Source organism: Drosophila ananassae, assembly GCF_017639315.1.
Source record: "Drosophila ananassae strain 14024-0371.13 chromosome 4 unlocalized genomic scaffold, ASM1763931v2 tig00000066, whole genome shotgun sequence".
NCBI classification, from domain to species: Eukaryota; Metazoa; Arthropoda; class Insecta; order Diptera; family Drosophilidae; genus Drosophila; species Drosophila ananassae.
In genome coordinates, this window is record NW_025319039.1 from 437,663 (window position 1) to 509,751 (window position 72,089).

Here is a 72,089-nt window from a genome sequence, read left to right on the forward strand (position 1 = left end):
CCATACAAACTTTTTTTATTCTGCATAGCTGAGTTACTAGATTCTGTAAACGAAATCTTTAGAGAAGCCAAATGGGCAAAGTTTCATGAAGGTCTTTGGCATCTCTTAGCATAGATCCCTTACTTAACCATCATACCGCGATTCATTCGCAGTATCTCAAAGCATAGATCCCGCTAACACGTAGCGGGATGACGATTGTCAGGCTAGCTGTCATCCCAGTGTCAAGCACTGGGATGACAAGGTATAAACCTTATCGTCATGCCGCCACAAACCGTCATACCGCGATTCATTCGCGGTATCTCTAGATCCCGCTAACAAGTAGCGGGATGACGATTGTCGTTTAGCTATAAATATTAAGAAATTTACCAAATAAAAAAAAAGGCAAAAGAAGCCCTGGGGTTATTATCCGCTTTAAAATATTGGCGTTTTTTATGTTTTAAACGCTTGACAAGCAAGATTAAGCTGCTTTTAATTGCAACTAACTTACGCTGCAAATGTTTAAGAAGTTTACTAAGCAGAAAAAAAGACAAAGAATCCCCGTGTTAGCTAGTCTTTTACTATCTCTGTCGAGTATTGGCATTTTTTGATGTCTTGTAACGCTTTATAAGCGCGTTTCGGCTTATATAGGTAAAAACCCAGAAATTTTTAAAGACATGCGATGCACGTAGTGCGAAAAATTAAACATGAGACGCCAAATACCCTAAGTTTGACTCGCGACATAATGTTGAACATTTTTTTTTGCATTTCCAGAGCAAGTTCTTGAAACCTAAACATTATATGTACATCATCATGATCAATTCTAATGCATCTAACTAATGCTATGATGACCTTACCCAGAAAAAGTGGAGAGAAAGTTTGGAATGTTTTTTACAAAAAGAATGATGCATCAAATTGTTCTGGAATGCAATAGTTAATAGTGACGTTGTTTGTTATAAAAAATTTCTATATATTCAAATATAGCAGTTTTGGTATGCTGTTTAGAGTGCCGAGAGGTGTCTATTGGTAACTCCCTTTTTAGAGAACTGAAGAAGCTTTCCACAACAGAATTGTCGTAACAACAACCTTTATTACTCATCTATATTCTTTACAGCTAAGAGATATTGATACCCTTGCGCAGTATATTGTGAACCTTGGTCACTGTGCAGCAGTAGATTTTTAACAGGTTTACGCTTGTTAACGGCCATTAATAAAGAGTCCATAACCAATTGTTTATTTATTGAACTGCTCATTAACTACCATGCGTGAATATAGATCGATTATTGTTGCCAAATATAGCCATCCTTCTTTGGTTTTTATATAAGTAATCCCATACTTTATTTGGTTGATCGACAATAAAGTTTTGGTCTAATATATTGGGAGCTACTGTCCGTTTGTTGTTTCTTAATTTTAAATTTTCTTCTCAATATAGCCTGAATACCATTTTTCTGCATAATACTTTGCACTGTTTTTAAGTTGCAACTTTTACCCAAAGCCTTTAATTCAGCATGAATTTTAGGAGCTCCATATCTACATTTAGAAGCTTATATATTTTTTGAATATCTGCTAATAACTCTTTATTTGCTGATTCTCTACTGCTTATTTTCCTTGTAGTCCACTTATAGTAGCCACTAGCAGAAAACCCTACATAATTCCTGCACTTTATAGTGTTTACTATGCTCTTTTATGAAAAAATATTTTACTCTTTTTGACTGGCCAGGGCTTTTTTTAAAATGTCTCTTTCCCTTGTTACTCTTGCTTTGTAAATCAAATCTCTCTTTGTCATAAGGTGCTACATCTGGAAATGCATTTGCCGCTGACTTTTTTTCGTTATATTTCTTCATCCATTTTCCTAATACACTATCCCTTATTCCTAGATCTCTTGCTACTTTTGCAACTGGTTGACCTACCTTTCTTTGTTCATTTGTCAGCTTAACAGCTTCCAATTTGAATTCTGCCGTATATTCTCTTGCCATTTCTAATCCTCCAAAATTTTATTTTACCCGAAAAAACTCCTTTCTTTCTCTCCACTTTTTCTGGGTAAGGTCAAGAAGCCTATTGTCTAATTATGTACCTAAATTTTATTACGGCACTTTCACTACTACTTTAACGAGTGAGCTACCTTTCTATAAAAGACCTATCGACTGTTGCAATTATAGGCGTAAACAAGAATGATAAAAGAGTACGGGATTGAGTAACTATGTACACTTCTGCTGGCATACCAGGGTATAGGTATACATTTTTAAATTGAGCAAGCTCTGACTTTGGTATCACTACGCGCACTGAATAATAACGCCCTAGTCTTGGATCATCAAGAGCGTCAGGAGAAATATGGCTTACTATACCACTAATTAAACTTAAACGACGTGCACTGTAAGCACTTAACCGGACTTTAACCTTTAGCCCTTCTAGCCCATCAATAGAGACTATGTTGCTATCTTTCTTTTGTGCTGACAGTACCTCTTCTATGTTTCTGGTCTGAATTTTAGCATCTATTATTAGGTCATCATCCGATGGCACTACGCTCATGATCGGAACTCCAGATTGTATAACACCACCTTCAGTATGGTATCTTATATCTGTAACTATCCCATCTTGAGGCGATTTAATTATTGTACGTGCCAATGAATCTTCAGCAACCATCAGCCTCTCTTTCAAGTCTGCAATAGACGTACTAACTTCCTTAAGTTCAGCGTTTGCTCTTTCTTGAGAATCATTTTTTACGTTTATAATTTCTAATTCGTTCTCTCCAATTTTTTGCTGCACTTGAGATATTGCAGAACGGTAATGTCCAACTCTGCCTTCAATTTCAGCAAACTGTTTTTCTAAAGCTAAAATGTGTGGTTTGCTTATATGGCCACTATCAAGTAATTGTCTTTTTGTTTCCAACTCCTCAGTTATCAAGTCATATTGCTTATGAGCTGCATTTAGTTGAAAGTTTAGCCCCGCTAATTCATCATTTAACTGCTTTATACGTTGTTGCAGTATGTCTGTTTTTCCCAATATGCTCTTTCTCTGAGAGTTGAACAACTTTACTTGATTCTTTATCACTTTATTTACAAGTTCATCGTTAGATAATTTTTTAACCTCATCAGAAAATTCTAGTGTGTCCAAATCTACTCTGATTGCAAGAAGCCTTGCTTCTGTTGCTAAAAATGATAAGAGCTTCTCTTTGATGATACTTAAATTCGCCTTCTCGTTAACATCACTTAATAAAACTAAAGGCTCATCTTTTTTAACCGCTTGGCTCTCTTTTACTAAAATTTTGCTTATTATTCCTCCACCCAAGTGTTGAACTATTTTCCTATTTGAAGATACAATAACTTCTCCACTTGCATGCACCGCACCGTCAATTGGAGCTATAGCCGACCAAATACCACCTATCCCAAAAAAGATGAGTATTACTACCAGACCAAAAAATAGTGGTCCCCATGTTACTTTCAGGACTTCATTTACGTTATTACTTTCGCGTTTTAAAATAAAATTTATCACTGCATCAATCAATGCAAACGTCTTATCCAAAAATTTTGGGTACTTCTTCTTTTTATTTTTTGCTCCTTGCATATTTATATTATCACCATGGCCAATCAAGCCTGTCAAAGAAAATCCAGCGCTAAGCTTTTTTAACTTACTTATCATAATACTACTGTGAATTTGTGTTAACTCAAGATAACACACAAAAACAAAGAATCTATAATTTAAGCATTCCATTTAGACTGTAGAGCACCAGAATAAACTATTTAGTAACAATTCCTGCATCAATTATGTTTTTAAAATTTTTTGACGTTTAACTTTATTATAACTTTTCCTTTATTTTGTGAATATCTGAGTTACTTATATTATGTAAGAAATCTATTGCCAACCAGTCGATATTCTGTTAGGAATTAAGATAATATAAAGTTATTATGTTTGGATTGGAAAGCAGAAAGTTCCTGATCACTGGCGCATCAGGCGGAATAGGGCAAGCAATTGTAAAAATTATGCACAAAGCTGGAGCAACTTTATGTATTTCTGGCACAAAAAAAGAAGTGCTCGAAGAAGTTGCTAAACAATATGAAAAAAACATACACATACTCCCTTGTGACTTATCAAATGCTGAGGAAGTAAATCAACTAATAAATAGAGCAAGTGAGTTGATGGAAGGCTTTGACGGGCTTGTATGCAATGCGGGCATTACGCGAGACAGTTTATTACTGAGAATGACAGATGAAATATGGCAAAAAGTAATTGATATTAACTTGAGTTCTACATTTAAGCTGAGTAGAGAAGCATGTAAGAGACTAATTAAGAATAATTGGGGAAGAATTATAAATATTTCCTCAATAATAGGGCTGACAGGAAACGCCGGGCAAGCAAATTATGCGGCGTCTAAAGCTGGAATAATAGCTATGAGCAAATCTATAGCAAAAGAAGTTGCAAGTCGTAATATAACAGTAAATTGTATTGCTCCTGGGTTTATAGATACTAAAATGACTGAAGTTTTAAATGAAGTGCAAAAGGGAAAAATATTAGATAATATTCCAATGAAAAGAATGGGAACAGGGGAAGAAATAGCAGCAGGGGTCTTATTTTTAGCAAGTGATGAAGCAAAATATATAACAGGGCATGTGCTTAACATTAATGGTGGGTTATTTATGTAGCAACACTTATGTATGGACAAATTATAATTTTTACTTTAAAATAAAAATATGTGTAGGTTTAGGTTTGCGTTAATTTATTATTTAGAGGCAAAAAAATGAGCTCTATAATAGGATTTTTTGGTGTTTTGTGTGTAGTATTGCTTTTCTCTTTCTCAGGTTATGCAGATAACCCTGGTGTTGATATGGATGACACAACTAAAGTAATATGCAATATTATTGGTTATGTTTGGGGGATAGGCGGTCCACTTATGACGGTAGTAATAATTGGTGCAGCTTTGCTTGCAATATTTGGCAGGATGCCGTGGCCAGCCCTCTTTGCTCTTGGCATGTTCTGTGGTGTATTTTTTGGCGCTAAAACTATCATAACGAAAATTATGCCCAACGTAAGCGATGAAGCAAAAACTATGTTGGAAAAGTGTGGACAAAAATAATCCAAAAAGTGCAGAAATGCTTTTTTGTTATCCATTAAACCGCTTCATATCTTCAACTTGCAACAAATAAGGGCTATCTTTTGGTAGAGTTTTAACAGCTAACTCAGCGTATTTCATAAATTGCTTTAAATCACCTTCAATACAAGCCTTTTTTGTCAAGGCAAAATAATGCATTGCCGTATCAGCTTCACATTTATATGCAATGCTTAAATATTTCCAGACAAAAGCGTTATTTGGTTCTACATTCAAAATCTGCTCCAGGTAAAAAATCGCCTTTTTTGCATCACCGTGTAATAATAAAGTATGAGATAATGCAAGTTTCACTAAATAACTGTTTTTCTCAGATAAATACCTAAGCGATTCCTCATACATTTTTATTGCTTCACTTAAATTTCCAGCCTTGTATAGCATTTCTGCTTTTAATTCATATAGGTATGGATCACTGTGTGATTCTTGAATCAATGAGTTAACTTTAGCAATAGCCTCTTCTATCTTTCCTTGCCTATAGCAAACTATAGCATTTACATACTCAGAATTATCTTCATATTTATTAGATAACACATGAATAGGAGCAAAGAAAGAGTCTAGCTTTGCAACCACACGCTCAAACTTTAGTAACTTATCCGCAAAAATTGGTTTTACGTTGTTTTTAACCTTATAATTTTGTACAGCAAATATGCGTTTCTCACTAAGTGGGTGAGTGCGGAAATATTCCTCGGTGTTCTCATGCTCAATACTTTTAAAATAATCAAAAATCTCTTTCATACCTGAATTATCATAGCCAGATTCATCAAGATACCTTAAAGCATAGCTATCTGCTACACTTTCTTGCTCTTGAGAATAGTTAAAAAATAGCCTTGAACTAAACGCTACACCACTAAGCAAAATTGCACCAGCAACCTGAGGGTTAATGATAATACTAGAAACTAATCCTACCATATAACTAATCATTGCTATCGATTGAAAATAACCCATAGCACTACTCATTTGCAATATATGACCAGCAGATATGTGAGCAATCTCATGTGCTAATATACCAAGCAGGACATAAGGTTTAGCCGAATATTGTAAAAGTCCTAAATGAATGAAAATACTGTTATTGTTAATTACAAAAGCATTAATCGAATTGTCATTAATTATAAAAACTTTTATTTGCTCATGATCAATATCCGCAGCAGAAAATAAAGGTTGCGCTAGCTCTTTCACTATTGCTTCCACTTCACTATCTCTAATAATGTTAATAGAGTAAGCATTATTACAATATGCAAAAAAGAACAATAAGGTCAAAAACTTAGCAACTCTAAACATGAAAATTCTGTGCTTGTATAATTTATAGAAATTCTATATTTTAACACTTAAATTATACAAATTTATAAACGCTAGTTTAAATTTTTAACGTAACTGATAAGTTTGTCGATGGTAGTTAACTTAATTTTATGTTGTTCAGCAAATTTAAGTAACTGAGGTAAGCGCATCATAGAGCCATCATCATTCACTAATTCACAAATAACTGCTGAATGATCAAACCCTACTAACTTCGCCATTTCAACACTCGCTTCAGTATGACCAGCACGTTGTGCCACCCCACCTTTATGTGCAATTACAGGAAAAACATGACCTGGAGTTATGATGTCATCCTGAGTACCATCCTTGTTGATAGCAGCATGTATAGTTTTCGTTCTATCCTCTGCTGAAACACCGGTTGTAATGCCATAACGTGCATCAATTGATGTAGTAAATGCGGTATGATTTTCACCAATATTTTTCTTTTCCATGAAATTAAGGCCCAACCTTTTCATGTGAAATTTAGTCATTGCTAAGCAAACAACCCCTGTACCGTACCTAACCATAAAAGCCATATGTTCCGGCTTTATTTTCTCAGCTAAGACAATCAAATCGCCTTCATTTTCTCTATTTTCATCATCAACTAAAATGAATAATTTACCGGAACGAGCATCCTCTAATACATCTTCCACAGAAGAAATACCTGGTAGACTCATTGAAGCATAAGTGGCCTGTACCATAATAATTTACTTAAATTCAATCTTAACTATTTTATACAATTTCTCTCCATTTGGCACTGTCACTTCCACATATTCACCGACTTTTTTGCCGATTAAGGCACTCCCAAGTGGTGAACTAGTAGATATTAACTGCTTTGAAACATCAGCTTCATATTCGCCTACAACCTTATAAACATATTCCACTTCACCGTTATTATCACTTAACATGCTTAATGTCACAGTTGCACCAAACATTACTGAATCACCAGACAAATTTTTTACTTCTATTACTTCCGCATGTGAGAGCTTACTTTCTATCTCCATTATACGGCCTTCAATAAAACCTAACCTTTCCCGTGCTGCATGATACTCTGCGTTTTCAGACAAATCACCTTGATCACGAGCATCAGAAATAGCCTGTATCACAGAAGGTTTTTCTTCCTTTAATTTTTCAAGTTCGGCTTGCATATTCTCAAAACCTTCCCTCGTCATAGGAAATTTATTAATAATGGATGAAGCCATAATCACCACCTAAACGCAATTAAATTGAGTAACGAAATTACTCACAATGTTAAAAATATCACCTTTTATATCATCACTCATGTCATTTGACAACTTTTTTAAAACCCCAGGGTGTACAGTATGAAAATAATTAATAAGATCATGTTCAAATTTATTAATGTAACTTATTTGTATTTTACTTAACTGATTATATAGGTTAGAAAAAATATACATCAGCACTACTTGCTCTTCTATTGACATAGGTAAATGTTGTTTCTGCTTTAATAACTCGACAAGATATTTACCCTTATTCAAGGATAATTGAACACTAGCATCAAGATCAGAACCAAATTTTGCAAAATCTTCTAATTCTCTATACTGAGCTAAGCTTAGCTTTATAGAACCAGCAACTTTCTTCACAGACTTTAGTTGTGCAGCAGAACCAACCCGTGAAACTGACAAACCTATATTTACTGCAGGTCGAAATCCTTTATAAAATAATTCAGACTCAAGAAAGATCTGCCCATCGGTAATTGAAATAACATTTGTTGGCACATATGCAGATACATCACCAGCTTGAGTTTCGACAATTGGCAAAGCAGTTAAAGAACCCTGCCCTTTTTTATCAGACATTTTAGCAGCTCTTTCAAGCAAGCGAGAATGTACATAGAATATATCTCCAGGGTAAGCTTCACGACCAGGAGGACGTCTGAGCAATAAAGACATCTGCCTATATGCCACAGCATGCTTAGATAAATCATCATATATAATCAAACAATGCATTCCATTGTCACGGAAAAATTCCCCAATAGTACAACCAGCATAAGGTGCTAAAAATTGCATAGGCGCGCAGTCAGATGCACTAGCCACAACTACAGTTGTATACTCTAATGCTCCACTTTCTTTCAGCTTATTTACCACTTTTGCTACTGTTGAAATTTTTTGCCCAATAGCAACATAAACACAGTAAACTTTTTGATTTTCGTTTACCTCATCGTTAATCTTCTTCTGATTGATAATAGTATCAAGCGCAATAGTAGTTTTACCAATTTGTCTATCACCAATAATTAATTCACGCTGCCCTCTACCTATTGGAATTAGCAAATCTATAATTTTAATTCCTGTTTGCAGTGGCTCATGCACAGACTTACGATCAATAATGCCTGGCGCTTTAGATTCTATATCCATTCTGTTTTTGGCTCTAATTTCCCCACCGTCGTCCATAGGATGGCCCAACGCATTTACAACTCTCCCTAACAATTCATGTCCTACAGGCACCTGCACAACATCACCACTACATTTTACAACGTCCCCTTCTTTCACATCACGGTCATTACCAAGCACAACTATTCCAGCCGTATCATGATCTAAATCGAGAACTATTCCTTCTACACCACTTGCAAAAAATACCTTTTCACCGAATTTTGCTTTTTCCAGCCCATAAACCAATGCGATACCATCTGTTACTGAAATTACTTCACCTATATTTTCCCGCTTTATAGGATTATCAAACGTCTCAACCTTTTCTCTTATTATACTTGCTATCTCAGAAACATTCATACTGTTCTTCATACAAAATTCCTTACTTTTAATATTTCCATTTTACTTAAGTCAACTAACCTATCCAAGTAACTTTTTAGCGAAGCATCGATCAAATTAAAACCATACCTAACTACGAAGCCACCTAGTATAGAAGGGTCAACCACATTGCTTACTTTTATTATTTTACCAAGAAAGCTCAAAGATTCAGTAATTATTTTTATATCAGATTCCTTTAAAGTTTCTGCTGACTTTATAGTAATTTCGAATTCATTTTCATTTTCTCTTGCAAGACTTAAGAATTTTTCTAATATAAGGATCAATAAACTAGAGCGTTTATTTGCAAATATAACCATAATAAATTTTACTAAATTCTCACTCAAGTGCTCATTTATAGAAAGCATCACTTCTTTTTTGTGTGCAAAAGAAATCATAGGATGAGATAGGTACACAAAAACATCACGTTGATCCTTAAAAAAAGCCAACAAAAATTCTACTTCTTCCCTTATAATACCTAACCTGCTTCCTGAGACATGAAATAGCACTCTAGCGTAAGATGAAACTAAATTATTGTATTGGGTCTTTTTCATATTAAATCCAGTAAATCTAAATTAATTCAGCTACAAATCTTTCATTCTTCAATCCAAGCATTTTTTATATAAACAGGTCTTCTCTTTAAGGAAAGAAAATATAAATCATATCTGACTGAATAATCTAAAAAACTAAGGTTTTTACTTAAGAAATACTTAGAAGAATTTATAATAGACTGACATTGAAGATGAGATATCGGTATTTCTTTTCCAAGTAAACTTGTTTTAACTTCTATAAAAATCAGCTCCTTTTTTTTAGATACAATTAAGTCAATTTCACCGAACTTACAACGGTAACGGCGTTTTATAACATTATACCATTTCAGTTTTAAATATACTAAAACTAATAACTCGCCAAAGTAACCTACAAAGTAGCGTAACCTACTTACCACAAGAAGAACAATTATGATAACAATTAACTTTGTGTAACTACTTTGCCTCCTTCTTTATTTTTACTATAAACCTTACCTCTTGCTGCAATATCCCTATCAACCAGTTCTATCACTGCCATTGAAGCGCAATCACCCTTTCGAGTGCTAAATTTTATTATTCTAGAATACCCACCTTTACGATCTTGATAACGGCTGGCTAAGACGTTTAATAACTTATCAACTGCTAACTTACTATTATGAAGGCGTGAAAGCAAAAGTCTTCTACCATGTAAAGTATTCTTATTCTTAGCAATTGTAATAAACTTTTCGACATATGGACGAAGTTCCTTAGCTTTTGGTAAAGTAGTTACAATCTGCTCATGGTTAATTAATGAGATAGATAGATTCTTTAACGTCGATAATCTATGTTCAGTACAACGAGATAGTTTACGTTTTTTTATTCCATGTTTCATATATCACCTAATCTTCATCAGTATGTTGTTTAGCCAACTCATCTATATCCTTAGGTGGCCAGTTTAGCACATTCATACCCAAAGACAAGCCAAAATTAGTCAAAACTGCCTTAATCTCATTCAAAGACTTTCTGCCAAAATTAGCAGTTCTTAACATTTCACCTTCTGTCTTTTGCACAAGATCACCTATATAAGTGATGTTTTCGTTTTTCAGACAGTTATGAGACCTGACAGATAATTCCATTTCATCTACCTTACGCAATAAGACAGGGTCATAACCCAAATCTTTAGCACCACTAGACGAAGAAACCTGCGATTTTTTATAACTTACATCAGAACTAATAAAGGGCTGAAGTTGCTCCTGTAATATTCTTGCAGCAGAGTCAACAGCTTGACTCGGAGAAATTGTACCATCAGTTTCAATTGACAATATCAGCTTATCCTTATCAGTCACTTGGCCAACACGACTGTTCTCTACCCTGTACGAAACCCTGTTGACAGGGCTATACAAAGCATTAACTGGAATAAAACCAATTAAATCCTGTTCACTCATAAGCTTCAAAAGTTCATTTTCTTTATATTTAGTTACAGGAAGATAACCTTTTCCGCTAGCCACGTATATGGTCATGTTAAGCTCCACATTTTGCCCCAGCGTACATATTAACAAATCTTTATTAACAATAGAGCATTGATCATCAGTTTCTATCATCCCAGCTAATACCTGGCAAGGCCCTTTAGCGTTTAAATTTAAGCATTTATTAGAAGCACCATTTAATTTACACCTCAACATACCCATATTTAATACTATATCAGTTACGTCTTCTCTCACCCCTTGAATTGAAGTGAACTCATGAGTTACACCTTCAATTTTTATTCCATAAACAGCACTACCTTTAAGAGAAGATAACATTACACGTCTTAATGCATTACCTAATGTTAAAGCAAAACCACTTTCCAACGGTTCTAGCACTATATCACTTTTTTCACTTGAATCATCTGATATTACCTTAACTGAACTAGGTTTAATCAATTTATCTAAATTGCTACAGAGAGAAACATCATTATTATAATACATAAAACAACCTTTTCAAATATCCTATACTCTTCTTTTTTTTCTTAACCTGCACCCATTATGAGGAATTGCGGTTTTATCTGCAATTGAAGTCACAGTCAACCCACAGCTCTGAAGTGCTTTAACCGCAGCTTCGGTACCAAAGCCAGGACCACGAATTATTACAGAGACAACCTTCATACCAAATCTCTCTATTGCATTCTTCGCAGCAGCCTCCGCAGCCTTACCTGCAGCATAAGGTGTGGATTTTCTCGAACCTGAAAAACCACATGCACCCACAGAAGTTTGACATAGCGTATTACCATGAACATCAGTTACATTTACAAAAGTATTATTAAAAGTTGCACGAATATGGACAACACCAGTAATAAACTCCTTCTTACTCTTACCAACCGTTTTGACTTTTTTCATTAAAACTCACAATAATAATAAATTTTATTTTTTCCCAGCAATAGGCAACCGAGATCTACCTTTACGAGTCTTAGCATTAGTATGAGTCCTTTGCCCTCTCACAGGTAAACCTTTTCTATGTCTCACCCCTCTATAGCATCCCATTTCCACTAAAGATTTTATGTTCATAGCCACTTCTTTTCTGAGCTCACCTTCTATAACATAATTTTGTCTAATGAAACTGCTGATCTTTTCTATATCTTCATCTCGTAATTCTGAAACACGTTTGCGCTTATCAACTTCGCAAGCGTGACAAATTACATTCGCAGTAGCAATACCTATACCATATATATAAGTTAATGCAAAAGGAACACATTTCCTCACTGGAATATTTATGCCTGCAATACGTGCCACTGGTACCTCGATACTTTATTAATAACAACTCTTAATTTATACCATAAAACAACTCAGAGTCAAACCAAATTACAAGAAATTTTACTTTCAATCTCTTGCGTTACCTCATCAACACTCAAATTAGCGTCAATTGTTAATAATTTGCCTGTTTAGGAATGGACTATCGATACATAGTTTATAAGTCACCTATATTGTCATCTTTATATTTTCTATACCTACTAGCTTTAGAATCCACAATTTGTATGCACACACACACACCTATCGTTAAGTTCCACAAATGTAAATTTTCTTAGTACCAATTAGACAGCGAAACTGACAAGAACATATAACTCTACAGTCCACTACTCATTCGTCTTGCCGGTTGGGGATCATTGTTTGGTCCTTCGAGCCGGATTTGTTTTGTAGTTTTCTGTGCATTGGTTCTCATTTGTAATTGTTTCTCGGCATGGAGCAATTAAAAGCATTGACAAAAGGGCGCGCCAGACTCAAGGCCAATATCACACGGAGCTTGGCTTGGGCTGAGGACGCGCAACATTCGAACGCCACACGGGCAGAGGTGTCTTCGCGGCTGGAGCATCTCAACACAACATGGAAAGACTTCAATAGATTTGGTGATGAAATAGCTATGCTCGACGAAGTAGATGGCTATGTGGATCCGGAGCATGACAACATATTCTACGAGGAAAAATATCTAAGGGCGCATGCATTACTTTCGGCGATGGTAGGTACAAGACCTAGTCCATCAATTGGGAACAGTGAAAACGGCAGCGGCGTGCTGCAAAACAACGACGCAATAATAAGTTTGCTACAACAACAACAACAACTCTTCGAGCAGTTGGCGGCAAATCGAGCCACTGCAAACATGTCGAGACCTGAAGGAGGAGACGCCTACGCGGCGAATTCAGGTAGTGCTCAAATGGTAGGGGCATCAGCTCAAAGCGAATTGCCTAAAATTCAAATTAAACGGTTCGCTGGCAATTATTCAGAGTGGCCAGCTTTCAAAGACATATATGAGAGCACAATTCACAACAAGGCGAATTTGACAAATACGCACAAATTTCATCATTTGAAATCTCTTCTGATCGACGAAGCTGCAAATCTGGTACGACATTTGGCTATTACGGATTCAGCTTACAACACTGCGTGGGAGCGACTTAATGAAAGATATAATCGTCCACGGCATATCGTGAATTCACTATTGGAGCAGTTTATGAAGCTGCCAACAACAACAAGGTCGGATACAGCAACATTACGGAAGGTGTCAGACGGCGCCAATGAAATAGTGCGTGGTTTGGATGCCATAGAGGAAACAGGACGAGACTGTTGGATCATCTACTTGACGCTGGAGAAGCTGGATGCAGATACTCGACGCAGGTGGATCGAGCGCAGTGTGGAGACAGACTCACCCACACTGGAGGAATTCTTCAAATTTTTGGATGCACGTTGCGAGGAACTAGAGCTCAGCAAGCGTGAAACAATCGGAGGCAAGACTACAGCCTCAATCGGTGACAAGGGAAGGAAGGTCACACATTCGCTGGTTGTACTTGAAGGAAACAAGTGCAGCAAATGTCATTCTACAGAGCATCGTCTGTATGGATGCCAACAATTCTTGGATATGTCAGCAGGACAGAGGTTTTCGTTTGCCAAGGAAAACGCTCTATGTTACAATTGTCTGAATCCTGGTCATGGGGTCAGAAAATGCAAATCTACGTTCAAGTGCAGACAATGTAAAGGTCAGCATCACTCACTGTTGCACCTGCAACGCACGCAACAGGCTATTGGAACAATCTCTCAAACTGGTGAGGATCAGGAGGATCCTAGCGCACACATCTCAACGGTGACTACGAGTCACATCGCACAAGCAGAAGGTTCTGCAGCAATGGTATGTGCACAAGGCACTGCAAATTCACAACAATCAACTGGATGGAACAGGAGCACCTTGCCGACGGCCATGGTCAACGTTCGCAACGCAAAGGGAGATTTGGTTGCATGCCGACTCCTATTGGACACGGGTTCAGAACTGTCGTACATATCTGAACGCTGTATACAAACACTTGGTTTGGCTCGTACGCCATCACGCATACTGGTTACGGGAATTTCATCAACCAAAGCAGACACTACAAGGGGATGCAGCACTATAAGCATCCAATCCCGTATTTCGCAAGATCAGCTGGTAGTCCAGGCTCACGTGCTTGGAAAGATTACGTCATCATTGGAAAGGCAGACCATCGACGCGTCTGTACTTCGAGTTTTCAACGATCTGCAATTGGCAGATTCGCAATTTAGCACGAATGCCCCAATTGACATTCTTTTGGGCAGCGAACACGTTTGGAGTGTTATAACTGGAAGAAAAATCTACGACGACAAAGGAAAGCTCATTGCTATATCATCAATTTTCGGATGGGTAATTACATCACTGCTTTCATCACGCGCATGCAGCGCTACGGCACTCACAACGACAATAGACATCGATGCTTATCTCAGAAGGTTCTGGGAGCTGGAGAGCATACAACGCAAGGCAGAAGTTCAACCTGAAGACGAGGAGGTGGAGAAACACTTTCTTGCAACACACACTCGAGACGAACAAGGCAAGTACATAGTGGAACTTCCGTTTAAAGTATCCGAAACACAATTCGCAGATACACTTCAAGGAGCGCTGCAGAGGTTCAAATCAGTTGAACGACGTTTAGCACAGAATCAACAATTACGTAACGACTACGTAAAGTTCATGAGGGAATACCAGGAGCTAGGACATATGCGAGAAATCTCACCGAGCGAAATTCCCAAGGGTAGGAATTTCTACCTGCCACATCATCCCGTATTGGGTCGGAAACTTCGAGTGGTTTTCGACGGATCATATCAAGACGCCAAAGGCTTGGCTTTAAACGACACGCTCTCGATCGGACCGAGTATTCAGCGAGACCTATTTGCTGTGTGCTTGCGATTCCGTATGTACAAATACGTCTTTTCAGCGGACATAGTCAAGATGTTCCGTCAAATATGGGTGAGCGAAAAACATAGAGACTATCAAAGAATCGTATGGAGAGAGGATCCCTCAGATCCTATCAAGCACTTCCAACTATGCACGGTGACGTATGGAACATCATGCGCACCATTTCTAGCAGTCAGAGTGCTAGAGCAACTAGCTGCTGACCATAAGCACGAGTTTCCGAACGCAGCAAAAATCGTGTTGGAGGACTTCTATGTCGACGACGTTCTCACTGGAGCAAATAGTGAGGATGAGCTGCTACGCAACAGGGACGAACTGGTCCAACTGATGTCCTGTGCTAACCTAGAGCTCGGGAAATGGGTATCGAATACCAAACGCATCAAATCGGAGGATAACACGGATTCCTCACAATCACCAGTCAAAGTGCTAGGGCTGCATTGGCACCCTGGAGAGGACACATTGTCGTACAATGTAAACCTATCGAAAGACCCTCGCTGCACCAAGAGGCAAGTGTTGTCGGATGTCTCACGTATATTCGACCCTCTCGGTCTATTAGCACCAATCGTAGTTCAATTCAAAATACTATTTCAAAAACTCTGGTTGTTGAATTTGAATTGGGACGACGAACTACCGAGCAAACTAGCAAACAACTGGCTCAAATGGCGAGCTGATCTGGACAACCTTCACAAGCTCCAGATACCGCGCTTAGTTAAAAGCGACAAACAGAGAATCGAATTGCACGGATTTTCAGATGCATCCACCAAGGCGTACTCAGCGGTGGTATACAGCCGAGTGGTTAACGACGATGGAACCATTTCGGTCGCCATACTTGCTGCAAAAACCAGAGTGGCACCTTTGAAGCAGCAGTCTTTGCCGCGCCTGGAACTATGTGGCGCACTTCTATTGAGTCAACTTCTGCAATCCATAAAAGCTGGACTAATGAACAACGACGTAACGATCTACGCATGGAGTGATTCGACGATAGTCCTGTCATGGTTATCGTATTTACCAGCCCAACTCAAGACGTTTGTTGGGAACCGCACTTCAGAAATCCTCGAAACCATCCCGAAGCATGCATGGCGGCATGTAGACTCAAAATCGAACCCAGCGGATTGCGCATCCCGTGGCTTGGGAGTATCCGAGCTCATTGACTTCCAATTATGGTGGAAGGGTCCTTCATGGCTGAGGGACAAGGAACAATTCTTGGAAAGGTTGAACAATACTCATAACTGTACTTCTCTTTCAGACAAACGCATACAAGACGAAGTCAAAACTATCTGCCTAGCTGCGCAGACGAATGTCACGACGGACAACCCATGGGATAAGCTTCTCAATCGCAACTCATCTTGGCTGAAGCTTATACACACACTTGCTTACGTTTTGCGCTTCATTCATCGCATGAAGCACCCATCTTCGAACCAAATATCGAATTCTCTAACATTCGATGAGATCAAGGCAGCAAGGATTCGGTGGCTGCAACACGCTCAAGCTGGTTTTCAACAGGAGATCCAGTTACTACGCGCAAACAAGGCTCTAGGGAACCAATCTCAATTGGTCAAGATCTCACCAATCATCGACAAGGACAACCTGCTAAGAGTAGGTGGACGAATCCAACATTCGCAGTTGTCAGCAGAGGCGAAGCATCAGCAGCGTCCTAAGTGGACCACGCCAACCCCTAACATTTCGATCGGCAGCGTTGCGCTCGTCAAGGAGTCCAACACACCACCAGCATTATGACATCTAGCGAAGGTGATCGACACTTTCCAAGGAAAGGACAATAAGGTTCGAGCAGTCCGGATCATCCGGCTCAAAACCCGGCCAATAACGAAAATTGCGAAACTACTCAGTTCAGAAACCGTGTTTCAGGGTGGCCCGGGATGTTTAGGAATGGACTATCGATACATAGTTTATAAGTCACCTATATTGTCATCTTTATATTTTCTATACCTACTAGCTTTAGAATCCACAATTTGTATGCACACACACACACCTATCGTTAAGTTCCACAAATGTAAATTTTCTTAGTACCAATTAGACAGCGAAACTGACAAGAACATATTACTCTACAGTCCACTGCTCATTCGTCTTGCCGGTTGGGGATCATTGCCTTTATAATACTCGCGTAAACCTTTCATTTGAAGGTGATATTCACTTATTCTCTTATTAATTGCAGACATATCAGCATCATCAATTCTTTTCTCTAACCTCGTACTTTTACATTTAGCACAAGTAGTACTCTTAAAAGAAGATACACTATATATGCTTTTACAGTCCAAACACGCGAGACGATTTTTTAACCTATCGATTGCAATATTATCGTCAAGCTGTAGCTCAACTACAATGTCAACATCCCTATTATATTTTTCTTGCAAAACTTGAGTCAAAAAATGAGCCTGGTTTAAATTTCTCGGAAAACCATCTAATAAGCAATTATCATCCACTAATGCAAGCTGGTCACGTAATAATCCACATATAATTTCATCTTGAATTAAATTACCAGATTCCACGGTACCCTTTATTTTTTTACCTAACTCACTACTGCTAGATATAATATTCCTTAATAAATCCCCTACTGAAATTAATTTTAAATTATATTTTGCTATTAACAAGCTTGACTGAGTACCTTTACCAGAACCTGGAGGACCAAAAATCGTAATGATCATCTTACTTTCCTCGTTTTAGACTCATATTTCTTTATCCAGTTGTCGTACCTATTTGAAAAAATATAAGATTGTATTTGCATAATAGTATCAGTAATAACGTTCACTATAATCAGTAAGCTCGTCCCACCAAAAATAAATGGTATATCATAATAATATCTCATAACTTCAGGTACAGTACATATGACTACCAAATACGCAGAGCCAATGAATGTCAACTTAAAAACTATATCTTGAAGGTAATCAGAAGTATGTTTCCCAGGCCTTCTACCAGGTATAAAACCACCATTTTTTTTAAGAAAATCTGCGTTTTCCTCTGGATTAAATATAAAATTGGTATAGAAAAAATTAAAAAATACTATCAGCACCAAATAGGCTACAATATATACTACTTTATTTGCCATAAAGTAATTCAAAATAAAATCAGAAAAAGCGTGCCCCTTATAGAAATTTGCAATTGAAATAGGTGTCAATAAAATTGCATTAGCAAAAATGGTTGGTACTACACCAGATAAATTAATCTTCAATGGAATATAAGTAAAATCGTCATTATGTAATCTTTTAAATTGCTTTTTAGGATGTTGAACAATAACCTTTCTATAAGAAGACTCTACAAAAATGACTAAGAGTAGCAGCAAAAAAAACAATACCAAAACAAAAAGGATAATAAATAACGATACGCTACCGTTTTTATTTAACGTTAACAAAGATGACAAAGCGCTGTGTAACTCTGATATTATACCCGTGAAAATGATTAATGAGATACCATTGCCTATACCGCTAGCGCTGATTCGTTCACCAAGCCATATTAAAAGCATAGTTCCACCTAAAAGGCTGAAAACACCTATTGTACGAAACATAACACCAGGTTCGATTACAACCAATACCCCTTCCCTATTCATCCCTTCCAATCCAACCAAAATTGGAATTGATTGAAATACACAAATTACTATGGTCAGATAGCGTATATAAGAATTCATCTTTCTACGGCCTGACTCTCCATCATTCTTAACTTCCTTCATTCCTTTAATCGCAGAAGAAAGTAACTGAATAATGATAGAAGCCATTATATATGGCATAACGTTCAATGCTAGAATTGTCATTCTAGCCAATGCACCACCAGAAAATAAATTAAATACTCCAAAAACGCCTGAGCCATCTTTGGGAAATATATCATTAATTACATCAAGATTAATTCCAGGAATAGGCACATAAGTACCCAAGCGATAGCAAATTAAAGCTATTAGCGTAAAAAATATACGCTTTAATAAATCGCCTTTATATAACAACGTAGGATCCAAGCTATTAAATGCTGATTTATTGCCCATGACTTACGATAGTATTTCCACACTACCACCAACTGAAGCTACAGATTTTTTTGCAGCTTCTGACGCAAAATCAACATGAAACACAAATTTTTCGCTCAACTTACCTTTATTAAGAAGTTTAATTTTATCCTTAATAGACTTTATAAAACCTAATTTATACAGCCTCTCCTTATCTATAACAGAGTCTTTCACTATTTTTTTAGCTTCCATTAAGCGCTGTATATCGCCAACATTAATTATAGAGTATATGCTCCTACGTATAGGCTTAAAACCTCTTTTAGGCAAACGAGTATATATAGACTGTTGTCCACCCTCAAAACCATTTATAGAAACTCCACTTCTAGCCTTCTGCCCTTTATGCCCTCTACCGGATGTTTTACCTTTACCACAACCGATACCTCTACCCAGCAACTTAGGCTTCTTTTTCTTAGATAATTTAGTAAATATAGAGTTTAATTTTACAGCATTATTCATACTTTACCTGTTTCCAACTATCTCGCTAATCTTTTTGCCTCTTTTGCTTGCTACCTGACGAGGAGATAACATACTATCAAAAGCCTTAAACACCGCACATATAACGTTATGAGGATTATTTGATCTAGTGGATTTAGCTACCACATCCTTTATACCTAACACCTCAAAAACTGATCTAATCGCTCCACCAGCAATAATACCTGTTCCGGCTCTTGCGGTTCTTAAAACTATCTCACCAGAACAAAATTTAGCTTTAATATCATGATGCAAAGTTCTACCTTCACGCAAGTACACTCTAATCATTGATTTCTTTGCAGCATTTACAGCTTTGACTCTTGCTTCAGCAACTTCTGCGTGCTTACCTATTCCACACCCTACCCTACCCTTCTCATCGCCAACAACAACCAAAATTGAAAATGAAAATCTTCTACCACCTTTGGTAACCGTTGTCACTCTTCGTACCGAAACTAAAAGCTCTGATAAATCATTATTATTTTGTAAATTCTTTATAGCCATATTCAAAACCTTCTAAAATTCAAATCCAGAACTTCTTAAAGCCTCAGCAAATTGAGAAACTAATCCTGTGTATTTATACGCTCCACGATCAAACGTAAGCTGCTGCTCTAATTTCATGCCAGACAGACGCTCAACCATTAAAGAAGAAACCTGTTTTATAGTTTCAGCGTTGACTTTCCCTTTACATACATCCTTAATTTTAGCATCCAAAGTAGAAGCTGAAGTGAGAGTTATTCCTTTTACATCATTAATTAACTGGACATAAAAATGCCTATTAGATTTAAATATGGATATACGTAAACGTTCAGCGCTCTTGTCAAGCTTCGCTCTATTACGTAACTTCCTTTTTTCAGAATTACTTAAAAAATTATACGATCTTTTCATTTTTATTACTTCTTTTTACTTACAACCTTACGCAGCATAAATTTGCCTTTTATTACAACACCCTTACCTTTATAAGGATCATATTTTCTAATTTTGCATATATCAGACGCCACCATATAGACCTTCTGCTTATCCATACCACTAACTACTAAGTGAGTTGGCTTTATGCACTTAATCTCAACATCTTTAGGCACTTTATATTTAACATTATGGCTATAACCAAGATACAAAGTCAAATACTTACCATCACACTCTGCCTTATATCCCACACCGTTAATCTCAAGATTAACAGAAAAACCATCAACCATGCCGTTAATGATATTATTAATATTACTCCTATAAGTGCCCCACATAGGCTTTATTTTATCATAATTATCTTTATCTTGATCAACAGAAAGCAATAGCTGATTATCAATAATCTGACACACAACATCCCTGATCAAGCTAACTTCCTTTTCAGCCTTAGCACTCTTTATTAACATACTACCATTATTATATTCAACTGAAACACCAGCAGGAATATTGATAGGAGCAGCACCTATACGAGACATGAATTTCTCCTATTATTTAAAACACACGACACAAAACTTCTCCACCAACCTTTAACTTATGTGCATTATAATCAGTCATCACTCCTTTGGGTGTCGATATAATAAAAATACCAAGACCATTATATGCTTTAGAAATGTCCTTATACTTAGAATAACGACGACAACCAGGCTTTGACACCCTAACTATGTCACTAATTACAGGTGACTTCTCATAATACTTCAATTTTACAATGAAAGAAGGTAAATTATCTACAACTTGCTTTTCATAATCAAGGATATACCCTTCCTCTTTTAAAATCTCCAATATAGAAGAATTCATCTTAGAAAATAGTACCCTTGTTGCCCTATGCATTGCCAATTGAGCATTACGTATCCTTGTTAAAAAATCACCAATACTATCAGATAACGCCACAATATACTCCTTATATTATATTTACCAACTAGACTTTGTAACTCCTGGAATTTGCCCAAAAGAACATAAATCACGCAAAACAATTCTACATAAACCAAATTTTCTATATACTCCTCTTGGTCTCCCAGTTAAAGCACACCTATTTCTAATTTTGGTTTTAGAAGAATTTCTAGGCAATTTTTTAATTAATTTATTTTGAGCTGTAAACCTTTCTACAATAGACAAATTCTTATTATTTATTATAGATTTCAATTTTTCTCTTTTTTCTTTATATTGATCGCACAACTTTATTCTGCGAAGATTTCTTTCTATCATAGATTTTTTTGCCATATATTTCTCCTCTCAATTAATCAAAAAAAGGAAATTTAAGAGCCAGTAATAATTCCTTTGCTTCCTTATCACTAACTGCACTTGTTATAATATTAATATCCATACCTCTAATTTTACTTATTTTATCATAGTCTATTTCTAAAAACGAGATATGTTCCTTTATACCAAAGGAAAAATTACCATTACCGTCAAATTGCTTCACACTAAATCCTCTAAAATCTTTTTCCCTTGGCAAAGCAATATATATCAATCTTTCTAAAAACTCATACATTTTATCTCTACGCAAAGTTACTTTGCAACCTACTGTAGCACCTTTTCTGATCTTGAAGCCAGAAATAGATTTTTTTGCAAAAGTTGATAAAGGCTTCTGCCCAGCAATCAAATATAGGCTATCAAGTGGTTCATTTATTGCTTTACTATCTGTAGCAGCATCTCCAACGCCCATATTGATACACACCTTGACAAGTTTAGGCACTTGCATTATATTGCCGTAATTAAACTTATCCTTCAAGGACTTTACTATGCTATCTTTATACAATTCTTTAAACATATCAACCTAATCTATCACTTCTCCAGAAACTTTTGCAAAACGCACTTTTCTACCGTCTATAACCTTAAACCCCACTCTAGTTGGAGTTTTATATTTAGGGTCCAATGTTGCAACGTTGGATATATCAATAGCTAACTCTTTATTTAATATACCACCACTACTACCAGCTTTTGGTTTAGTATGTCTCTTATGCACATTCACTCCAGAAACAATTACTTTCTTTTTAGCATCACGTGCTATAACTTTGATTACCTTACCAATTTTTCCCTTATCTTTACCAGTTAAAACTATAACGTCGTCACCACTTTTTATTTTAGCACTCATTATAAAACCTCAACAGCTAATGACATTATCTTCATAAAAGAACCAGATGATAACTTTTTTACCGGACCAAACACCCGAGTGCCAAGTGGTTCACCTTGATCGTTAATCAAAACTACAGCATTGCTAGAAAAACGAATTACAGAACCATCAGATTTTCTAATAGGGCTTTTCACCCTCACCACAACTGCTCTATATACTTTTCCCTTCTCAACTTTCCCTCTTGGAGTAATAGATTTAGTAGATACAATAACTGTGTCACCTATAGATGCAGACTTTCTACCACCCAATAAACCAATACAAAGCACTGCACGCGCGCCAGAATTATCAGCTACTTCCAACAATGTATTTTTTTGAATCATATAAATATCCTATTCAATGTGAGCTATTAACAATAACCCATTTTTTAGTAGTAGAAATAGGCTTGTGTTCTTGTATTAAAACCTTGTCCCCTTCTTTACAACTATTATTCTCATCATGTGCTGTATACTTCTTGTATTTTTTTATAACCTTTTTATACAGCTCATCCTTATACACTTGTAATACCGAAACCTTTACAGTCTTATCACACTTAGCCTTAGTTACAGTACCACAAAAAACCTTTTTAGGCATTCTTTTCCTCTCTTCTTCTTTTATTTAATGTAGTTAAAATACGAGCTATGCTCTTTCTTATTAAGCTAAAACGCGAAATATTGTTGCACTGGCCCAGCTTCTTTTGAAAAACCAAATTAACAAACTCTTTTCTCAAATTCACAAGAATTTCATGCAATTCTTGCGAGGACCTCGATTCAATGTCAGCTATATCCATTGCAACTCCATTTAATTATGATTAGATACAAATTTACACTTCATAGGAAGCTTAGCAGTTGCCTTTTCAAGCGCCAATCTTGCTAAATGCATGGGAACATCACTGCTAATTTCAAACAACATTCTACCGGGCTTAGCTTTAAATACCCAAAACTCAACACTACCTTTCCCTTTACCCATACGCACATCCGCCGGCTTTTTACTAACAGGGGTATCAGGAAAAATTCTTATCCACACTTTACCAGAGCGTTTTAATGTTCTAGATATTACACGCCTTGCAGTTTCAATATGCTTAGATTGAATCCTACCTGCTTCCATAGCCTTTAGACCATAATCTCCAAAAGATAATGTGCTACCACCTTTCGTGTTACCCTTAATTCGTCCTTTAAATACTTTTTTATATTTACTTTTTTTAGGAATAAACATTTCAATATACCTAATTAGTTACCAATATAAACCCAGACCTTAACTCCTATGATGCCATATATAGTTTTTGCTTCAGCAAAAGCATAATCTATATTAGCACGTAAAGTATGCAAAGGCAAACGGCCTTCTTTATACCACTCAGTACGAGCTATCTCAGCTCCGCCAAGGCGCCCAGAACAACTTACTTTAATACCTCTAGCACCCATCCTCAAACAACTTTGAATAGCTTTTTTCATCGCTCTTCTAAATGAAACCCTTTTTTCTAACTGCTGTGCAATGCTGTTTGATATTAAAACTGCATCTATTTCAGACCTTTTAACCCCTACTACATTCACTTCCACATTATTTTTTACTTTTTCAGCTATCTTTTGCTTTATCTTCTCAATATCCGAGCCTTTCTTACCTATTATCACTCCAGGTCTAGAAGAATGTATTATTACAGATACCAAATCGATCGTACGCTCTATAATTACTTTAGAAACACCAGCATGCTTAAAAGATTCATTTATATAACTGCGAATAGATAAATCTTGATGCAACCCTTGTTTATAACCCTTCTCAGCATACCAAATAGATGACCAAGTATTAATTATTTTTAACCTAAATCCTTTAGGATTAACGTTTCCCATATTTTTGCACTTTCCTTATTAATTTTCTATTTTTATGAATCATATAATTTCCCCCAATTTTACAGTTATATTACTATAACGTTTACTAACTCTATTAGCTCTACCCATAGCTTTTGGACATACCCTACGCAAAGTAAGAGACTTACCTATTAAAATTTCTTTTATATATAAATTATCGATATCCAATCCATAATTTTGAGCATTAGCAATCGCAGAATTTAATACCTTCCTTATAAGACCTGCAGCTTTCTTTTCACAAAATCTTAATTGCACAGTGGCAAAAGAAACTTTTTTATTACGTACTAAACCAGCAACCAAATTCAATTTACGAGGAGTTGATTTTAAAACCCTAGAACCAGCTTTAACTATTACATCTCTGTTTTTCATATCAATTACCTTCTTGTCGCCTTTTTATCACCACTATGCCCAGTAAATTTACGAGTGGGTGAAAACTCACCAAACTTATGACCTATCATATTCTGATCATTAACATTCACAGGAATATAATCCTTACCATTATAAACAGCAAATTTTAAACCTAAACAATTAGGAAGAATTACAGAAGCCCTGGAATGAACTTTTATAGCCATGTTAACAAACCCCTTGTTTAAAGCATTATTCACCGACTTTAATATAGAAGGATGACAAAAAGGAGGCTTCCATGCAGATCTACTCATAAACTAACCTTTCAATTGTTTTATATACTTATCACTAGATTTATTTCTCTTCCGAGTTTTCTTTCCTTTTGTTGCAACACCCCAAGGAGTAACAGGATGACGACCACCAGAGGTTTTTCCTTCCCCGCCTCCATGAGGATGGTCAACCGGATTCATTGCAACTCCACGTACAGTAGGTCTAATCCCAAGCCACCTACTTCTCCCAGCTTTACCCAACTTTCTATTCTTATGGTCAGGGTTAGATACTACACCAATAGTAGCCTTGCAAGAAGATAAAATCAACCTAATTTGACCAGACCTGAGTCGTAATAAAACATATTGGCCATCACGACCAACGATTTGTGCATAACAACCAGCAGCTCTAGCAATCGCAGCACCATTACCTGGCTTCAGCTCAACATTATGAACGAAAGAACCAACAGGTATATGCTTGAGTAGTAAACAATTCCCTGGCAAAATATCAGCATCATTCCCAGCTGTAACAACATCACCTGGCTTCATACCTTGAGGAGCTAATATATAAGACTTAATATCATCCTCCTTATATGATATTAACGCCAAAAACCCACTTCTATTTGGGTCATACTCTATTTTTTCAACTATACCTTGACCACTTCTATTACGCTTAAAATCTATCACTCTATACTTCTTTTTGTGACCACCACCCCTATGACGAGTTGTAATTCTACCATGATTATTTCTTCCACCACTGGACTTTTTACCGGATGTAAGAGACTTTTCTGGCTCATCTTTTGATAAACCAACTTTACTTACTAACACAGTCCCACGAGAAGACGGAGTAACAGGATTAAAAAATTTCATACCCATACTAAACGCTCATTATATCTAATTTTTGACCACCCATCAAAGAAAAATAAACTTTCTTTTTCTGTTTTTCACAACCAATCACACCCCTAAAACGCCTATATTTAGGCTTAATTCTAACAACATTTATAGAAGAAATTTTAACATCAAATAGAGACTCTATTGCCAACTTTATTTGACGCTTATTTACATTTACAAAAACATACAAAGAATATTTATTAAACTTCTCCCTCAAAAAAGAGGCCTTTTCTGTAATTATAGGAGATTTTATTATATTATTATATTTGATCATAACAATCTACCTTCAAGATGCTTTAAAGTATCCTTTGTCAACATCACGCATTCGTGATTCAATATATCAAAAACATTTAACCCAATAGGTTTGATTAAGTCTACATAGTGCAAGTTTTTAGCCGCACGCAACAAATCATCTCCATAATCACCAACTATCAAAAAGGAAGAAAATTTAAAATTTTTAATACATTTACACATTTCAGACGTTTTCTTCACATCAATATTTAAATTATCCAGAATAATTACTTGATTATTTAAATACTTTAGAGATAAAGCAATTTTTAAACCAAATTTGCGTACCTTCTTATTAAGAGAATAAGTATGACTCCTCACAACAGGGCCGAAAATAATCCCACCACCTCTAAATTGAGGAGATCGCAAGCTCCCTTGTCTTGCCCTACCGGTACGTTTTTGACCATAAGGTTTAGCTGTTGTACCAGAGACATCACTAATACCTTTTGTTTTATGAGTACCAGCTCTTCTCTTCGCTAATTGCCATCTCACTATATCATGCAAAATACTCAATTTTTGCTTAGCAGAAAATATCAAAGGATTGAGCTGAGCAGTACCTACATTATCATTAGATAGATTAACTAAATTACATTCCATAACTAACTTACCAAATTACTAGCATCATCATTTACATCTAACAGTAAACCTACCGGAAAAGGAACATCTTTATGTAAAGATTTTTTAACTGCATCTCTTACAAAAACATAGGAATTTTTAAACCCAGGAACATTATTACCCTTCACAGCAATTATACTATTTTCATGATCAATGGATAATATCTTCATATTTTGTGCAGTTATCCTGCTGTTACCTAAATGACCAGCCATTTTCTTTCCTTTGAATACTCTACCAGGATCCTGACATTGGCCAGTGGAACCTTGTGATCTGTGAGCAATAGAAACACCATGAGATGCCCTAAGCCCACTGAAATTATGCCGCTTCATCACACCAGCAAATCCTTTACCTATAGAATAACCCGTAATATCAAGATATTGACCAACCACAAAATGATTGATTCCCACTTTTTTACCACATTCTATTCCCGACAGGTCATTTAATCTACTTTCGTATAACTTACATTTATTATTTATACCCTTTTTCTTTAAATATTCCAACTGAGGTTTTGCTATATTTTTAAAATCTCCTGTGCCTAAAATGACTGAATTATAGCCACATTTATCTTGTCCTTTTATATCAATAATATAAGTTTCGCTGAGATGCAATAAAGTTACAGCCATGCGACTATTGTCAGAATACATAGCAGTATGACCAATATTCATCATTAGTAAACCAATTCTCCTCAGCGAATTTATTCTCTTCATTTCCTTCTCCTAAACCTTAACTTCCTTGACTTTTAAATCCACTTCTACGCCAGCAGAAAAAGATAAACCTGTAAGCATCTGCATCATAGTAGGAGTAAGATCATGTAAAACAATCAAACGCCTAGAAGTTCTCATTTCAAACTGTTCACGAGATTTTTTATCAACGTGAGGAGATCTATTAACAATAAATTTAGAATCTTTCCTTGGCAACGCAATCGGACCAGATAATTTTGCACTGGACCGCTTTAATTCATCAACAAATTTTCGAACACACTCCTCCAATAAAGAACAATCGAAAGCCTTAATGTTAATATATATATCTTGCTTCATCTTAGTTACTACACTCACTCCAAAATTTCAGAAACAACACCAGAACCAACAGTTCTACCGCCTTCTCTTATCGCAAAACGCAATCCCTTATCCATTGCTATCGGTACTTGCAATTCTACTTCTACACTCACATTATCTCCTGGCATTACCATCTCCTTCCCATCTAGTAATTTTATGCTCCCAGTTACATCCGTTGTCCTTAAATAAAACTGTGGCTGGTAATTCGCAAAAAATGGTGTATGCCTTCCTCCTTCCTCTTTCTTTAATATATAAACCTCCGCCTTAAACTTTCTATGCGGCGTTATCGTCCCCGGTTTTGCTAATACTTGCCCTCTCTCCACTTCTTCTCTTTTTGTTCCTCTCAGCAATATTCCTACATTGAGCCCTGCACTTCCCTTATCCAGCAACTTCTTAAACATCTCAACACCTGTACATATCGTCTTTTGTGTTGCTTTTAAACCTATTATCTCTATCTCTTCTCCCGTCTTTATCTCTCCCTTCTCTATTCTTCCTGTTACCACTGTTCCTCGCCCCGATATCGAAAATACATCCTCGATTGGCAATAAAAATGGTAAATCCACAGGCCTTGGTGGAACCGCCACATATTCATCTAACTTTTCCATCAATTTATCTATTGATTTCTTTCCATATTCGCTGCTGTCATCCTCCAGCGCTTTCAATGCAGATCCCACTACCACAGGAACTTCATCCCCTGGAAATCCGTATTTATTCAGCAATTCCCTCACTTCCATTTCTACTAAATCCATCATATCAGCATCAGCAACATCAGCTTTATTTATATACACCACGATATATCCAACACCTACCTGCTTCGCCAGCAATATATGCTCTCTCGTTTGTGGCATTGGCCCATCAACCCCTGACACTACCAATATCGCCGCATCCATCTGTGCTGCACCTACTATCATGTTCTTTACATAGTCAGCATGTCCAGGACAATCAACGTGTGCATAATGCCTTTTTTCCGTCTGATACTCAACATGCGCTGTTGCTATCGTTATCCCCCTCTTCCTTTCTTCTGGCGCTTTATCTATCTGATCGTACGCTACAAAATTTCCATAATGCTTTGTTATTGCCGCTGTTAACGTTGTCTTCCCATGATCCACATGTCCTATTGTTCCCACATTTACATGCGGCTTTCCAAATGCTTCCACTACTGCTGTCATAATTTAAACTTTTCTACCTAAAATACAAATACATCAATAAATAATATGTTGATTTTATAAAAATACAACAAAAAAAAGAGCGGATAGTGGGAATCGAACCCACGTCACTAGCTTGGAAGGCTAGAGCTCTACCATTGAGCTATACCCGCACAATGGAGGAGGTAGGATTCGAACCTACGTACGCTCACGCGGACAGATTTACAGTCTGTTACCTTTAACCACTCGGTCACTCCTCCGCAAAAATTTGTTAAGAGAATACTATTTTAGCATCTTAACTTAAGCTCTTATTGTATTTAATACTAAACGCCTAAAATTAAAAAATCAAGCAATAAAACCTACCCTAATTAAAATCATGCAGATTTCATTTTATACAACACAATATTGTCAATAAAACGTCTAAACAAATAATGCGAATCATGCGTACCTGGCGCTTCTTCTGGATGATATTGCACAGAAAAGACTGAGTAATCCTTCATCATTATTCCCTCTACACTATTATCAAATAGAGAAATGTGAGTAATTTCAACATTACTTGGAAGAGAAGCTGAATCAACAACAAAACCATGATTTTGGCTAGTGATCCCAACTTTTCCACTACTTACATCATAAACTGGATGGTTGCTCCCTCGGTGACCTATATCCATCTTGATGGTCTTTGCCCCCAAAGTAATCGCAAGTAATTGATGGCCCATGCATATGCCAAAAATTGGTATTTTAGATTTTATAATAATGTCTATTTCTGAAACTACACTTTCTCCTATTTCTTGCGGATCACCAGGACCATTTGAAAGCACTATCCCATCTGGATTCATACTCAACACTTTTTGAGCAAAACCTGTGCTTGGTCTGATTAATTCAACTGTACAACCAAGTTCTATTAAGCGTGAAACTATACTGATTTTTACGCCAAAATCAACGATTACAACCCTATATTTTGCATTAAGGTCACTTTTAAAATTACTATGCAAGCTGACTTTATTGGTTATTTCTATCCCATTTACAGATTTGTATTCCTTCAATTTGTCCAACGCATGCGCCTTACTCGATGAGCATATCATTCCATTTTGAGATCCATGTTCTCTCAAATGTCTCGTTAAAGCTCTAGTATCAACTCCTGATATCCCAATCACGTTATTTTTCTCTAACCAATCATTTAAACTGATATATGAAGAAGGGTGGGACATAGAAGAAAGTTCACGCATAACCACACCACTTGCAAAAATTTTCTTTCCTTCATTATCCTTATGGTTTATTCCAACGTTACCAATATGAGGAAAAGTGAACGTTATAATTTGATCGGCAAAAGAAGGATCAGTTATAGTATGCTGATAACCGGTCATACCAGTGGTAAAACAGACCTCACCTATGCACTTACCTTTTTTACCTATTGATTTTCCCCAAAAGCATTTACCATCTTGTAAAATTAAAACTGCGTCCTGCACTTCATTATCTATTTAACTGATTCAAAACAGTATACAAGAATTTCAAATAATACGTAACTCTTTCTAAAATTCCAAATTTAACCACGAAGCAGCAAAAAATAACATGAAAAACTTTTAATACAATCTTTCATATAAAATATATAGTTGACTACCTTCATATTTCGTATTAGATATAGGTAAATCATAAGTAAAGTGGAGGGTAATAATGAACACTGGTACAAATCAATCAAAAAAAATAAATGAGAAGTGGTTAGCTGGAGGAATTGGCGCGCTATTATTTGTAATGATGCTACCGTCGATTCTTCTTTTAGCAAAAATAGCTATAGGGCTAATTATGGTTTCAGTTGCAGCAATAGCGATAAAAGTTGCCTTAAAAACAATATCGAATGCTTTAGAGGATAAACAGGCAGATCAAAGCCAAGCGACGCAACAAACAACACAAAGTAAAATTATAAACCTGGCTATTGGATTAACATCTATATTCGTAGGAGGATTATCACTATTCATTATAGCACAAACTGGCTTAATTGCAGCATGTGCAGCTATAACTGCTTTAGCTCTACACGAATATGTTAAAAATCAAGAAATAGGAAAAGAGATAAATGATAAATTCGATGAGGTAGCTAACAGTATAACTAATTTTATTGTTAGCAGTGTTGAAAAACTTATTTCAATAAAGTCGCCAGGCATAACAGCCTAAACTGTCTCCGTTCAGGGCATAAGTGTTACAAGTAGCATCATACAAGGCGATTAACGGCATCCTCCTGATAATAGAATAATTGTATCTGTTCAGGGGCATCGCAAATATTGAAGCAAAAGTGATCAGTGCTTACTATACGAATATTGTGATTTGAATCCACTAGGGAGGATGTCATCCCAGTGCCCAGACACTGGGATCCAGGAATTTTGATTAGAGATTAAATTGGTGAGTATAAAAGTAGCTAATTCTACGTTAAAATACAACGTTTTTAATGGGACTGCGTAAAAGGGCTGGATTCCAGTGTCAAGCACTGGCATGACAAGAAAGGGAGCACTGGAATTTTTGTTTCAGCATTAGCCATGCATCTGAACAGATACCCAAGTCAAATATAATGAAATTATCCTTTCTGCTTTTAAACTTTCATTCTCTTTATTCCAGTCTTTCTATTTTTGCTTCTAACTTTTTTATTTTTTGCTGTAAATTTTCGCACAATTCTAAAGAATCAACCATGTTACCTCACATTTTCTCTATGATTATCTTTATTATTCTTCTCTGTCCATCTTATTTGCTGCTTTCCCGAACGGATGCTCTACAGTTATTTTCTCATCAATAGCCGAGCTAGGTGCACCAGAATCAGGTACAATGATATTCTCGTGTGGTTGTATGTTCTCTTTTTCCTCACATGGTGTTTGCTTAATGAAATGTGCTGCTAAAACTTCATGTAAAGCTTTACCTTTTATAAGCACAGCCTCGTTTTGCTTAGTTAACTCTAAAATTTTCTTTGGTTCAACATCTTTACCGTCAATAGTTGATTTTTTAATACTAACTTGACCTAAATTTATATTTAAAACAACAGCGCAATTAAGGCCTTTTTCAGATTCATCTTTTGCACCCCAACTAATTTCGGTGTCACGTATTGCAAATTTTGTAAAGGAGTAGTTCCTCTGTTGTTTCTCATTCTTCTCAATCGTTGCTATTCTTTGACCTTTTTCGTTGTATATTTTTTCTCTTTCTAATTCACTTTTTTTGTTGAATAAGCTACTAACTTCTAAAGTTTGCCCAGGTTTAATTTTAATATTAAGATTCTGATGAATATTGCGATTTTTTCCAATATGAGGTCCATTAAAAAAAGCACCAGGGAAATCGCCATTTAATAATTCTTTTGCATCCTGGTCCCCCTCTCTAATTCTACCCAAATATATATTCAATCTTTCTGTGAATTTCTTTCTATCTTGAGCATTACATTTCTCACCTATTATATTGATTATTTTTTCTAACTGTTCACTGTTCTGCAGCATGGAGATAAAAAGAAAAACATTTTTCTTTCTTCCATAATATTTTGCTATTTTATCGAATGGATTTGCCTCTTTACCTTCATTATAATTTATATCATACAAAGAATAGTTAAATGGACCATTTGAGAAATCTAAATTATCAAAGTCTGACAATATATATTGTACTTCAGGATTATTATCAAACATACATTCATCTTTGGAAACTTCTTGTACAATTAATTTCTCTTGCGAAATACCCTCTGTAGCATTTTTATCACGTGGGTCAACTATAGGTTGAACCTTTTTATCATGTGGGTCAATTATAGATTGAACCTTATTGTATAATTGAAACAATAAACCTACCACTCCAGGACCTCCTTTTTCTTAAGATAGAAACAATATAAATAGTATATTCTAATATCAGTATTGTAAAGCTAAAGTTTAGGTGTATTGAAAAATAATTAACCTAATTTATAACTTGCAGCTTTATCAGCTTGTTAGGTAGAATTATTAAAGAACTAGTTGAACATATGTTATCAACTCCATCCACAAGTTCTCCGCTTGTTACTCCAGTTGCAATGAACACTGATTCACCTCTTGCCATATCTTTTACGGCGTAGACTTTTTCTGGGTCATCAATATTTAAATTTTTTGCTCTTTCTCTTAACTGATCCGTGTCAAGTACTAATCTTCCCTCCATCTGTCCGCCGATAGAGCTTAGCGCTGCAGCCGCAAGCACTCCCTCTGGTGCTCCTCCTATACCGATATACATATCATGATTGCCATTTACTAGTGAAACTATGGCCGCAACATCACCATCATCTATTAGTTTAATTTTTGCTCCTAATTTCCTGATTTTCTCTATTAATTCACCATGCCTTTCACGTTTAAGTACAGTTACCACGAGATCATTCACTTTGCATTTTTTTGCCTTGGCTAAATTGTCTAGATTCTTTTCAATGCTATTTTTTAGTGAGACTACACCCTCTGGAAGATTTTTTCCTACTGCTATCTTTTCCATATAAACATCAGGTGCATGTAAAAAATTACCTTTTTTCGTTGCAGCAAGAACGGACATTGCCCCTGATTTGTAATGAGCACAAATCGTAGTGCCTTCAAGTGGGTCAACAGCAATGTCAATCTCAGGACCATTTCCAGTGCCAACCTTCTCGCCAATATATAGCATCGGCGCTTCATCTCTCTCACCTTCACCAATTACGATAGTACCATTTATTTCCATTGAATTTAATACTGTACGCATTGCATCAACTGCAACCTGATCAGCCTTTTTTTCATCGCCGAAGCCTGCTAGTTTATATGCAGCAAGTGCTGCAGCTTCGGTCACTTTAACTAATTTATAGGCTAAATCTTCCATCATTTGCTTTAAGAACCATAAATAAAGCATTGAATATATATCATGCTGCTTGAAACTGCAATATGTCTTGACTGGTTATGGGAAAGTTGCTATAATAAATTAGATAGTAATAGTGGTAAAATTTGACATGACTTATGAAAAGATAAAGGAAATTGTAACTAACAATCCTAATATAACTGCTGAGGAGTTTGGTGAGAAGCTCAAAGAAAATAGGATAAACATAAAAAAAACAAATAAATATCATTATACTTTACTTGGGCATATTGTTAATTCAAAGGGACCTAATATTACAGACAACACCAATGATCGTGCTATATTTCTACACATTATTAAATTACTCACAGAGTTGAAAACTGAAGGCAATACTGGTCAATTCAAACATGTAAAAGCTGGATTGAGCGAAGCTATAACGACTAAGCAAGCTGATGTTGTAAGAATACTCCTGGATAGTGGTAAGTTTAATGAAGAAGAAAAATTTAACGCTTTGCTCTGTGCTGTTACTCAAAAGTATGTCCAGGGAGTTAAATTATTGTTAGGTCATGTAAATGATGAAAACATGCAAAAGGCTTTAAAGGTGGCCATGGATAAAGAACAAACTACACAAGTTGAAGAAATTACTCAGATACTATTAAATTTTATTACACCAGAAACATCCAATGTAGAAGAAAATATAGTACCAGCACCTCCTATAGTAACAGAAGCAAATGCTAACCAACCTGTGTCAAGTAGTGTTAATGATCAGCCAGGTCATAGTAACGAAAATGAAACGCCTGTAATACCAGAGGAAACAAATACTAAGCAAACTGCCACACCAAATAATGATAATAAAGCTAACGGCTTCGTAGATGCTCAATTTTCTATGCCAAATGAACAAGAAACTAAATATAAAGAGAGCAAAAAGGATTTTTACACCTCATTGACAAAAGATGTTGTTGGAGTTGTTATTACAGGATTATTCATTACTGCTGCTGTAATGGTTCCATTTGTAGCTGGTGCAGTAGTTTGCAGTGTCATAGCTGCTTTGGTTGCAATATACACCGGGTTGCATGTAAAAAATTCTACATTACCAAGTTATAGGGAGATGAGAGAGAATGAAGTTGAACGTGTAACAGGATGTCATCCCAGTGCCCAGACACTGGGATCCAGAAGGCCATAATAAAAACTAGATTCCAGCGTCACGCGCTGGAATGACACCCTCTGGTGGGCTCAAACCGTATCCGTTCAGGAGAGTGGTTTAAGAAACAATAGATAGGAGATTTTGGAAAGGATTGAGACCCCTTTGTTTCCAAGTTAAGTATAATGAAATTATCCGCTCAAGGAATGTATTTCCCCGCTTTGATTGTGTAAAATATGAGTTTTTGCGATAAACGACATAATGCCGAATTTGCCGTTCAGCGTGGTTATTTGTCAGCGGAATATTTTCTGGGTCATCTAAAAATTTCCACATCATTCTTTCAGATCTCAGAACATTTTTTGCAACTCGAGAGGCTCCAATTGCTTCAGGTAAACGAGATATCTCCTTCAAGTAATACTTTGTACGTTTTCTTAATTTTCTGGCACGTCTGACAAACCTCAAAACATCTATCTCACTTTTTAGTAAAGCTTTTTTTAGTGCAAATAATTCAGTGGCCACGTTTCTCAAGTAACAACCCAGAACTTTAACTTCAATATTCCAACTATGTGCTAATCTTTCAAAATCTCTTGATAAATGTGCCCAACAGATTTGCCTGTTTTTATCGGCAAAATAATTGTATGCTGCATACCTGTCAGTTATTACCAAGCTATTGCGATTGCAGAATTTACTATTTTGTAAAACTTTCATTCCTCTTGACTCTGTAAATTTTACAAAACTTGCCGTATTGCTTGCAAACATCCAACACCAAGCGAGTTTACCTTTGTTATAATGGCTCGTTTCATCAATATGTAGAACTTTACTCCTACTTATCTCTTGTTCGATCTGCTCATACATTTTTTTGCATTTTGAAGCAACTCTATGTTCACTATTTGATATGCTACCGACGCTTATGTTCAAATTGAAGATATCATTTACGACACTCGCTATTTCGCGTTTTGAATTTTTGTAGAATCCGCTGAACGCTGCAATTATTGACTTAACCCTTGGACCAAATGTATCTGGCGTAACACCTTCCGGTAACTTGCTACTTCTTCTCTTTCCGCATCTCCGACAACGGCCATGTTCTAACTGATATTCCACTACATAAGGCTTGATTTCTGGAAGATCAACTTTCTGATGAATATATGGTTTTTCACATATTGCAATTTCTCCTCCGCATTCGCAAGTATTAGGCAACTCTATCTTTACTACTTTATCTGCATCCATGTTGGCGCGAAAACTTCCTTTATGACCAACCTGACCGCCAATATTCCTTTCGCTTTTCGGCTTATTCTTTTTTATTTTATACAACTCTTTGGAACTTGGTATTGATGAATTTTTTGAGCTTAAACCGAGTCTTTCTCTTAACTCAGCATTTTCTATCTTTAAAGCCTTATTTTCTGCTTTTAAACTTTCATTCTCTTTTTCCAATCTTTCTATTTTTGCTTCTAACCTTTCTATTTTTTGCTGTAAATTTTTGCAAAGTTCTAAAAGGTTTACCATATTATTTCACTTTTGCTCTATGATTATCTTTTTAGATCACCTTGTCTACCTTATTCTGCCACTCCGCTGAACGGATACCTCAAACCATATGAGTAGCCAACACTGCCACTATACTTACCTAGCAAATTTAGATCTAACACTAAACTGTGCTGCCACTAACTTTGCAATCGGTACTCTATAGGGTGAGCATGAAACATAATCCACCCCTGATTCGATGAGAAACTCTATAGATTTTGGATCTGCTCCATGCTCTCCACATATACCCAGTTTTATTTCTTTTCGGGTTTTTTTGCCTCTTTCAATGGCCATCTTGATTAACTCCCCTACCCCTTCGATGTCCAGCACTTCAAATGGATCATTGTCAAATATGTTGTTTTTCTTATAGGAATCGAGGAAATTAACTGAATCATCTCTTGAAAGTCCCATGGTTGTTTGCGTTAAATCATTAGTGCCAAAACTAAAGAACTCTGCATGTTTTGCTAACTTATCAGCAATCAGTGCCGCTCGTGGTAGCTCTATCATTGTTCCAATTGAGTACGCCTTGTCTGATGTCATTCCAGCGCGTGACGCTGGAATCTGCGTCTGTGAGATAACAGAGGATTCTTTCTTTGCTAGCTCGCATATCAGAATAAATTCTTTCTCGCTCATGATAAAAGGAATCATGATTTCAGGCTCCACTTCTATCTTCTTTTCTTTCTTTAATTCACTTGCAGCACTAAGTATTGCCCTAATCTGCATGCTATATATTTCAGGATGAGAAATGGCAAGTCTACAACCTCGATGGCCAAGCATTGGGTTCTTTTCTGATAACTGTGCTATTTTATTTTTTACTGACTCAACTGACTTACTAAGTGATTTGGCAATTTTTTCTATAGTAGACTGATCATTGGGTAAAAATTCATGCAAAGGTGGATCAAGCAACCGTATAGTGACTTCCCTGCCCTCCATAATAGAAAATATTTCTTTGAAATCAGACTTTTGCATTTCTTCTAGTTTAATGAGCGCATTTGCCCTTTCATTTTCATCGTCAGCTATTATCAACTTTTGAATGAATTCGATTCTATCACTAGCGAAAAACATATGTTCTGTGCGACATAAGCCTATACCTTCTGCACCGAATTCTTTTGCAATTTTTGCGTCTTTTGGAGTATCAGCGTTCGCTCTCACTTTGACCGTTTTGATTTCATCTATCCAGTTGATTACCGTTTTGAATTCTTGCGATAATTCAGGTGAAATTGTAGGGAGAATGCCAAGCATAACCTCCCCTGTTCCTCCGTTGATGGTAATTGGTTCACCTTTATTTACTTTTGTATCCCCTACAGAAAAGAAAGTTCCATCTTTATCGATATAAAGTCCACTCACACTGCAAATGCATGGCTTACCCATTCCACGGGTTACAACAGCAGCATGCGAGGTCATCCCTCCCCGTGCTGTTACTATGCCACTTGCAGCATTCATTCCATTAATATCTTCAGGACTCGTTTCTGACCTTACTAAAATCACTTTTTTACCCTGCTCTGCAGCTTTTTCAGCATCACTTGCACTAAACACTACATATCCAGAAGCAACACCTGGAGAAGCAGGTAGCCCCTTCCCTATTACTTTTTGGTCACTCTTAACGTCAAGAACTGGATGCAATAAATTGTCAAAAGTTTTTGGATCAATTCTCAATATTCCTTCTTCTTTTGTAATCGTTCCTTCGTTTACCATATCAACTATTATGCGAATAGCAGCTTCAGCCGTGCGTTTGCCAGACCTAGTCTGCAAAATCCATAATTTACCGTCCTGTACAGTAAATTCGATATCCTGCATGTCTTTATAATGCCTTTCAAGTTTTTCACATACCACGCATAATTCTCGGTAGACACTTGGCAGCAACTTCTCCATGGTGTTTTTTTGCTCTCCGTCAATTGGCATAGGAGTATAAACACCAGAAACCACATCCTCACCCTGAGCATTAACCAAAAACTCACCAAAAAGCTTTTTTTCTCCAGTTGAAGGATTTCGTGTAAATATCACACCAGTTGCAGAATTATCATTTAAATTACCAAAAACCATTGCTTGCACGTTGACCGCTGTTCCAAGGTTTTCAGGAATATTATGTATTCTTCTATAGGAAACAGCCCTATCATTTTTCCAAGAGGCAAATACTGCATTAACTGAGTTTAACAATTGCTCTTCAACGTTCTGCGGGAAATGTTTCTCAGTTTTTTCATATACTATCTTTTTAAAATCGTTAACAATTCTCTTTAAAACATCAACATCAAGATCAGCTAAGCTTTTTGCTCCACTCTTTTGCTGCTCATTATCAATAACATCTTGAAATAGGTGATGATCAAGCTGTAGTACAACATTGGAGTACATCATGATGAAACGGCAGTAGCTATCGTAAGCAAAACGTTCGCCACTTTTTTTTGCAAGCCCAACAACGGTTTCATCATTTAGACCAACATTTAAAATAGTATCAAGCATGCCCGGCATTGAACTAACACTACCAGAGCGTATGGAAACTAATAAGGGATTATTTAAATCCCCAAATTTACAACCGATGTCATTTTCGAGCATCGTCATGTAGTTTTTAATTCCACTACATATGTCATTCCAGTGCGTGACCACATTTTTTTCTGGATCCGAGTAATCAGATACTTGGATGACAGAAGATCTATTGTCTTGATAATAGACTTTGCAAGCAGAGGTGGAAATTGTGAAACCAGGTGGAACAGGAATGCCAACATTGCACATTTCTGCTAAATTTGCCCCCTTTCCTCCCAGCAGATTTTTCATTTCTGCATTGCCTTCGCATTTACCCTGGCTAAAGTAATGTATTAACTTTTCCCCCATCATTTTCTCCGGATTTTCACTGATAAACACATTGTACATATAGTTCCAATAAACCTGTGAGGACTTGAAACCTTAGGATAATAAATTTTACAAAATTTTGCAACAACGTTCCCTCTGGCAACATCAGTAAAGTTAACAAAAAAGATGACAAATTATTGAATTATTATCAATAAGAATATATAATATAAAGATACATTTAAAAATTTTTTTATGGCTCTTTCTAAGTTTCTCGACCCCAAGAATGATGTTGCGTTTCGGCGTATTTTTGGTACTGAAAAAAATAAAGACATCCTCATTCACTTTCTCAATGATATTTTGGGGTTCACTGGCAAAGATGAAATAAAAGAAATAGAATTCCTCAGCACTATTCAAGATGCTGAAATTGCTTCTGATAAACAAAGCATTGTTGATGTTCTTTGCAGGGATTCTAGTGGGAACAGGTATATAATTGAGATGGTGCGACCTGAAAGCCTTCGGTCATATTGTTTAAAAGGAGAGGAATTCATTCAGAAAGAAACTGAAAGGATTCTAAAGCTTATTGAACCAGATGTTTTGCCATCTGAGTCTACGCATCAGTGCGAATTGGGTAACCAGTTGGTGCCGAGCGACGCGGACAATGAACCTCCTCTTGATAAAGAAGATGCTCAATCGTGAGAGAAAGCATAAACTACAAGCATCATGTGGTTGGAGGGCTAGGCTTAGTGGTATGGTGAACGTAAGTGAAGCTTCATAAGTATCGTAACGATTAAAGAGCTAAAGATGCTGATAAGCTCCGACCAAAAGGTAATGTGGATGAGTTACATTTTTCATTTCTGGATGTACGCAAATAATAATTCCACCGGTATAGAGAAGCCACCTAACCCACTATTGTATGACAAAAGGAACAGGATAAGCCTGTATTTTCGCCTATATGGCAGGCAACCCGCAAGGAATGCTGATGGATGTGCAGGTAAAGGATAATGGAGAAAGCGAATGCCATTTTGTAACGAAATGGATAGAATTTGTAACATTAATTCGCGTGAAAACGAGCAGACTTCCATTTGGTCCCTCATGACAAGAAACTTTGTTAACCACTTAAGGTAGGAAAGCAGATGATTACAAGTACAACTGTAAGTGCACCTACCAATAACTCCGAAGCATGGAACCAGTTACCCTGGAAGAAATGCCAAAAAGTTGTTATGAGGCTACAGAGGCGTATTGTTAAGGCTGTCCAACAAGGCAGATGGGGTAAGGTGAAAACTTTACAACACCTTCTCACACGCTCTTTTAGCGGCAAAGCTTTGGCGGTTAAGAGAGTAACTGAAAACCAAGGAAAAAACACAGCAGGTGTAGATCGTCAAATATGGTCAACTTGCAACACAAAATTTCAAGGAATAAAGCTATTAAAACAAAGAGGATACAAACCTTCTCCGCTAAAACGGATATACATCAGTAAGTCTAATGGCAAAAGAAGACCTCTTGGAATCCCTACGATAAAAGATAGAGCCATGCAAGCATTATACTTGTTTGCTTTGGAACCGATAGCTGAAACGATCAGTGATCGTCACTCTTATGGTTTTAGACCAAAAAGATCCTGCGCAGACGCTACTGTGGCTTGTCACTTGTTACTGGCAAGCCGTAACCAACTACAATGGATACTCGAAGGTGATATTAAAGGGTGTTTTGATAACATTAACCATGAATGGCTCATGAAGCATATTCCTATGGAGAAGAAAATTCTTCATAGCTGGTTAAAAGCTGGCTTCCTAGAATCAAAAACTCTGTATTCCACAACTGCAGGTACCCCACAAGGTAGTATCATCTCTCCAATACTAGCAAATCTAGCCCTAAATGGACTTGAAAAATCATTGGAAAGTCAATTTGGTAAACTTGGCAGTAAAAGAAGAAGCAAAATCAGAAGTGGAGTAAATGTAATCAGGTACGCAGATGACTTTATCATTTCAGGAATCACACGTGAAGTACTGGAAAATGAAGTAAAACCTCTAGTATCGTCCTTTCTTCAGGAGAGAGGTCTTATCCTTTCCGAAGAGAAAACAAAAATTACATCTATTACAACAGGGTTTGACTTTCTTGGTTGTAATGTACGCAGGTATAATAAGAAGTTAATTATAAAACCTTCAAAAGAAAGTATTAAGAAACTTCTTAATAAAGCACGTACATTGATAAAGGCAAACATAGCGAACACTCAGGCCGTACTAATCAAGTTGCTCAATTCCCTATTAAGGGGATGGGGAAATTACTACAGCCATGTGTGTGCGAAAAGAGCTTTTAACAAAATAGACCATGAAATTATGTGTGCTCTATGGAAATGGGCAAAGAAAAGACATCCTCGTAAAGGATTACGTTGGATAAAGAATCGTTACTTCAAGGTAATGAAACAACGCCAATGGGTCTTTGCTGCACCCATATGCAAGAACAAACCGAAAGAGATAAGGTATTTAAGACTGCTTAGGTTGATTGATATACCTATCAGACGACATGTTAAAATCAGGGCGGATGCAAATCCACTTGACTTAAAATGGAAAAAGTATTTTGATGAAAGAGTGAAACAAACAAAAATGTTAGCAAGCTCTTTCTCAAGAGAAGGTTCTCTACTGTTGGTGTCACCATTAAGAATGATGTTTTCTGAGGAATCATGAAGGACAAGCCGGTTCGAGAAAAGAAGGACTTAGATAAGGGGCTCAAGCGTAGTGTGGGGAAACCTGCATGCTGCGTTTCTAAGGGAGGGAGTAGTAGCAATACTACTTCCTTACCTAACCAGCTCGCTAAAACTAAGGGCTTTGAAAAACGTGCTCAATACTATGCTGCTAAAGCCTATTCAAGACAGGCTGACAAAGGCGATCAATATCATGACCTTAAGGAAATTATCTTTATTGCTATAGCAGACTGTATTTTATTTCCTGATAAGTCTGAGTATAAGTCAAAGCATACCATTCGCGATGAAGATACTAATGAACATGATCTAAAAGATTTTTACTTTATATTTATTGAGTTGCCTAAATTTCCAAAAACCAAAGAAGATCAGCTTTCAAGTATTGTTGAGAAATGGGTCTACTTCTTTAAATATGCAGATGAGACTAGTGAAGAAGAGCTGGAAAAAATAATAGGTAGTGATCTAATAATTAAAAAGGCCTATGAAGAACTAAATAGGTTCAACTGGTCAGAAAAAGAATTTATTGCCTATGAACAGGAAATAAAACGTATTCTTGATGAACAGGCTGTCCTTGCTCAAAAACTTGATGATGCTACTGCAAAAGGCATCCTCATCGGACATGAAAAAGGCAGAAAAGAGAGGGAAATTGAAGTTGCAAAGAATCTACTTAAAGCAGGAGTTTCTATTGATATCATAGCTCAAACTACTGGTCTTACAGCTAATGAAATTAAAGACTTAAGCTCTTTGGATGTTTAGATGAACATCTTTGTACTAGATGAAAACCCAGAGATTGCGGCAAAAATGTTATGTGATAAGCATATAGTAAAAATGCTATTAGAAACTGCTCAGTTACTGAGTAATGTTTTTTCAATAGCATTAAAAGTGCCAAATCCTTTAGTCAGCATCACAGACCAGAATATAGAAGTTCCATATAAACTTACTCACAAAAACCACCCTTGTTCTCTATGGGCTAGACAATCCAAAGGGAACTTTTTCTGGTTAATAAAATACGGAAGGGAGCTGTGCAAAGAGTATACTTGGCGATATAAAAGAAAACATAGATCAGAAGAAGTTATAGATTGGTGTGATAGTAATAAGAATTTGCTTGTTTTTCAATCAACCGATATAAAGCCTTTTGTACAGGCGTTACCAGATCAATATAAGTCTAGTCATTCAGTAAAAGCTTACAGAGAGTACTACCTAAAAGAAAAGATGAGGTTTGCTAAGTGGGAAAAGGGTAGAGAAGTACCGGATTGGTTGCTAAGCAGAATCGTACGTCTGAAAAGCCGCAAATAAAAAGAACGCCTTAATTAGTAGAGAGGAAGGTGCAAAAAAACTAAAACATCTTCTCACTTTAACTCTTAATTAGATTTGAGGTAAATCATTAAAATCTCCACTCTTTTAACTGAGTCTGATAAAATTTAAAAACGGCAGTTTATTGAATACTTTACATGATTAAACCATTAAAACTCTTCAATTTTACTGAATTGATGGTAATTTCAAGGTATTTGCTGCTCAAATTTAGATACATGCTAATTTCTCTATTATAAATACTTAAATTATAAACTATTTACTCTTTAATTTTGGTTATTAGTACTGCGATCCAGAGGTATTCCAACATCACTCACTTCAGAAGAGCAAAGTACTCTGATAATCTGGAATTTCAAAGTAAGGTCTCGATATTACTTCTTTTATAACCTAACGAAAATCTGAGTTCAGAACATAAAACCAGTCCCTTAATATAACTACTTTGCTGTTCCCTTACTATCATTTACAAAGAAGCCCTTATATTTTTCTACTAAATCTGGTCTTTTCTTCATCTATATCTCCTTCTACACCTAGAACTCTATTCGCCAATTCCCTATTCTCTAGAGAAATAAGTAATGCTCTATATCACCGTCAGAAATTAATCTGCCGCACCGAGAACTGATAGACCTTTTTATCTTTCCCATTATCTCTTTTCTTGGGGTGAGTAAAACAATATATTTTTCCACATAGTTATAAGCTGGGAACCATAAAAACAGCTTCATGATCAGCCATTTTAAAAGTTCGATCAAGTTCAATATTCCTAAGCGTTGTACTTGCCTTATATGAACAATAACATCCCAATGTAAGGAAAGTTAATGCAGTCAAAGCAAGTGAAATAGATATTCCTAAATGAGACATTGTTAAACTTGTGCCAACAGCAAATACTCCAGATAATATAAGAGAAGCAGAGGCATAAATTATTTGCTTTCTACTCTGAGCTCTTGCTTCTGAGAATTGAGCTTTTACTGCTGAACTTTGTTCAGAGACTCGAGATAGGTTGCTAGTCCTTTTACTATAACCTTGTTTTACATTAACACCCACAGACTCAGTGGCAACTTTTGAATCCATCTCATCCTGGATTGATATATCAATATTTTCCGGCTGTTCATTAGCTAGAATAAGCTCATCATGCAAATTTTTTACAGAGCAAAAATGTGAGGGATCGATACTAAAGCTTTCTTCAATGCCTTCTAATCGTTTATTCTCTTCCTTTAATCGTTCTATATTTCCTCGTAATATACTATTTTCTAATAGCAATTCCTCACATTGTTTCCCTTTTGCATCTATCTCTTGTTCCAGCTTTACTAGTTTAATTTCATAGTCTTTACATAACTCAGCTTTTCCTTCCGGTATATCTGCATCCTCCACTTGTATACACGAATCTTCGGTTTCTCTTTTTGTCTTTTCCGCTCTTAACAAATACTCATAATCATCTTCTAACCCATTTATTTTTTGCATTAATCGTTGATTGTTCTCATTCAGCCCATTTATAACTTCCTGCATCTTTTCTTTTTTATTAAATAGCAATTCCTTGTATCTTGAAAAAAGCATCTAGTGTTTTTAAGCTTAAGCATTAGGTGGAGAAGGGAAGAACTCTGGAAGATTCCTTAGATATAAAATCTGTAGAAAAGAAAAGAGTTCCCTTCTCAAAAGTAGAGGCTGGACGGTATCGTAGAAAGGCCTAAATGGTTCTAATTCTGTATTCACAAGGTAAGCCTTACTTTTCATTTTTAATAGTAGTATATGGAGTTATATATGATCAACAACTTTTTAGGTATAGATGTTTCAAAAGAACGCTTTGATGTTTCTCTCTCATTCATAAGTAAAAAAGGAAAGCGTGAAACTAGGAAAAGGAAATTTAAAAATGATGATACTGGGTTTCAAGGTCTACTGAACTTTCTACAAAAACATAACGTAGAAGAAGTAAAAGCTTGCATGGAATCCACTGGTTGTTATAGCGAAGCTTTGGCTGAGTTCCTCCACAACGCTGGATATTTCGTTAGTGTTGTAAACCCAGCTTGCATAAGATTTTATGCAAAAAGTAAGCTTACACGACAAAAGAATGACCAGACTGATGCAGAGATTATTGCAGATTATTGTCAAAGACAGGAACCTTCTCGTTGGACACCACCTTCTCCTGAAAAGAAAAAATTAAAACATCTTTATCGTTGCTCAAATGCGTTAAAGGATGAGTTAACATTAGCAAATAATCATTTAGAAAAGAAAGAGAGACTGCCTAAAGAAGTTGCAAATGCTTGGGAAGACCTTGCAATGAACATAGAGCAAAAAATAGAAACAATAAAAAACTCCATACGCGAACTATTAAAACAACACAAAGAATTGTTGGAAGATTTTCAACTCCTATTAACTATTCCAGGAATAGGAGAGGAAACAGCAATAGCTATTTTAGCTGAAATTCCTGGTATAAAAGCCTTTATAAATGCTAGGCAATTGGCAGCATATGCTGGAACTATACCACAAAATATAACATCAGGCTCATCCGTACATGCCAAGCCCAGATTAAGTAAAACCGGTTCACGAACATTACGTAAAGCAATGTACTTTCCTGCTATAGCAGCTAAAAAGCATAATCCTATCATTATGGCTTCTTGCGAAAGATTAAAAGAGAAAGGCAAGCATGCTATGGCCATAGTTGGTGCTGCAATGCGTAAGTTACTTCATATAGTTTTTGGTGTTTTAAGTTCAAAAAAGGCCTTTGATCCAGATCATATCAAGAACTATAGGGCTAAAAGGTTAACTGAAGGTTTAGTACTTTAAAATCAAAAAATGCTTCTAATTCATCTTATGTAAAATGGCATCTTACACAAATTTATTGAATGTTGTTGGTTAGTGGATATGTTGATAAGTAAATTTCTGCTGTTTTATATGTAACTAATTTACTTATCAACATATCCACTAACTATAATCTGTATACTGCTACACAGTTGGAAGTATTTTTTGATTTTATTATGCAATTTGGAGAATTTTTATGACTTTTTTGTTGACTAACAAGACGGTATCTTTTCTTCTTTCGCTGTAGCAAGTTTTTCCTTAAGTTCATCATTTTCTGCTAGAAAATCTTTATTCTCTTTTTCAAGTTTATCTACTTTTTTCTCTAACTCTTGAACACTGTTATTTAAGGATTCATTCATCTTTTCCAATCCCTTCAATTTTTGTTCAAGATACATGCTTTTAGAATCACTTTGTGGTAATCTTGTACCAATATTTACGAGAATTTCTCCTACAAAATCCATAAACTTTTTGAAATGTCTCTCATGAACTATCACTTCTTCACTTAGTGTAGTATTACCCAGCTTTTCCACAATTTCTTGGATTTTTTTTAAACTATTGGATAATAGCTCCATTCGTTCAACAATTTTAGTTACTTCACTTACGTTCAATTCATCACTCAGATCTGCATTACTAGTATAATTCTCACCAGTGGTAACTAGGTTAGATGGATTGGCAGGTTTAATCGGGGTACTCGTATCAACAGAAGCTCCAAATGGCATAAACAGTGCACTTCGGCTGCTCTTAATCGATCTACCTAGTGAAGGTATATCACTATTATAAAGTGTTCTATCACCACTAGAGGCAACTTGCTCTTGTCTATAATTTGTAGAAGTTCCTGTTGGACTAGTACCATTTTTCTGATCTTCTCTACTGCTTTCATTCGTAAAGCGCTTCACTCCCATTACCCTCCTAACATTCTCTCCAAGTTCTTCTCTTTCGATTATAATACGAGATTCATTTTTTTCATAGTTAATTTTATCATATAATTGTTCACATTCTTTGTAGGACAATATTGGTTGTAGCGTCTTCTTCTTTACTTCTTCATCGTAGAAAGCTCTCAGCTTATCATTTGATAATATTGCTATAGCTTCTTTTACATCAGGATGCAATTGAGAATGCCCATTTTTGCATGAATGAACACGGTTCAGTAGAAAAATCTTAACAGAGTGTTGCTTGTATTCCATAATTTCCTCTAATGTAATTCCCATAACTTTTTCTTGTGATTCTATGTATCCTAGAGCTTCTTCAAAGTCTTGTCTGTTAGAGGTGAGAGGTTGAGCTTTTTTTAACTTTTTGATCTCACTATCTTTTGGATGCACACCATTAACTTCAATAACAGGGATAACACTTGCAGAGTCAATCGCATTTAACACAATACTACAATCATCTTGATTTTTTAGGAAAGCTTTTAGCTGTTTTTTAAAGTTCAATAAATTACCTAATTTATCTTCATTAGTTTTAGATTTTTTGATTTGATCATAAACGTTTCTGGCTGCTTGGTTATTCTCTTTATCAGTCCTTATTTTACTTTCTAACTTACCAAGGAGTTTGCTCAGTGGTTTTTTAAGTTTCTTATAATCGTTAACAAGCAGTTCTCTTATCCGTCTTTCAAAATCTCCTTTTTCTTTGAATCTCAAAACAGTATATAGATCATCTTCAGCCCTCTGCTGATCGGATTTTGTATTTACAACCATAACCTTACCTAACACTAACAGATACTGCTGAACAGAACTTAAGGGCGAAGTTAAAACACACTTAGTTAAAGTCATAAGCACTTCTCCAATTAATCTTACTAATATTCTTCTGGAAAACAACATATCTACTGACCTTATTCTTGGGAATATAAATAGAAAAAGTGCATCACCTATAGTCTCCAGAAAACCTGGTGTTAGCTGTCAAATTAAGATTTCTAGAAAATACTCAATAATTCCAGACAGATTTCTCTAGGCCTGACCAGAACGTTTGGGTATCAAATAGGTCTTTCTGGAGTAATTAGGTGTTGTAACTTAGTTACAAATTTAGTACCATAGCGTTGTTTTCATGATATAGGGAGGTTTAAATGCCAATAGAAACAAAACGTCAGGCTGAAGTGCTTAAAAAGCTACAAGATGTGATAAAACATACAGATCGTGACATTGCGGCTGGAAGAAAGTTAGCTATTAAAAGGTGGGTCGAGACCTATATAGAGTATATCAAACTTTTTAAGGATGATAAGCTGGAATTCTTATATAATGTTTTTCGAGATGAAGGTTGTTGGTTAGGTACAAGGTTAAACAATACTGTTTTAGGTCAGAAATTGACTGAAGAGAAAATAGGAGAAATCGATAACCCACTACCAAGGTATGGTATGGCATCTAGGTACTGTATAACGGGCAAGATAGGTGATTTTTTCAACAAACAGTTTGTACTCTCTAGAGGTCAATTTACTTCAGAAGAGGTAGATAGTCAAGGTAATCCGATCAGTGATCAATATGTAAGAAACATTCTGCTATCATCCATGAAGAGAAATGGTCCTGTGTTTGATTTCTGGATCGATAGAGAATCTGGGGAATTAAAGAAGTATGATGCAGTAGAAGGTTTTGACAGTGCTGTAAAACTTAAGTGGAGCGAAGGGGTAGAGTATTTTTATAATCAGTTAGAGGAAAAAGATAAGGAGAAGAAGCTTACAGAAGCTATTGTTGCTCTTTCTCGTCCTCAATCTGTTAAGAAAGACGCTCCTATTTTAGATTTTTGTGTAAGGAATATAGGCGATAAAGATACTCTTTTACAGAAATTATTGCAGAAAGATAAGGGAGTATATTCCCTTCTTGCTGAATTAATAGAGTCATGTTTTTTTGATACGGTTCATGATTTGGTACAGTGCTGGTGTTATAAAGGCGTTTCAGCAGGAGGAGACTGTTCGGACAAGATATTCTCACAGCAAGACTATGAACTTTTTCTTTATTCACTTTCAAATGTGATGTTGAAAAATCCTGAGTTAAGTGTTCAAGCTAGATCCCTTATTATGGAGATTTGGAAATGTGAACGCTTTGCTGAATACAGAGAGACCTCTGTTAATACTTCTAATTATACAGTTCCTATAAAGAGTGTACTTGGGGGATTAATCATTAATTGGAAACGAGAAGATGTTTGTAAGCCCGATAGGAAAATAGAGAAAGAAGAAATATTAGATATGATTTCATTTGCCAAAGGTTGCTTTCCTGAAAAGTTTGACCTTTTTAAAGAAGTCATGATAGAAAATCTTAGAATATGTGGTAGGGAAGGAAAGAGGAAAGGTGTAGATTACGGCAAGTTTGCAGAAGAGTTATTTCTTCAGTTAGAGAAAGTAACTTTACCTTCTGTAGGTGATGGTCCTTGGAATAATTTGCGGTCTCAATCTAAGGTATCTTTGCCACTTGATGGTTCTGGTGATGGCCCACAGTCTGAGTTTGAAGCTCCTAGTGTGAGTGGTATTTCTGGTTCTCATAAGAAAAGAAGAATCTAGTCTACTCATTAATGTGAGTGGTTTTTCTGGTCTTAGCAAATAGAGAGGTGCTTTGTGTCTTTAATAAGAAGTTTAGTGGATGGAGATCTTGATGGTTTTAGACAAGAGTTTGAATCCTTTTTAGATCAATGTCCATTTTTCTTGTATCATGTAAGTACAGGACGTTTCCTTCCTGTATTCTTTTTCAGTATGTTTGCTACTGCTCATGATGCTAATATCTTAAAAGCAAATGAGAGAGTGTATTTTCGTTTTGATAATCATGGTATTGATACAGGTGGTAGAAATAGAAATACAGGGAACCTAAAAGTCGCTGTTTATCGTGACGGACAGCAAGTTGTCAGATGCTACAGTATTTCTGATCGTCTTAATAGTGATGGGTTAAGGTTCAGTACAAGGGAAAGAAATGCTCTAGTGCGAGAGATTAGAGGGCAAAATCCAAATTTAAGGGAAGAAGACCTAAATTTTGAGCAATACAAAGTATGCATGCATGGAAAGGGCAAGAGTCAGGGAGAGGCGATTGCAACAGTATTCGAGGTGATTCGTGAAAAAGATTCTCAAGGTAGAGATAGATTTGCTAAATATTCAGCGTCTGAGATTAGCCTTCTTAGGCATATAGAACGCAATAGGCTTAATGGGATTAATGCGCCTGCGCCACGCAGTTTGTTGACAGTTAAGGAAATAGGAAGTATACGACTCAATCAAGATCAGAGAGTACAGCTTGGTCATTTGGTCAATTTTGTGCAAGTTGCACCGGGTCAGCAAGGGATTTTCAGTTTTATGGAAGTGCTAGCAAGTAACCAAAGAATAAATATAGAACGTGGAATAAATGAAGGAATTTTGCCATACATAACTCGAATCTATCGTAGTTACCTAGGCAGCCTACAAAATGACATTCAAAATCGCAGTCAAAAGTTTGAGAGTCACGGATTTTTCTTAGGTTTGTTGGCAAATTTTATTCATCTCTACACAATAGATATTGACCTTGACTTGTCTCCTGGAAATTCATATGTTGCTTTTCTTATATGTCATCAGGCAGAGAGAGAAAACATTCCTATCGTTATTAATGTTACTAGATGGAGGACATCGTCTGATATTGCATTAAACCGCGCTAGAGCTGATGCTAAAAGATTACATGCTTCTTCATTTATATCTATTCACACTGAATCAAGAAATGCTGTTTGTATTGGATTAAATTTTAATCTGAATATAGATCCTTTTAGTATTGATACAGTAGAGTTTTTAGAGAATAGATTTCCTTTGGTACAAAGATTATTTGAGTGTTTGGAGGATGAAGGAATTAGAGAAAATATTAGAGATTTCTTGCTTCAACATCTTCCTAACGAAATACCAAGAAATGCAGAGAATTATAACAGAATATTTGATTGCATAACTGGTTTTGCTTTTGGGAATAGTATTTTAGAAGAGTTCAGATTAGTAAACGCAGTTCAACAACGTGTAAGAAAGTATATATTTAGATATGGTGATGAGAATCATGCTTTAACCATGGTCTTCCATACTCAAGGTTCTGATATAGTTATACTTCATATTAGAGATAACAACGCTGTACAACAAGGAGCCATCAATTTACAAGATCTTAATGTTGACGGAAATAATGTTCATGTACGGGAAGTTTCATGCACACTTAATAATCAACTTGGCCTTAATATTCATACAGATAACCTTGGTTTATATCACAATTACCAAAATAATAATGCAAATAATTTTCTTGGTGGTAATCTTGTGCAAGTGCCTAATGCTGGAAATGTGCATAATGCTTTAAATCAAGTTATGAATGATGGCTGGCAAGATAGATTTCAGCATCAAGAATTATTTAGAAACATTTCTGCAGTATTAATGCCAGAAGATACGCATGGCAATATGATAATAGATGTAAATAGCAAAGATAAGTTTCGCTCTATACTACATGGTACATTTTATGCTAGTGATAATCCTTATAAAGTGCTTGCTATGTATAAAGTTGGTCAAACATATAGTTTAAAAAGGTGGCAGGAAGAAGAAGGAGAAAGGGTAATACTTACAAGAGTTACAGAACAGAGACTAGGTCTTCTATTATTAAGACAACCTACAGCAGATACTCACCCAATTGGATATGTATTAGGATTTGCTGATAATGCAGAAGAAGTAGAACAGGAGCAAGACGAGGCAAGGTACAAAATAACAGAATTGATGAGCAAACAAAGGGGATATTTGCCTATTACTTCTGGAAATGAGGTGGTTTTGTCTTATGCTGTATTTAATAGAGGTGCACAGAGAGCAGAAGACTTTATATCTCTTCCACAACAAGCAGTGTATGTACATAGACTTGATCGTCGTGGTCATGACTCAAGACCAGAAGTATTAGTGGGACCTGAAAGTGTTATTGATGAAAATCCACCAGAAAATCTATTGTCAGATCAAACTCGTGAAAATTTCAGGCGCTTTTACATGGAAAAAAGACCAGGACAGAACTCGATTTTTTTGCTTGATATAGATGATAATCTGCACGTTCCATTTAGTTACTTGCAAGGTACTAGAGCACAGGCAATAGAAACATTAAGGTCAAGAATAAGGGGAGGTGGTACTTCTACAGCACAAGGAATATTACAACAAATAAACACTATCCTTCGTAGAAACAACGCTCGTGAAATAGAAGATGTGCATAATCTACTTGCACTAGACTTTGCAACAGAAAATCAAAATTTCCGTTATTGGCTACAAACTCATGACATGTTTTTCGCTGCACGACAATATACTTTCCATGATGATTGATCTAATCCAACTAATGATCGTCATGATTTTGCAATAACTTCAGTAGGAGTCGATGGAAATCAAAATGATCCAACAGGTAGGGACTTATTAAGTAGTAACATAGATAACTTTAAACAAAAAGTAGATTCGGGTGAAAAAGATAGATTAACTGCTATTATTAATGTAGGTAATCGTCATTGGGTTACATTAGTTATTGTCCACCAAAATGGAAATTATTATGGGTATTATGCTGATTCACTTGGTCCAGATAGTCGTATTGACAATAATATTCGAGGAGCTTTAAGAGAATGTGATATTAGCGATGATAATGTCCATGATGTTTCCGTTCATCAGCAAACAGATGGCCATAATTGTGGCATATGGGCATACGAAAATGCTAGGGATATTAACCAAGCTATTGATCAAGCTTTACAGGGAAATAGTAACTTTGGAGAGAAAGGTGAAGGTATTATAGGTTATATACGTGGTCTTCTTAGTGCAGGAATTGGAAATGACACTAGACAACCTCAAAGAAATGAACAATACTTTAGAAATCGGAGAAGAAATATTTCACAATTATTCCAAAATGATTCTCTATCTTCTCCTAGGGGTAGATTGATTCAAGGTCGTCCAGGAATTCAACATGAAATTGATCCATTACTATTACAATTTTTAGAACTCCAATATCCACAGCGTGGAGGTGGGGGAGCATTGCAATTAGGCGGAGAAAGAGTGATATCAATTGATTTTGGTCCGCAATCTGTATTGGATGAAATTGATGGAGTGAATAGAGTTTATGATCATAGCAATGGTAGAGGCAGTAGGTAGAGGTTAATAGGTGAATGAAGTATTTCTTTACTCCATATTTACGCGTTGGTTGTAATGGGTCTTTTAATTTATTTCTGCATATTTTTTTTGGGGGGTTGTTTATTAACAATAATATAGAAGATATTAATAAAGCTTTTGTCCGTAAAGCACATTCATGAGAGCGATATTTTCTTAAAATCAGCTAGCTTTAGATGCTGAAGTTGTGTACCGTTTAGAATAACTTCCTTAATTTTGGATATAAAATAATTTAAACGTAAGATCCACTGTAAAAGATAAGATTTAATTTGGAAGAAAAATTGATGTGATTAGAACTTGACCTTACATAGTGTAGGAATATTTTTTATAAAAAGAACAATATCCATTTGAAATGTAAAATTATCATAAATTTTTCTTTTTGTTCTCAAATGAATTACTATTAATTTAGTATTATATATTGCTAATAACTTAAATAATCCAACCATTTCCAGCAACAAAAAACGCTACCCGTGAGAACATTTTTCTTTGGGATGGGATGGTCTACCATATGTACCATATGAACTTTTTAATATAACAATTTAACTATACGCTAAAACTAGCTATATTAGCCCATTTCATCCATATCTACATACGAACTTTTTTGCCTAAGCTTATTGAAATAATTTAAATCTTCTATTTTTATAACCTTATTTTTACGCGGCTTGTTCTCACAAATATACGACCTTTTTTGCAATCTTAGGAAGAGTCAATAATTCAATTCCTTATAACACTAGCTAGCATGGTATCTTCACTAAAATATTTTTTTAAAAAGTTAGTTGACTTATAAATAATTCTCTACTAATACTAGCATATGTTTGTTTATTCTGCTGAAGTGGCTCCGCAGGTTACTGTATAAGCTTCAGCAGTTTTTGTACTCCTTTAAAGCATCATATTCCTATATATTAAATATAGCTGGTGTTCTCAATTTTGTTGATCTATAGTAAAATTGGCTAAAACTTCCAGTAATAAACAACTTTTAACCTAGCAGTACTCACCATAAAAACTTAACAAAAATATGAGTAGTAAAAAGATTATGTTGAAATTAACTTGACACATACTACACATTCTATATAATATATTCTATATCTAGAGCTAGGAGGTAATATGGATACAGGGTCAGTAAAATATATTGCAGAACCTATCAGTGAACAAAGCAAACACACTGATGAGCAAAAACTGAAGTGTGACCTAAGTGCTGGACAAGAGTTTTCAGAAATAGGTAGCCCAAAAACAGAAGCAACTGGATTACCAGTAGATAGTTATTATGAATTCATTAAGCGAGATTTATTTTCGGCTGATAGAAGTTTGATAGATGATAAAAAATACTTAGAGGATTTAATAGATGAGTGGCTTATTCATGCACCTAACTTAGGACTGGAAGAGAGTCAAAAAAAGTTAAATCAAAAATTACTCAATAGTATTATAAAAGATTTTAATATGGGAAATTATGACTCATTTTCAAATCTTAAGCAGTTTTTAGAAAGTAACGAGAAAAATAAAGACCTGAAGTACGTTCTTAATTTAAAAAGAGGGCATCTAGGAACAACAATATTGAACGTGTTTCTCGAATACGACGAAATTATTCCTTCTCTTCTCAAAGCTGGTGCTGATCTAAATATGCAGGATAATAAAGGTAAAACACTTTTGCATGATACTGCTATTTATTCTAGTGGATATGAAGATCTTGGGTATCTCTTAGATGCAAAAGCTGATCCAAATATACAAGATGAAAAAGGTAACACACCTTTACACTATTATGCTGCTAAGTGTAGTGATCAAAGCAGAAAAACTATGGATTTGCTCATAAGCAAAGGAGCTGATTTAAGCATAAAAAATAACGATGGAAAAACTCCACTGCAAGTTGCAATTGATAATGACAACATTATAGGATGTTTATTAACTAATAGTCAAAAAAAATTAAGAGAGCAACTAGGTAAAATGCTTCTCGCTACAAGTTCTGATGAAGATTGGGATAATGCTTATGATCCAGAGGTTGAAAATCTAAGAAAGTTTTTAAATCAATATGAAAATGACAACGACTTAAAGATAGTTTTAAATGTTAAGGATGATAGTTCAGTACTTCTTGATTCGCCATCTCGTCAATTTCCTAATGTAAAAGCCTTGCTCTTAAAAGCAGGAGCAGCTGATTTTATAGGTAAAAAACAAGACAATTATGAAAAATGCGATAGTTTTTTATCAGAGATTTATCAAATAAATTACCTTGCTAAACGCAATGAGTTTTTAAGTAAGGTAGTAAAAGCTAAAAGCATGATTGAATTACAAGAAGTTGTAAATGAGATTATAGCTTCTGGAATGAGATTAAATTTTGCTAAAGACAAAGATTATTACTTTGCAGATCACGTACTAGAAAAAATTGCTCAGATAGAAGGAAGCTATGGAATTGCCAGTGATATAGTATGTACATTAATATCAAGAGGAGCAAAGTTAAAAAGGTCAGAAAGTTTAAAAGTCATTGATACAATAGAATTAAAGTTCAAAGCTCATAAGGCTAATATGATCAGTGCTCATTTAGAGTATGTTAGTAATGCTGAGGAATTTTTTAGAATTGCAAAGGCTGCTACCAGCGGTCAACTATATGATGGAAAAATCGATAATAATGTATTTTACTTAGAATACTCAGAGGATAGTATAATAGATGTTGCAAGAATCACAAATAGAACAAGAAATCTGGAACTAATTCAGGAATCATATAGAAGGGATATAATAAAAATTGGCAAAAGTAAGATGGAAATTATAACCGAAAACGGCATAAGGTATTACACAGATCTTACAGAAGGCAGCGATATAGTATTAACTTTCTATACTAGTTTGGGAAATATAGACCTTAGACTGTATCCTGACATACAGGATAAAAGCAAGATTATAGTAGAAGTGAGTAATAGAGAAGAAATATTAGAAAAATTCAAAGGTCGCGAAGAAGAGTTAGGCAATGATTGCGCGCTCGGTGGCTACTCGGTCTACAATGCTATTGAACAGGGATATTTTGAAAGGTCTAGAAAATTAATGCGTCCTGAAGTAATAAGCGAGTCTAACAACAAATGGACAGAACGTGAAGAGTTAAGAAGGGATTCTATGGAGGAAATTGCTAGAAGGCATAAGTTATTACAAGATTTACGCAATATTGAGTCTAATATTGTACAAAAGGAGAAGAATTTTGACATAAAAACTTACCTGATAGACATCTTTAAAACTTTATCTAGGTTCTATGAAGAAAAAGGGGATATTTCTAAAACAGACTTAGCTAAAGCAGCAGAAAAGGAAAGTAAAAAATTGGGGTTAGAAGGTAAATACAACTGGAGTAAGATTTTTGGTTTAGAGGAAGAAATTATTGAAAAGGTAGAAAAACAAGGTGATAAAGAGCAAAAATCAAACATACCTGATGACTTCTATTTAGGGCACACAATCAATAATGGAAGCTGTTTTTTTGATTCATTCAGGCAAAGTCTAGAACAACAGAAGGGAATCAAAGTTACTGTAGAGCAGTTAAGGAATGAGTGTAAGAGATTTGCGCAAGACAATCCTCCAGAGTGGTTTATAAGTAAAATTGGTAATGACTTTGATGAGGTTGAAAGTGAGCTCGTAAATCGTGGAATTACGTGTAACCAATATATCAATAGCATTGGAAAGAATGAATTTTGGGGACGTTCCGATATCGAGGGCAGAGTACTTTGTGATAAGTATGGTGTGAAATTGCATGTTGCAGAAAGTAACCCATTGCACACTATTGATAAGCAACAAGATCCGTTCTTGCATCAGTTAATAGATAGCTCAGGATCAAAAGCAGGTAAGATAGATTATAGTCACAATAGTGCCTTACATATGGTAAATGGAGGCCATGATCATTTTCAACCCCTACTTTATAGAAATAAGGCCTTGGCAAAACAAACGCAAGAACAAAAAGATTCCTTATGCTATTCAAGCTTGCCAAGCTGTAGTATGGATGAGTTAAAAATAGAAAAAGCCAACATAAGGCACTGCTTGTAAGTAGACCATAGCTTTGTATATGACTTGTGACACAACAATGAAGGGGAAAGTTTATTTATTAAGTTAAAAAAGAAATTATTTTACTTAAAAAACTTACTTAGTGCTTATGAATTTTCAAGTACACTTTCAGATTCAAAGAGGCTATAGATTGCTCGACATGTACTACTTCGTGGAGTTGTGTGCTGAAGTTTAGAGTATTGCTTTTTTTGATGTTTACAGAATTTTCCTCCAAATCTACTATTAAAATATGCAGTTAAAGTTGGATACATTTTTTATCACTATTGCATCTGATATGCTAAAATCTTCATTATTTATATTGATATTTTCGCATAATTGATTCTGTAACATTGACTTACTTTTCTATATCAATTTCAACATCTTTTTGTGTGGCCCTTTTCTGTTGCTTTTATAAATCAAGACCATAGAATTTCTCCCTTTGCTCACTCCACAGCATCGGTATTTCTTTTAAATCAACTAACTTCAAACCCCTTGGCTGCCTCCCATTTACTATGTCTTCTTTTATCTTTGGTGCTAAATAATTCAACCTTAAAATCTGCTGTATACGTCTTGCACCTATATTAATTTTGGCACTCAGCTCTTTTATACTTCCATATTTTCCCTCTTCTAGTTGCCGTTTCCACAGATGGGCTCTTACCACTGCTTTCAGTAACGCATTGTTCGTTTTTCCTTCAGGTTCCATTACTACACATTTGTTTCCTTTCTTCTTTATTGGTATAAATTCTATCTTATCCTCTGAACTCACTTCTATTCCATCTCCTTTTACCATTACTCCTTTTATTAACTTTTTCACTACTTCTTTCTGCTTTCCAAAACTTAAATTTTTCCACTCTTCTTCGGTCTTTTCTTTCCAATTTTCATATAGCTGCTCTGTCTTCCTCATTACTTCTTTTTCCACTTCTCCAGCTACTATTGTTCGATTCACTGATTCACAATTTTTTCCCCTTAAATGATTATTGCATACGTAGTATCGATACCTTTTATTTTCCTTTTTTGCATACGTCAGCGTCATATTTACATCACAGCTCTTGCACTTAATTATTCCCCTAAGCAAAGCTTCCTCATATTTTGCTTTTTTATATGGTTGATTCCTTATCAATTCCTGCGCTTTTTGCCATTTTTCTTCTTCTATTATCGCCTCATGCTTTCCCTCATACTGTTTGTCATAATGTCTTATCTTTCCCATGTATATTGGATTTGTTATTATTCTTCTCACTGTTGCTTTTTTAAAAATATCTGATTTTGCTTTTGTTCGATATCCTTCTCTGTTCAACTCCCTTGCCAACTCTGCCATTGACTTCAGCTCTACATACCTTTCAAATATATGCTTCACTGTCTTTGCTTCTTTTTCATTTATTATTAATTCTTTATCTTTTACATCATACCCAAGCGGTAAAGTTCCACCCATCCATAACCCTTGTTCTTTCGATGTTGCTATTTTATTTTTTACTCTCTCTACTATCATTTCTCTTTCTAGTTGTGCCGCCCCTGATAGCACTGTTTGTACAAATTTTCCCATTGGCGTATTATTGTCGAATATTTGTGTTACTGCTACAAAACTTATCCGGTGCCTTCTAAAAAATGATGTTACTTCTATGCAGTCCTTTGTTTCTCTTGATAACCTATCTAGCGTATATACTACTACACAGTCGACTTCTCCTACCTTTACATCTTCAAACAATTCCTTTATCGCTGGTCTATTCAAATTACTCCCTGAGAACCCTCCATCATCGTACTTTTTTGCCAATGCTACCCACCCTTCTCGGCTTTTTATATACTTCTCACATACTACTCGCTGTGCATCTAAACTATTAAACTTTTGTTCTAGCCCGTCTTCATTTGATTTTCTCGTATATATCGCGCATCTTACCTCTTTCAGCATTCTTTCTCCTTATCTCTCATTCCAAATAGGAGCGGTCCATTATAACTCATTCCCATTATTTTGCCGGCTACTGCTGATAATGACGTATAAAACTCTTCTTTATAGATTAAACCCTTATCTGTTACCATTACCGCATGCGTCTCTTCCCCTCTTTCTAATATTAGCTCTGTTCCCTCTACTGGCAGTTTATCGCTACTTATCCTTTTTCCCTTCTCTAGTCGATCTGCCAGGTATTCTAGTCTTTTTGCCCCTTTTCTTGATATTTCTCCGTACGCTTTTTCCTGCATTCTATAAGCTAATCTTGGTATCAGGTATTTCTTTGAGTATCTAGGCGCTCCTTCTCCATATACCTTTTTCCATATTTTCCTCACCTCTTCCAACGCTTTTTTCTCTAAATTCATTACTTTCTTTTCTATTTCTTCCTTTCTTTCCATATTTTCAGCCTCTCATAATTTCTCAAATAACTTTTCTATTCTGTCTGTTTCTTTCTTCAATACTTCAGTTACCTCTTTACTATTTTTCGCATAATCCATCGCTGTCATCCCAAATTTATCTGCTTGTTCTATTTCAGCCCCTGCTTTTACTAGCTCCTCCACTATTTCCACTTTCCCCACCATACATGCAAGGTGCAGCGGTGTGCATTTACTGCCATACTCTTCAGCATTTACATTCCCTCCTGATTTTATCAATTCTCTAACTGTTTCTAGACGTTTCTCCGTTATCGCTAGGTGCAGTGCTGTATATCCTTCTACATCCGCTGCATTCACATTCGCTCCTTTTTCAACTAATAAGCTCACTGTTTTTCCGTCTACTGCATAATGCAGTTCCTTTTTTGTCCCCTTAATATTTTTACCTGAGTTCTCTAATAATTCTTTTAGTGCATCCTCTTTTTCTTTTTTACTCATAACCTACCTCACCTTTTCTTTAAATTTAAGTCCCTTTTTTAATTCTCACCACCTCATCTATCATTTCGTTTACTTGGCACATTATCTTGGTTGCTAAATTTTGACATTCTTTCTTTATTAATGATTTGTCTCTCTTCCTTATTTCTTCGATCTCCATTATTTTTAGCTCTGGCATATAGCTCCTATCCAACTTGTCTGCTATTTCTCCCACTAGCCCCTCTATTCCATAGCACGTCAGTTTTCTACTTTTTGTTACTCCACCTTTTGCTCTCAAAAATTTACTTGCCTTTTCACTCTCTTCCCTATCACATAGACAATACTTTTCACTTTCCCATATGTAATACATTGGTGTTGAACCATACTTATTCAGTTGATTAACTTCAGATCCTGCTTTTACTAGCTCTTTTATTATTTCAACTCCTGCTCCTCCTATTTTACATGCAGAGTGCAGTGGCGTACATCCACTGACATATTGAGTGGCATTTATTTCCGCTCCTGACCTTAGCAGTACTTTTACATTTTCTAAACTTTTTGCGAATACTGCACAGTGCAGTGGCGTATAACCATTTTTATCTCTTGCATTGATCTCCGCTCCTTTTTCTATTAATAACCTCACTGTTTTGTGATCGGAATTTTCTACTGCATGGTGCAATACTGTTTCTCCTTTTTCATCCCTTTTATTAATATTTTTAAATCCATTCCTTGATACTTCTTTAAAAAACTTGTTAAAAGATTCTTTCTTTTCTTCGCTGAACCCCATTTCATACCTCACAAAATTATCTTTTCTAGCGCCAGACAAATTTCTTATATTTACCTGCTGCTATTCAAGTTATGTGCGTTTTGGCATAAAAAGGCAAGTCTTTTTTCGCGTAGTACACCTTTTTAACTAAATACTAATATAGTATATGAAGATATAAATATATATGCTTAATGCATTAAACATATTACTTGTTTCTCTTCCCAACCTCTGTTCAAATGACGATGTTCGTGCCACGTTAGTACGCCTGGGTAAAACACTAAAACGTAATTTTCCGGTTCATGTATTGAATCCTTTTGCTCTGAATTTAAATCCCTTTCAAAATGAATATTGTGCTCTGCCACACCAAATATTATAACTTTTTGGTTGGTAAAATCTTCTACTTTGTAGTGGTGAGTAACGCTAAACCTTTCTAAAATTGGCTTGTGTTTTAAATTCCACAGTTGTTCAGATAGTTTATCACTTCCTAGTAAAAATTTACTTCCTTTCTCTTCTCCACTCGTAACCGGAAAACACGCGTTTATTTCTCCTAAGTTCCAGCTATCTGATAATACTATCTGCGCTTTAGCAAACTTAATCTTAGGTAATAAGCTCTGTGGTAGCGGATATAGCGCTTTGAAGTTATACCACACATGATTTCGTTCATAAATACCGTTGTAGTTCTTAGTATGAGGCTCGGTTTCTCCAAGTATTGCTACATCCAAGCGATATATGTCATTGCTTAAAGCTCGTTCATAATGATCGCGTAGATAGTTTTCTACAATCCTAATAACCGGACCATGAGACCTGAAAAAATTTACTCTTCCAAATGATAAAACTGGCCCATCTTTTTCTATTTTTACCCCGGAATAATCCGATAATAAACTTCCGAAAAAACTCTCATCCAATATGAACCTGCTAATGTTGTAATAATCGTTAAAAATCCTCATTAGCCTCGATCTTGCAGGCAATGATAGTTTTGCTAGTTCTACTACTGCATCAACGAAGAAGTCATTCGGAACATCTTTTATCCCTATCTGCAGTTCAAAGAAGTGCTTGCCAGATGGTTCTTCGATAATTGTAATATCTTCTATATTTGCCCATTTTAGTGCTATTTTCAGTGAAGCAGGTGTTCCTCTTAAACGCTGAAATTTTATCCCTTTTTTTATCGCCTTTCTTTTGTCTTTTACCCAATGTAGGATTTCTCCTAGCCCATATTCCTCTATTATCCATGGCAACACTTTTTCCCCTTGGCTAAATTTAAACCCTCTGATACAACCAGGATCTACTTTGTAATCTATTGCATCAACCAGCGCTTTTTCCTTTTTTGTTGCGTTTGGCGGTAATAGCATTAATTTAACTCAACATTTAAACTTTTTAAGAAAGCGCACTCATTTCCTTTCACAACTATGTCTTCTCTTGGCTCTATTAATTCCACGTTTTCTACTCCTTCCATAAACAAATTGGCTATTATCCATGATCTTGTTACCTTCCATCCTAATCTTTTCGTTGTTCCAAATTTTTCGATAAATTTCTTCTTCACCGTTTCAATAATATCTGGTCTTTTAATGCTAATTTTACTGTGGATATCTATTTCTATCATATTGCAACTTACCACTTCAACTGTATCTGTTAAAATCCTCACATCCTCCCTGTTTAGCTGATTTTTGACAATTTCTAGTAATTCTTCTTGCAGTGTGGATAATTCTGTGGATAAGATTGAAACTTGTACTTTCCCTGGTATAGGTGATTCTACTAATGCATCCTTTACTCTACTATCTGCTGACAGTGCATGATATCGATAGTGTTCTTTACTTCCTCCCGTGCTCCAGCCTATTATCTTTGCTTTAATTATTTTTCTAAAACGTTCGTCATCTTCTTCTTTCTGCCTCTCCACTCCATAAAATTCAGCTAAATTATCAAGATCTTCTCCTGTCGCAAACTTAAGTAAATTACTCTTTACTGCTTCGTTTATCCTTTGTCTCAGCAAAAGCTCTCTCCAGGCTGCTACTTCTAATACCTTCATCGCTGAGTCACTTTCTACTAATGCCGTAAAACTTTCATCTCGACTTATTAATTCTTCTTTCATACGTGAAAAGATTTCTTCGAAGTTCAGTGGCTCAATAATGTTAGTCTGCTGCATCTTTATACTACAACCTCATCGAAGCGAATCTTTTTCCCCATTGGTACGTACAACCCTTCCAGGTCAAGCGTTACTTTTCCCTCTTTTACTTCTGTCATTTTTACTTTTTCTAATTTAAACCTTTTTTCCCATTTTTCCAAAGCTTCTGCAGTTGCTGCGTAAATTTCTAGTGTTAAATCACGATTAACTGGCTTATCCAATAATTCAAATAGCCTAGACCCGTAATTCCTCATCATAATTCGTGATCCTATAGGAGTCGTAAGTATATCAATTATTGATTGCTTTAAGTGCTCTATTCCTTCTAACGCTTTTCCTGTTTTACCATCCATACCCTTCATTTCTATTTTGCAAAGACGCTTTTACTGCCTTTTATTACTTTTAACCCACAAGATACTGAATCCCCTACTCTTCCTACACCATGACCATTTGCAAACACTGTTTTTGATCCTTGAATCATTACTTTTCCTTCGTTAAAATTGTCTCCTTTCCTACAGACTGGGAAATCATTTACAAAAACATTATTACTGCCGCTAATGCAAAAATGTGGTGTTGCTTCTCCACAATAATCTCCTACTCGCACAACTGATTTATTCATTTTCCAATTAATTAAGTTCTATTCTATCTGCTTTCAGTTTTATTTCGCTCCTTGTCATCTCTATACTTGATTCCCCAGCTTTCAATGTTATTTTGTCCACTACTTCAATCTCTAAATGATGCTTCTCTTTATCATATAACAATCTTGTCCCATCTTGAATTTTTACACTATTTATTTCTTTTTTATTCTCTGGTGCAGGGTATTTTTCCTGATATATTCCTGCTAATACCACCCCTAATGATAGTTCTCCTAGCGCAGAAAGTATAATAACCTGTTCATCGATATCTGGAGGAGACCAATTTCTATCTTTTCCTGCTTTACTTGTTATCCATGGCAACCAATCTGTTAAAAATTCCCCTATTTGCACTTTTACTCTCGCTTTTTCATAATCTACTTCTTTCACAAGCCCAATACGTACAATGTTAGCTAACTTTCTTTGCAACTCTGAAATAGCAAAATTACTTTCCAACATTTATTTCACCGATTTCTATTTTGTGTGGCATAAATTTTCCCTCTTCCCAAATAGATCGACCCAAGTGTACTTCATGCACCCAGTCTACCATCCACACTAAATACGCGTCTAATTCTGGCCTAAATCCGTCAATTTCTGCTGATATAAATTCACCTGGCGAAACATTTTTTACGTTCCAAGTATTTTTATTTACTACTCTCGCAACCTCAGCAGCTAATTCTCTGACAATAATAGCTGCATTCTCTATTGTGCTATCAATCACAATTCGTGCCTCAAATCTTGCTTTCAGGGCTAATTCTTCTGTTCCTGAATCTTTTCCTTGCTCTAAACTTGACAATTCCACAAATACCGCTGGTGCTACTATTTCCCTTCTTATCATTGGATATATTTCACATGTCTGTATCGCTGGTATTTCTTTCTTCAACATTCTGCAAATTGCTTTGTGCAACTCAATTAAAATCATACTTTTACAATATAGTTTAATTCACGCTCAAAATATTTCTCAAATATCCCTTCTGTTTCATAATTAACTAGCTCCTTTATTATTTTTGATGCTTCTGGTTCCAGTCCTAATTTTACCTCTTGTATTGGCAAAGCTGTTCTTCCTTCACGCCTAAAAACACCACTATTTCCTCTTGGCATTGTTGCCATAAATCCTCCTATAAACTTATGTTTTCCTACTTTCGCTCCTTTTCTTGTTTGTCTCATCTTGCCAATTGCTGATACCCTAATATCATATAAATTTGCTCTCATTAATACATCTAACCTACTTGTCTTAGCCTTAAAAATTCTTAGCCTTTTTCTCATTACCGTTAATTTTATCTTCTTTTCCTCACTAATTTCCTTAGCTGCTTGCGTTTTTAACCATAGTGCTGTTTTGTTCAATGCCCTCACCGCTGCTTTTTCCACTTTTTTCCTTTCAGCATTTACATTTTCAATTACCTTATTAATATTATCGGTAACTTCTATATTAATAGACATTTTACACCCCCGATGCTTGAATTTTCCATACCATTCCTGAATTATCTCTAAGTGGTGGTGTGTGTACTCTGTATCTACAACTACCTATGGAAAAAGTATCTCCTACCATTGGCTTTAATACATCAAACACACTTACTTCCAACAATAAAATTTCTCCTACAAATTGTCCTTCACCAATCTCGTATAATTTATCTGGCTGTTGCTTTAGTACTTGTACCATATATGACTTATCCTTTGATTCATACAAAGCTACTTTTCCTAAATGGGCAAAACAATCTTGCAATAATCTCTTAATATTTTCTTGCATATTTTTCTGCTATATACTAACCTTTACATGCTAAGAAGGGGCACACAGGTAAAGCATTCTTCTGCCTCACCACTTTATAGTTGCTCTACCTGTGTTGTTATGTTACAACGACTTTTACTAATACTCCCGGTCTATGGCACATTGGCAGAGAATTTGACTGAGTATGTAAATCGGTCCCTCTATCAAATCTTCTTGGCTCTTGTTTCGCGTAAAGTGGCTGTCCAAGAGTATTTACTGTCTCATTAAAGTCTGCTGGTGCAAAATACGTTGTAAATGTGCTCGCTGTTCCTAGTGGAAAACAGTTTCCACTTTCTCTTTCTATAAATCTTCTTACGGTTCCTTCAGGGTCGGTTGCTTGCCCTCTATACTCTTCAAATGTTATTCCACAGAACGTAAATCCTGATCTCATGTCATTCCTCAGCGCTGCTCCTTCTTGCCATCTTTCATATGCCTCTTTCACTTTACTATTGTGACGAACACGGTGTAGTGGATACCGACTGGTTGCATACTCTGCCTACGGGAACGGCCTAGCTCAGGGAAGAGACATAGGGGGTCGGTTACTTCCTAATCAGCATCACCGCCACACAATAAAAATTTGTAGACAGAGTTAGGAAAGGGGATACAGTCCTCTGGAAGGATATGAAGTCGAGACAGGAAACCATGCTGTTTGAAGAACTAAGGTGGTGAGGTTCTTCTGCTTTGCCCGCCCTACCTGTAAAGAAACAACACCGAATTGCTGCTGCCCTTACCCATATTGAAATCGATCAGCTCAGGTGCCCATATAAATTCTAACTTTACTTCATTTCAAAATCAAACTTCAATACAAAATCATAATAGCTTCTTCTTCAGACTCCTGCTTAACCTAAACCCTTACTCCTAATTGGTCCTAATCCTACAAAATGAGTTTACTCTAGCTTAATTAACAAATTGGAATATAATGTAAAAATGTGTGGATAAAGAATTATATGTATGGATGTGAAGTAGGAGTTAAGTTATAACGTCTACCCAATCATTTTGATATGGACTGACTATTCATATGTTTTCCTCTAGAGGCACTGTTACATGATCAAGTTTGTTACATGACAATGTTTACTCACGAAACCATCCCTCGAAGTCCGCAGGCCTGTAGACGAGAACGCTGGATGTTTTGGGGTGATCAGGTTAAAAGCGAATTAGATTATGGAGTTTGATGTACATGTGCCTCTTATCAATGCTCTACAGAAAACAAAAGATGAGTCTATGCACGATCCAAAATGACTTACAAAAACTAATGAAAAATTAAATTCTACTTAATAATACATTACTCCTGGCGCAGCTTGTCGCGCTTCTCTCCTGGTTGTTGTTGTTCTCGTTGAATCGTCACTATGGACGAGATGTCTGCCTCAGCGATCGTCGGCTAGCCCATCAGGTTAAATGCGGTCGGCTCAAACGAACATGCGGTTCTGCGCCGGAAAGTGAGGTTATGTCCTCCACGCTCCTGGGTTGGCCAGGTTCCAGCCCGCTCCTGATCTTCTGCGGCCCCAATCACGCACACGTCGCCGGTCACAGACCTCGCCGATCGCGGTTCGAGTCTGGACCGGGTTCGCGCACGTTTAGGGGCTGATCGAGGAAAGCTTTTCCTGGATCCCTGGCCGATGATCCACGCGGTGTCTCCGCCGTAGACCTCTGGGTCGAAACTCGATCGGTGGCTTGACGTAGGCTTTTGGCGAGCGCTACGTAAACGATCGGGGGGGGGGTTTCCTAACACTTCCTAGAACACCTTATATTATTACTCTACTTAGCGACATATTAGCCGGCTCACCTGGAGTCTTTTTCGCCACAACCACAACACACGTGCAGCGGCGAACGGCTGGGCTCATCCACAGCCAACGTTCGGCTTCTGATCTCAGTCTCCTGGTGTACCGTGTTCGGTACTATCCCAGTTTCCACGTTGGCGATATTCACTATTTCTTTTGGTTGTAGACAACTTCTAACTTTGGCGTTTTGATTGCAAAAGAACCAGCCAAGCAAGCGGAAATTCAGTTGTCAAAATTGCCAGATGGATGGGGTTGCCAGATTGTTTACCTTAACAGCTTTAAAGGGCTGTAACAGCGATCTGTTATCGACTTATTTTTATCGAATAAGGCTAATCGACTATCGTATCGAATAAGTTTGTTTACGTTTTTTTTTATAGAATTTTGTCTTGTTTTAAATTTTATTCGTACCCTCACACCACAGGTTTTATCGACCTGCTCATAGAAAGGAGATGAAAGCTGGAAAAGGGTACCTCACCAAATGTCTTTGGCATGAAAAACTCCTAATTCCTTTCCATTGTAGTCTTCGAGCAAATATAACGACTGGCCTCGCTTCTCTTTTATTCTGGCCTTGATTCCTACAGGTGCTAGTTTTGCGTTAACATGCATAGCCTGGTTGCTGAGAACGAAATTCCTCTTTATGACTTCCTGACCCACTTCGAAAGTTCGAGGTCGAGCGCGCAAGTCGTAGTTATTTCGGTTCTTCTCATATGCTTTAATCAATCTCTTAGCGATATCCGCTCGGATTTTCGGGAATTCGTCTGCTCTAGGAACCTTTGCGGATCCTTCTGACAACATATGGATGTTTCTTAGCAACTTATAATCTTTTCCATGCGTTAGCATGTGCTGGCCAAAGATTACATAGTAAGGAGATTCTCCAATTGATTGGTGAATATTATTTCTCAAGGCAGAATTAATTTTTCCTATATACAAGTCCCACAACCGTTGGTCTGACCGAATATATGATCGTAAGGCTGCATTGATCGACCGATTGACCCGCTCCGCCGCGTTGGACTGTGGGGAGTAAGCACCAGTGAAGATATGTTGGATTCCATGCTTGGATATAAAGGCTGCGAAGTCCTGGCTTTTAAACTGAGTGCCATTATCGCTAACCAAAACCTCCGGGGTTCCAAAACATACAAAAATCTCCTCTTCTGAAATGCTAGTCGTTCTCTGCGAACCTCCAGCACGTGGCGAACGCTGAGGTTGCGAGCTGGTGCTCGGACGGTTATTGGATATGGTTGCGGTTGACCTTGTTGTCGGTCTGGTATTCGGACGACTTCTAGGAACGGCGCCTGTTCGTGAGTTTGGATTGGATCCGTTTTGAACTCTCGGAACTTCTAGGGTAGTGTCTTGCGCTCTTCGCGTGCTATCATTGAGCTGCGACGATAAGCATGGTTGTCGACAATTTGGACACGTTTCATTTTGCAGTAACCAGGAAGTTACGCACGTTCGATGAAAGCGGTGTTGACAGGGGGTTTCGACAAAGTCTATCTCGGCGTTGGTATCATTGCATATGGAGCATTGCACCGACTCAATGGCCAATCTTGAACTATTTTCGGGACTACGCCGAACTGACATTGTTTCGTTTTCGATATACAACAACAACAACAAAATATAACGAAATTTGATAGATATAAAGTCTATTATTTCCACAATTTAATTTCGGAAACCTGAATTTTTATGGGATATCTTGGGTCTTATCCTTTGCTGTATCGATTTCATTTAATATATTACAAGGTTTTCTGTCTGTCTCTTCATATTTCTATTGAATCTAAAACAACCTGATGTGCTCGTTGCGATAAATGAAAGAGTATACTGCTGAATATTCCAACCAATATAATTCTCAATTTCATTTAGGCAACTTTCTGTCAATAATAAAGGGTGAAAATTGAAGCCAAAATATTGAAAAATGAGGTATTGCTGAATTTTCCAACAATTACAATTCTCGAATTTATGAATATTTATGGTTTGATGAGTTGATCAAGGGCTAAGAAGGAGTTATTGCTGAAACATTCCAGCCAATACAGTCTCGACTTCTTGTTCCTTAAATACATGTATAAACAAAGGGATATTTCAAGAGAAACATCTTTCCTAATCCTTAATTTGTTCCCTGGTCTGGTTCTGAGGATTTCCCAAAACACAGCAATCCTAGTGGAATCAAAAGAAGGGTTTTCTGAAACTAAAGAAACTTGTTTGGAAGGCTGACTGTTAGGATAGGTTGGAGGTTAGCTCGTGAGAGCAGGGGCTGCGATTTGGTGTTTTGTTTGTTGCTTAGCTAGATGTTTTGCTAGCCCCACGTTGGGCGCCATTTTATTCTGTGACGAACACGGTGTAGTGGATACCGACTGGTTGCATACTCTGCCTACGGGAACGGCCTAGCTCAGGGAAGAGACATAGGGGGTCGGTTACTTCCTAATCAGCATCACCGCCACACAATAAAAATTTGTAGACAGAGTTAGGAAAGGGGATACAGTCCTCTGGAAGGATATGAAGTCGAGACAGGAAACCATGCTGTTTGAAGAACTAAGGTGGTGAGGTTCTTCTGCTTTGCCCGCCCTACCTGTAAAGAAACAACACCGAATTGCTGCTGCCCTTACCCATATTGAAATCGATCAGCTCAGGTGCCCATATAAATTCTAACTTTACTTCATTTCAAAATCAAACTTCAATACAAAATCATAATAGCTTCTTCTTCAGACTCCTGCTTAACCTAAACCCTTACTCCTAATTGGTCCTAATCCTACAAAATGAGTTTACTCTAGCTTAATTAACAAATTGGAATATAATGTAAAAATGTGTGGATAAAGAATTATATGTATGGATGTGAAGTAGGAGTTAAGTTATAACGTCTACCCAATCATTTTGATATGGACTGACTATTCATATGTTTTCCTCTAGAGGCACTGTTACATGATCAAGTTTGTTACATGACAATGTTTACTCACGAAACCATCCCTCGAAGTCCGCAGGCCTGTAGACGAGAACGCTGGATGTTTTGGGGTGATCAGGTTAAAAGCGAATTAGATTATGGAGTTTGATGTACATGTGCCTCTTATCAATGCTCTACAGAAAACAAAAGATGAGTCTATGCACGATCCAAAATGACTTACAAAAACTAATGAAAAATTAAATTCTACTTAATAATACATTACTCCTGGCGCAGCTTGTCGCGCTTCTCTCCTGGTTGTTGTTGTTCTCGTTGAATCGTCACTATGGACGAGATGTCTGCCTCAGCGATCGTCGGCTAGCCCATCAGGTTAAATGCGGTCGGCTCAAACGAACATGCGGTTCTGCGCCGGAAAGTGAGGTTATGTCCTCCACGCTCCTGGGTTGGCCAGGTTCCAGCCCGCTCCTGATCTTCTGCGGCCCCAATCACGCACACGTCGCCGGTCACAGACCTCGCCGATCGCGGTTCGAGTCTGGACCGGGTTCGCGCACGTTTAGGGGCTGATCGAGGAAAGCTTTTCCTGGATCCCTGGCCGATGATCCACGCGGTGTCTCCGCCGTAGACCTCTGGGTCGAAACTCGATCGGTGGCTTGACGTAGGCTTTTGGCGAGCGCTACGTAAACGATCGGGGGGGGGGTTTCCTAACACTTCCTAGAACACCTTATATTATTACTCTACTTAGCGACATATTAGCCGGCTCACCTGGAGTCTTTTTCGCCACAACCACAACACACGTGCAGCGGCGAACGGCTGGGCTCATCCACAGCCAACGTTCGGCTTCTGATCTCAGTCTCCTGGTGTACCGTGTTCGGTACTATCCCAGTTTCCACGTTGGCGATATTCACTATTTCTTTTGGTTGTAGACAACTTCTAACTTTGGCGTTTTGATTGCAAAAGAACCAGCCAAGCAAGCGGAAATTCAGTTGTCAAAATTGCCAGATGGATGGGGTTGCCAGATTGTTTACCTTAACAGCTTTAAAGGGCTGTAACAGCGATCTGTTATCGACTTATTTTTATCGAATAAGGCTAATCGACTATCGTATCGAATAAGTTTGTTTACGTTTTTTTTTATAGAATTTTGTCTTGTTTTAAATTTTATTCGTACCCTCACACTATGCGAAATTAGTGCATCAAAAAACTCTGGACTTACCAGTGCATGAATCCCCGTCATATATTCACCACTTAAATTGTCCTCAACATGGCGCAATACTTCCAGACACTTACGCTTTACATCGGTTGTCGCAGTCCCCAATGCAAAATTTACTACTTTTGGTGTAATTTCAAATTCGTTGTAAAGGTTTAATAACTCCGACCCATCAGCATCAAGAATGATTCCCTTCAGCGCTCCCATTCTCAAATGTTCTAACGTTATTGCGTGTTTATTTCTCATTAGCTGCAAATGATCAGTTATTACATCTGCCAATGCTTTCAGTTCACTTTCTGACCCAAATGCCCTTATTCCCTGTACTTCCTCAGGCAACACTACGTCATCATGTGGTATATGTGGAATGGTAAAAGTTCTTATTTTTCGTTTTCCACGTTTTCCTACTGTTGCTGGTGCTCCTGGTAACTGCGTTGGTAGTAAACTTAATACTCCATTTTGCTCCTCTATAGTAATATGTCTAAATCTTACTGACCTACTTGGAAACAAATTTAAATTTTCAACTCGTCCATAATTTATCGGCAATATATTTATCGCATTTGTTAGTGCCGTCATGCTAAATGCTGTATTTGTAAATGGATTTTGCATTTTTTCTTTTCCCCCTTTTGTATTTTTAATAGTTTTTTTAAGCTCCCTTGCGGATAATGATCCCTCGTCCTTCAAGGTGCTTTATTGCT

At 36.4% G+C, this 72,089-nt stretch overlaps 3 protein-coding genes and 2 non-coding genes across 5 annotated transcripts; 1 reads left to right on the plus strand and 4 right to left on the minus strand.

Annotated features, from left to right (window-relative positions):
- Positions 1 to 6,372: 6,372 nt before the first annotated feature.
- Positions 6,373 to 9,285, minus strand: LOC123257807 (ATP synthase subunit alpha). Its single transcript, XM_044717790.1, has one exon. It carries the CDS (start codon positions 9,121 to 9,123, stop codon positions 7,582 to 7,584), a length of 1,542 nt encoding a protein of 513 aa, XP_044573725.1. The 5' UTR covers positions 9,124 to 9,285; the 3' UTR covers positions 6,373 to 7,581.
- Positions 9,286 to 12,845: 3,560 nt separating this feature from the next.
- On the plus strand, positions 12,846 to 17,087 carry LOC123257814. The gene is made up of 3 exons (XM_044717797.1): positions 12,846 to 13,121; positions 13,608 to 15,879; positions 15,994 to 17,087. Exons 1-3 carry the CDS (start codon positions 12,846 to 12,848, stop codon positions 17,085 to 17,087), a joined length of 3,642 nt encoding a protein of 1,213 aa, XP_044573732.1.
- Positions 17,088 to 19,220: 2,133 nt separating this feature from the next.
- Positions 19,221 to 29,642, minus strand: LOC123257797 (elongation factor Tu 1-like). The gene has a single exon (XM_044717781.1). It carries the CDS (start codon positions 29,383 to 29,385, stop codon positions 28,213 to 28,215), a length of 1,173 nt encoding a protein of 390 aa, XP_044573716.1. The 5' UTR covers positions 29,386 to 29,642; the 3' UTR covers positions 19,221 to 28,212.
- Trnag-ucc lies at positions 29,464 to 29,534 on the minus strand. The gene has a single exon. It is a non-coding gene; the product is annotated as a tRNA-Gly (tRNA).
- On the minus strand, positions 29,539 to 29,621 carry Trnay-gua. The gene has a single exon. It is a non-coding gene; the product is annotated as a tRNA-Tyr (tRNA).
- Positions 29,643 to 72,089: the final 42,447 nt, after the last annotated feature.

Coding starts and splice junctions, on each gene's coding strand:
- LOC123257797 (XM_044717781.1), bottom strand. CDS start 29,385: ATGACAGCAGTAGTGGAAGCATTTGGAAAGCCGCATGTAAATGTGGGA.
- LOC123257814 (XM_044717797.1), top strand. CDS start 12,846: ATGGAGCAATTAAAAGCATTGACAAAAGGGCGCGCCAGACTCAAGGCC. Junction 13,122..13,607: donor ATGCATTACTTTCGGCGATG/GTAGGTACAAGA, acceptor CTATTGGAGCAG/TTTATGAAGCTGCCAACAAC. Junction 15,880..15,993: donor AGTGTTGTCGGATGTCTCAC/GTATATTCGACC, acceptor CGAGCAAACTAG/CAAACAACTGGCTCAAATGG.
- LOC123257807 (XM_044717790.1), bottom strand. CDS start 9,123: ATGAAGAACAGTATGAATGTTTCTGAGATAGCAAGTATAATAAGAGAA.